At 35.0% G+C, this 60,948-nt stretch overlaps 1 protein-coding gene across 1 annotated transcript; it reads right to left on the bottom strand.

Moving 5' to 3' along the window:
* Window positions 1-3,693: 3,693 nt before the first annotated feature.
* Window positions 3,694-40,853, bottom strand: LOC123527148 (uncharacterized). The gene is made up of 12 exons (XM_053523150.1): window positions 40,660-40,853; window positions 36,239-36,399; window positions 34,317-34,526; window positions 25,115-25,205; window positions 21,715-22,075; window positions 19,284-19,388; window positions 18,222-18,312; window positions 16,123-16,395; window positions 13,788-14,008; window positions 11,980-12,144; window positions 10,644-11,539; window positions 3,694-10,224 (listed from the first exon to the last, which is right to left on the bottom strand). The coding sequence occupies exons 1-12, from the start codon at window positions 40,788-40,790 to the stop codon at window positions 9,495-9,497; spliced, it is 3,435 nt and encodes a 1,144-aa protein (XP_053379125.1). The 5' UTR covers window positions 40,791-40,853; the 3' UTR covers window positions 3,694-9,494.
* Window positions 40,854-60,948: the final 20,095 nt, after the last annotated feature.

The following is a 60,948-nucleotide window of genomic DNA, read 5'->3' as shown; positions in this document are numbered from 1 at the left end:
TACTCTTGCCTATTGATAGAGACTATAAAAGATATAAAAGTTTCAAAGCTTTATCTCAAAAGACTTTGTCAAAATGTAGACTGGTACGAAAAACTTAACCAAGATTTCTAAGTCAAAAGGGGCCATAATTCTGTCAAAATACTTGACAGAGTTATGTACTCTTGTCTATAACTGGATATGGTGATGGTAAACAAGTGTTGAAAGTTTCAAAGCTTTATCTCAAAAGACTTTGTCAAAATGTGGACTGTACGAAAAACTTAACCAGGGTGTGACGCCGACGCCGACGCCGTGATGAGTAGGATAGCTCTACTTATTCTTCGAATAGTCGAGCTAATAAAAACGTATAAAGGATTTGCCAAAATTATCGTTGCCATTTGAGAATATTTGATAATTATGACAAAAATTGCTATTTAATATTTGTAAATATTTATAACGGAAAAATATTAATTAAGAGTTTGGAATATAAATAATGTTTTGATATCATTGTATATTTTTCTATAGTGCATATTTCGAGAATAATTGATAATTATGAAAATAATGCTGTTTAATATTTGTAAATATTTATAAAAAAAAAAAACAGTTATAGAGTTATAGACAGAGTACACCTTCCCCCTTCAGCGACGACAATGGAGACAAAGTACGCTTTCCTCCTTTATCAAAGACATTGATGACAGAGAGCAATATTTCCTCCCTCAGCAAAGACAACGGAGACGGACAGCAAGCATGCAAAGACAATGGAACCAGAGAGTACGCTTTCCTCCTTCAGCAAGACAACGGAGACAGAGAGCATGCTTCCGTCTGTCCGCAAAGACAATGGAGCCAGTGAGCATTCTTTCCTTTTTCAGCAAGAACAATGGGAACAGAGAGCACGTTTTTCTTCCCTGGCAAAGAAAATGGAAACAGAGCGTTCCTCCTTCAGCAAAGTCAATGGAGACTGAGAGCATGCTTTCCTCTTTCAGCAAATGCAATGGGGAAAAAGATATTTTCCTCTTTCAACAAGGACAACGAAGACAGAGAGCATGCTTTTTGCCTTCAGCAAAGACAATGGAGACATAGAACATGTTTTCCGCCTTCAGCAAAACAATAAAGACAGATATATACTTTGTTCTTCAGCAAAGGCAATTGAGACATTAAGCATGCTTTCCTCCTTCACCTAACACAGTATATGAAAAGATAATGGACAGAGGGAGCATGATTTATACCTTCCGCAAATTCAATAGAGTTATGTTTTCCTCCTTCGGCAAAGACAACGGAGACAGAGACAGAGAGCATCCTTTCCTTCTTCTGCATAGACAATAGAGAGAGATCATGCATTTCCTTTTCTCCTTCAGTAATGACGATGGAAACAGAGTATGCTTTACCGCTTCATCAAAGACAATGACGACATATAGCATGGCATTGCTCTCCTGCATACGAAAAGACAATGGAGACAGAGAGTATGATTTCCTAGTTCAGTAAAGACAATGATGGCAGAGAGCATGCTCTCCAGCCTCAGAAAAGAAAATGGAGACAGAAGGCATGCTTTAAACCTTCAGCAAAGACCACTAGGGTCGTCACAGGCGTGACGAATTATACCCCCACAATATGGCCTTGTCACAGAACTAAGCTAATGTCAAAGCCGAACTTGCTTGACCTTTGACCTACTGACCAAGCGTTCTCACGTTATTGTCCGGAAAAGTTTAAATGTTCCGGGTCACTCTGACCTTTGACTTTTGGAACTCAAAATCAATGCGGGTCATCTGCTGGTCATGACCAACCTCCCTATTAAGTTTCGTGATCCTAGTCCCAAGCGTTCTGAAGTTTTTGTCCGAAAACCGTTTAAATGTTCTGGGTCACTGTGACCTTGACCTGTGACCTACTGACCTCAAAATCATTAGGAGTCATCTGCTAGTCATAACAAACTTCTCTATTAATTTTCATGATCCTAGGCCCAAACGTTCTCAAGTTATCATCCGGAAACCATTTAACTGTTTCGTGTTATTATGACTTTGACCTTTGACCTACTAGCCTCAAAGTTGAACTTGACCTGTATTTTATCATGTTACACCTGTGTAAAAAAATATGATCCTAGACCCAAGCGTTCTCAAGTTATCATCCGGAAATCGTTTAACTGTTCTGAGTCACTGTGACCTTGACCTACTGGCCTCAAAGTCGAACTTAACCTGTATTTCATGATGTTACACCCTGTGTACCAAAATGTATGTTCCCAGACCGAAGCGTTCTCAAGATAACATCCAGAAACCGTATAATTGTTCAGGGTCACTGTGACCTTGACCATTGAGCTACTGACCCCAAAGTCGAACTTGACCTGTATTTTCTGATGTTACATCTGTGTACCAAACATTATTTAAATTGGTAAAGCCTTTCATGAGTTATCATTCGGAAACCATGAAAACCAACAGAACGACAGAAAGCTCACTCCTATATACACCCCCACTACGAACTTCGTTTTGTGGGGGTTTATTAAAGACAGAAAGCATGTTCTCCTTCCTACGAAAAGACAATGGAGACAGAAAGCATGCTTTCGACCTTTAGCAAAGAGAATGAAGACAGAGGGCATGCATGTTTTTTTCTTTTTAAAGCAGAGACAATGGAAAAAATAGCATGCTTTCCACTTTCATCAAAATCAATTAAAACAGAGAGCATGCTTTCCACCTTTAGCAAAGACATGAGAGCAAGACAGGGAGCATGTTGTTTGCCTTCAGCAATGTCAATGGAGACTGAAATCATGTTTTCTCACTTCGGATATGCAATGATTAAACCACCAGAGTATAGCAAATGAGTTAATCATTCTTCCGAATGACTGCATATATTTTACCCACTAAGAGCACAATTATTATTTCAATTCTAGCCACGCCAGATTTTTCACTAACTGCTGATAATTAAGTATTCGGTTTACAGGTTGTTACAATTCATATCCCTCATAACAGATTATTTATGAACGTGTATTCCCTAACCATTTAGGAAAAGATTTATCAAATCAAAAACATGCATAGATTTTATCATTTAACAAAGTATTATTATATTTATTTTTTTAGCTAGATGTCTCATTGTTACTGTGTCATATTTTCACGATATCTCTGTTGTATCATACCTGAGAAAGATTTCACAGAGTTCAAAATATGAGCTGCACCATGAGAAAACCAACATAGTGGGTTTGCGACCAGCCTGGATCCAGACCAGCCTGCGCATCCGCGCAGTCTGGTCAGGATCCATGCTGTTCGCTAACAGTTTCTCTAATTGCAATAGGCTTTGAAAGCGAACAGCATGGATCCTGACCAGACTGCGCGAATGCGCAGGCTGGTCTGGATCCTTGCTGGTCGCAAACCCACCATGTTGGTTTTCTCATTGCATGGCTCATATGTTCATGGTTCTGCACGTAAGTGGACATGTTGGTCATGTGACTATGCTTTTGAAATGTTGTTTTACAACCGTTTGGCACTTGAATAGCTTGTGCATAATAAAACTGGGGTAAATTTTCTCAATGTTATAATCGTAGGAGGTAAACTGCGAATAATATTTCAAATACTATAGAATCATACATGAGTTATGTCTTCCATGTTTATACAGCACTTGCTGCAGATCCTGTTAGTACTATCATCTTGAAGCCATTTTAGAGATCCTAACAAAAAATGTCGAGCGCATAATATACCTAGTTTCAAAATAGTGTCCTTATATAAAGTAAAACAAAGGTCACATTGTCATAAATTTATTGCAGGATATAAAGAATGTCTTCTAAAATTGTATAGCATATAATCAATAAAAGCATGGTACATATAAAATAGTGTGGTAAAACATAACAATAACAAAAATGATGTCAAAACTGTAGGACACACACTCCCTGAAAATGATTGTTATACATACAACAAAATATGAAGTCAAAATTGGGGCGGATATCTTAAAAAGAAAAATATGAAATTCTTGTCCACTTCACGTTGATGTTGTTTACCAGGTTCCATTAAAGCTTAATGAAAGTTGTAGGAGTTGTGTAATTCTACACAAGTTATAGATGAAGTTGTTAAGTTGTTCAGTAAGTAATAAGCCATCACTAAAAATAAAAAATTAAAATCCAGACATTGTGTGCATATATTATTATTGATACCGTAATAGTTCCATTTGAAGTGGATGGAAAATGTAGGAAACTTAAGTATACGAGGGACAGATTGTTAAATTCAAACAAGAGTGCCAAACTGCCAAAAAAATCACCCATTGCAACATATTGATTTTGCCTTATATAATTATCTACTTTCTGAGCAGACAAGTTGTAAATTTTCTCAATTTCAACTAACTCGAGTACCGTAACTCAAGATGACAAGACTATCTAGCTAGATATGGAACTTGGCGATGGCAATATGTGAATAAATATTCTGACCAATAGTGAACATTGGATAAAAGCTGGTTATGTTATTTAGTGAACACTGTCAATGTTCTCAGTTTTAAGCAATTCAAGGGTCATAACTCAAGAGTGACTGAATATCTAGCTGATTATCGTACATGTTTGAAATATTATCCCCAGTAGTAATATAACCTAGCATGGTGAACATTGGACAAGAACTGCAAAAGTTAGAGAGCATACACTGACAAATTTCATAATTTTGAGTAATTCCAGGACCATAGCTCTAGAAACACTTGGAGGATCCAGCAAAGGTTAGCTGGTTTTTGAGCTTGGGCGTAAACATTTTGACCAAGAATGGTGAACACAATTTATAGGAAATACTTGGGTTAGAATGCAGACACTGCCTGTTTGAAAATTTGAGTACCTCAAGGACCATAAATTCCAGAGTCATTGGGATAATCCTGATGGATATCAAACTTGGACAAGAAATTATGCCAACAAACATTGTGACCAAGGAGGGTGAACATTTGATAAGAACTGCTTGAAAGCAAACAACTTTAGCAGATGCAGCTTGCAAGCCCGCAACAACTGTTCCCATAAACATCCTGTCTAGAAAGGAGCATAGCTCAAGAAAACATTCCCGTGCGAAAAAGGAACAGGAAATCATGGGATTATACCATGAAGTCCCAGGAATATTGTCCTGAAAATACCTAGGGAATTCCTGGAAAAGTCCTGGGACTTTTCGTGCCATTAAATGGGAATGGGACAATCCCAGGATTTTCCTATGAACAGGAAAAAGACAAGACACCATAACTCCAAGTAACCTATGCTTTCCTGTTATCCTGAAAATCCCAGGAATGTCCTGGGATTTCCCGAGAACAGGAAAATATTTCTGCAAGGGTTATTGGACATGTCCCAAGAATATGCATGTGCAAAACACTTCATGCTCTTGACATATACCAGGTTTCGTTAAGATAAAGACTGTAGGAGGTAAGACAAAAGGGTATTTATGCAATGTATCATTGTCAATTCAAAAGAGGGGACGTAACTGAACAAGAGCTGTCTGAGGACAGCAACGCCCGACTATTTAACAGTCTTGTCAATTGAATGAATATTAAAGTCGAAAAGTGGGCATAATTTTGTAAAATAGCAAAACAGGGTAATGAAACCTGTACAATGCATATCAGCTTATTACAATGGACAATTATGTGAAGTTTCAATTCATTCCCATTAGTAGTCAAAAAAGGGGCATAATTTTGTAAAAATGCAAAATAAAGATATGGAACTTATGCAATGTAAGTCAGTGTATCACAGTCAATAGGTGAGTGAAGTTTCATTCTATTCCCTCAAGTGGTTACTGAGATAACAGCTTACATATAAAAACAAAACTCAATACCTCTATCTATTCTTTGAATAGTCGAGCTAAAACGTAATAATCAAATAGATAACATTCCTAGCAATATGCACGTGTCACCTTCATATTAATTTTGTATGTCAAGACTCATTTGAATTGGACCTGATGAGTTTAGTACACAAGGTACAGATGTAGCTGTAATATTGTTAAGCTACGGAAAGAAGCACAACTCAGAACATAATGATCAGACATTAAAGTTTTAAAAATACTTGCATGGCAACTTCAGGATTTTGTGATGATCTATACAAAATTTCATTTGGACTGGATGGAAACAATTGGATGAGTTGCGAATGGATGGTACAGATATAGTTAACTTATTGGACATAAAACTAATGATAAAATGTGCATGTCCACTTCATGGTAATGATGTATATGAAGTTAAATTGAATAAGAACAGTAGGATGATAACACAAGGTTAAGAATCTAGTGATCTAATGAAGTTGTACACTATGATTTGTTGGAATTGGATAAAACAGAAGGTGGAACCGACTTCACAATACATGTATAGTGTGACAGATGGGCAGACAGGCAGTTCAAACACTACATGATTCCCATGTATTTTGCCACTTGGGGCATAAAAAAACATGTAGCACAAAACGGAACAGAGTGAAAATACCTTGTCCAGTTTTTTTCTGAACTTTTAAAAACTTAATAACATTTAGGAACAAGAGTGGCAGACTGTCACAAAGTATGCCCATCATCGAACTTGGCCTCATTTAAGGGCCATAATCCAAGAGTGCCTAGGGCGAGTTGGCTGGTTATCGAACTTGGCCGAGATATTATGCCCACAAACATTGTCAGCAAGTTTAGTGAAGATCGGATGAAAACTGTTCGACATTGAGAGTAAACAAGGCTAAATTAGCAGATTTGGAGTAATTCAAGGGCCATAATCTAAGCGTGCCTTGGGCGATTTGGCTGGTTATTGAATATGGCTGAGATATTATGCCTACAAACATTATCTGCAAGTTTGGTGAAGATCATTATGAAAACTGTTTGACTTAGAGAGCGGACAAGGCTTAATTTGCAGGCAGTTTTTTCTGGTAATTCAAGGGCAATAATCCGAGAGTGCCTAAGGCGATTTTGTTGGTAATCAAACTTGGCCGACATATTATGCCCACAAACAGTGTCACCAAATTTGGTGAAGATCGGATGAAAGCTATTTGACTTAGGACGGACAAGGCTAAATTTGCAGATTTCGAGTAATTCAAGGGCAATAAATCAAGAGTGCCTAGTGCAATTTTGCTGGTTATCGAATTTGGCCGAGATATTATGCCGACAAATATTATCAATAAGTTTGGTGAAGATCAGATGAAAACTGTCTGACTTAGAGAGCGGACATGCTTTTGGACGCCGCATGCAACAGGGTTTCACATAATACGCCACGCTCTTTAAGAGACGGGCATATAAAAATGGCTTAATCAACAATACTCCTTAAATTCTCACTGATAAATAATGCAAATATTAACAGCTGACTCTAATATGTGTAAAAATTTGGTTTCAAACTTCTATTACAGCACAATAATTGTAATTATACATGTTTCAATACACCAATAAAAGATTTAGAGTTATAGTGATCTGTAAATGAGAATCCACTGTCATGGCTCAAGTCATAGTTGTTTTATTGTTTACAAAATTGTTAAATCTCCAGTAGTGTACATTCAAGTGTATGGATGCATTTAACCAGGTCATTTATTAATAAAATGAAATCATTGCAATTATAGCAACTGTAAAGTTTGGATCTCAATCAGGGCTATTTTCGTCAAAGCGCACTGACTATTTGTTCATTTACCAAAAAGAACTTATTAATTAATTAATTATTATGTACCTTGTTTCAGTTTAAAATCAGATAAAGTGTCTCACATGTTTGACAACATGTAAATGAAACAAATCCATTTAATATTTAGGTATTACACTAGACTAGTGTAATAAAGCTTTGACATTGTTTTTAGTGTAGGACACACTGGTCGAATTGACTTTGTGTATAACAGATAAAGAAACAAGGAATAGTGGTGTTTCTGCAGGAAAACCTTTCATGTGATAAGGCCTAAAAAAATATCTTTGTTTCCGGTAACATGCCCAAACAAGAGCTTTCTCCATAGGATGACACATGCCCCCGATGGCACTTTGAATGAATAGTAATGGCCGATGTTAGCGTTTAGGACCTTTAACCTACGGACCTGGATCTTGCGCGCGAGACGTCGTCTTACTGTGGTACACATTCATGCCCAATAATTTTAAAATCCATGCATGAATGACAAAGATATGGACCGGACACGCCCATCAATGCACTATCATGAAATATGACCTTTAAGGTCTAAGTGTGACCTTGACCTTTGAGCTACGGACCTGGGTCTTGCGCGCAACACGTCGTCTTACTGTGGTACACATTTATGCCAAGTTATTTGAAAATCCATCCATGGATGACAAAGATATGGACCGGACACGAATGCACTATCATGAAAAATGACCTTTAACATCTAAGTGTGACCTTGACCTTTGAGCTACGGACCTGGGTCTTGCGCGCGACACGTCGTCTTACTGTGGTACACATTCATGCCAAGTTATTTGAAAATCCATCCATGGATGACAAAGATATGGACCGGACAGGAATGCACTATCATGAAAAATGACCATTAATGTCTAAGTGTGACCTTGACCTTTGAGCTACGGACCTGGGTCTTGCGCGCGACACGTCGTCTTACTGTGGTACACATTCATGCCAAGTTATTTGAAAATCCATCCATCGATGACAAAGATATGGACCGGACACGAAAATTGCGGACAGACCGACAGACTGAGATGGTTCAAAAACTATATGCTTCCTTTCGGGGGCATAAAAAATTAGGGTAGGTAGGTTGGAATTTTTTTTTTTTTTTGGATTTTTTTTTTATTAAGGGAGACTTTTTGGAAATTATTTTTGTGCCAAAAAATGAATGCACATAAGAGGGTAATGCCTTTAGAGCATCAGTAAGTTGATTTCTGATATCACTGACCATGTTTAAAGCATAAAAAGTGCAGTTTTGCAACTTTTTGTTAAAAAGTTGAAAAAACATATTCTCCAAGGCCATAAAAACATTTAGGGTTGGGCCAAAAATTTAGGGTAGGTCGGAAATCCTGAAACAAACATTTTTTTTTACGCCTCAAAAGAATATTACAACTGTGCCTTTCCGCGATGAATTTATTACGTTGCTGAATAAAATTGATAAAATGCTCTGCAGAACCTCGCATCTTATCATCTTATTCAACTTGTTTAATAAATTCAGTATAAACTCATGTGTTTATTGTACTTTACATAAACATAACATCATATGTCAGTGTTCTAACTTATTAATGGAACCCTTTCAGTTATTATGGACAAATAACAATTGTTCTTTGTCAAACTTCCAAAGAACATGTTTGAAAATACAAATACTTTTCCAGTTGCCGAAACTCATGCATTAGACTAAGCTACATCAAAGTTGATTAATATGACTGTGCTCATATGCAAAACCCATATGCATCTACTTGACAAGGTTTTATATCAACAGCAAAATGACTATTATTGTTATGTGATATATGAAGAAATTAATGTTGCTGATGAAATATGCGCATGAGGTCATTTCGAATTCTGAAGGAGGGAATTAGTACTCTATATTCTTGTCCGACCTATTTGTAGACTTAAAAGAAAAGTGCTAGAAATTTAACACATAAGACTGTGCAATATTTCATTTGGCCAAAACATAATGAAACTAATTTTAAATGAAATTAACTTTCTTTTAACGTCAGTTTATGTGCAAAATCCTCAAAAAGTGTATCTAAGTCATTATTAGCTGTGGTATTTCTCTCTGAATTTGATTCAGAGTTCTTTCCTCCCTCACTTACTTTTATCAATTCTTTACATTCCTTGAGAGTATTATTTAATTTTGGCACACTAGGATTATCACAGACAATTTCTGCTTCACTTTTGCACTCATTTTCAGTCAATATGCCATTGCTGCTTTCATCACTGGTGGACTGTTGAGTATCAGGAATGTCATTATTATCTTGATCATCAATTTGTACATCTGTTTCTTCTTCTGTAGTAACATTTTCAACTGTTGCTGGTTCATCATCACAGGAATTACCAGTTGCGCTATTTCCAGTCTTTTCATCATTTGTACACACTGATTCTCCAATGTCTTCCCCCTTTTTTGTTATTTCTTCAGAAGCATCATTTCTTTCTTTCCTGTCTGAAGTACTATCGTGCAATTCTTCTACATTGTCACCGGAGCTATGTTCTTTAGTTTTATCATTTTCATGATGAAGTTCAGGAACTGAATAAAATTTATGCTCACTTGTATCTGTGTTTTCAAAACCCATTCCAGCTGATTGTTCCAATTGTTTAATTTCATCTGACACTTTCTTGCATTCCCTGTTTAATCTTTCATATTCAGCTTCTAGGAATTCTCTGTCTCTTTCTGATGAAATCTGTTGTTTCCTGTCCCTGATACTGATTCTGAAACCATATAATATCTTTATAACATTCATTAAGGAGTTATATAATTCATATACCAGCAAGTTCAATTTTTTTTAAGTGGCATTTCTAGTTATTAACACAAAAACTTACAGAAGCATACTTTATGCATTAATAAACACATGACTGTAACATATGCTCTTGTTCAATATAAATTCTCTTAAATATTTAATTAAGAATTATTTCAGACAAAATTTAAATACTTATTAATTAGTTTCTTCTTAATCTATTGGAATAAAACTGTTGACATCGAAAGGTTGACACTACAAATGAGTTGTATTAATGAAGGGAATTTATCATTTAAGATGCATAAAGTAAATTCATTTCAGCTGCTGAAATACTCAATACCTGATCAAAACATAAAAAGGCCTTCAAAAGAAAGCAACATGTAAATTACAAACCTGTCTTTTTTTAGCTGCACCAGTCTTGTCCTTAACTCTGCAAGCGTTTCAGTAACATTTACAACAAATTTAGCTGAAACATTTGATGGATGTCTCCTTACTGCCACTGGAATTTTTTCATCATCTGAAGACACCTTAACATATGTTTTAGCTTTAACAGAATCCATTCCATTATCACAGGTAATTTCATTTGCATCATCAGTCTCTTGCTTAACGTTTTCAACAAAACTTGAGCAAAGGAAATCTGAATTATTTACAGTTAGTGTTACATCTGATGATTTTATTGGACTTAATTCATTTACAGTTGGACTGAATTCAACCGACTTCCTTTTGATTGTATTAGCAGAATCTGGCTGTGTATCAGCATTTTCAGAAAATTCATCTATTTCCTCTCCAGCTGTATGATTATTGTTGTTCTGCTGTATTCTTAATTCTGACATTATTTCATCAACTAAACTACTTTCTCTTTTATTGGATGGATTATCAAACGTTTCAATTTCAAAATCAAAGAATAGTGTATCATCATCACTATTTCTGCTAGCTTTAACTTTATCACTGTCAGTAAAATCATCTGATTCAAAATTTGCTAAACTTCCTTTAGACTTGTTTCCAGTTTTTCTACTTTCTGTTGTTGAGGACAATGTGGACCCAGTCAAACTTGGTTTTCTCACTTGAGTGTATATAGCACCAGTGTCACTAACACTAACTCTAGGAAGACTTGAATCTGTAAAACAAGGATGTACTGTAGGAGAGTTTAAATTTCTCTCAAGTGAGTTAAATCTGTCATCAGTGGATTCTGAAGAACATATTCCACTGTCTCGATTGTCATGAATACCAAATTTTGCCTGTTCCTCAGATGGAGACTTCAGGGATTTTCCTCTGGATTGTACAGACAACTATAAAAAGAAAAAAGACAAGTAAACACCTGGTCTTCTACTGTGATTTTAACCTTATTTAAGCCATATTCAGCTTGCAATCCTTACAGAAATTTGTTTCTAGAACAACCTTATCTTATTGTGTCTATTCATCTATATGACAAGGTAGTTCTCCTTAAAAGTCAGTTAAATGCTTAAGTTTTAAGTCTGGTATCTAACCTCTTTATAATGTCTCATCCAAACTTCGTATCACTTAGGCTCAAGTCTTTATGTTAACTGTCCTTCCTTGAAAGCCATATTTATATTGACTACTGTATTAAACTTTGAACACATAATCACACACACTTTACTTCAAGGTGCCAGTACAATCAGCAAGAGCTGCATCTTTCTCTTTCTTTCTTTATTAGATTCCTATGTACTAATGCAAAAAAAATTGTTTGAAAATATTAATAATCACTTACTGTTGACAGTCTATTTACAGGATCTGGAACCCTAGTTATCTCAACAGCTTCATGATATGGGTGTGTGTCATCCATGTAACCTTCTAAACCTTCAGGCGTAGCTGGTGTACTGGTTTCCTGCATCAATATCCGAAGCCAGGAACCAAGTTCTGTCCAGTTAATAGGCTGTGGAAATGCAAAACTTCATCAATTTACAAAATTCTGTCAGATAAATAATACATAGATAAAGCTTTCAAATTCTTTGATACATATAGTGCTATACTGTAAAATCATTTAATTTCAAGGGCATGGAATTTCATTGTTTTTTCGAGGGGTATGAATTTATGGCATTCAAATATTGAACATATAATTAATAATAGGAAGATTTATATGTTTAATAGGATTTAATTTTGTGGACTTAAACCTGAATTCCATGAAAATTAGTCCCACCAGATTTCACAGTTACTGAAGATGATCAGTACCCACTTTGATGCAAGCACCGATGGCAAAAAGTTGTTTGTCTGCTTAATGAAAAACGAACTGATGCTAGTTTCATTAAAATCCTTCAGTTTGGCTTTAAAGCCATTTAAACGATATAATGCTGAAATGATAGAAATGTGTGTTTGTGTGTACAGGTTTAAGGTCTTTTTTTTTACAATTTTTCAGTCATATAAACAACTGTGTCTACTTGTAGCAGTAAGCACAATGCCCAATTTTATATGACCAAGGTAAGGTGGCGACCAGGTGTAGGTACACAACATCACATGTTTATAATAAATGTTCATGGAAAAGAATGAAAGAAGTTTAATGAAATTCTTCCAATTGGTTGGTTTGTTATGTACAGATCTGTGGATTTTTAAACAATTAAAGGGCAATAACTATATGGAAAATTGACCAATAAAAAAAGAATACGACGGGCATCATCAAAGTATGTTGGTTCATATTTATTTCAAGTTTGATGAAATTCTACCTGCTAGTAACTGAGAAAAGGCTGCGGACGGATATCTGTGCATTTTTCATTAAATCAAGGGCAATAACTCTAAGAGAAATTGACCAATTGAAAAAAAACTTGAAGGGCATCATCGCAGTACGCTGGTTCATGTTTATTTCAAGTTTTATGAAATTCTACCAAGTAGTTACTGAGAAATGGCTGCGGACGGACGGACGGACGGACAACGCCATTTCAATACCCCCCTCCCGATTTCATCGGCGGGGGATAATAATATACCCAAAGTTATTGAAAGAGAGTACATAGAAATCCATTTCAAGGTTTGGAAGAGCTATGTCTTTTGAAAAAGCCAGACGAAACGACGTACACTCTGGTAAAAACCTACAAATCTGTAGCATTGTGTCAGTTATGTAACTGCAGACAATTACCATAACCAGTGTTCCTGCATCTTGTACCAGTACTAACTTGTTCTTCAAATGCTGCTGCCAACTTCTCCACATAAATCAGAGGGGGAGGACAAAATCACACACAATGTCATTTATCAAATCATTCTGGATAAACTATGTCTCCCCTGGGTATCAAGTGGATTGACGTCATATCAACACAATAATAGGTCATACGGCAACTTTCCAGCTTTTTATGCAGGAGGAAGACTCCAGGTGCCCCTCTGAGCACTATATGAGGCATATGTGGGTATACCCGGCTAGAACCAAAAAACCTCCTACAAGCCAGCTGGCTGACTTCACCCATGCAATGTCTCCAATCCACAAAATGAGGGACAAGCGATTCAAAGTCAGTAAATTTAACTGCTCGTCCATGCAGGCCCTTTATCAGTCTTGTAAAAAGCATCGCAATATGACATATATCAAGGGAAACCTACCTCTATTGTAATCTTTTCCCTGTCATTTTCTAACAACATGAGACCAAGTTCACTTTTTGTTTCTTCAATAGCTCGTCTCAAAATGCAGTTCCTGAGGAGAAATTCTAATTCACATACATCACTGGTCTGTGTGCGGTAACATTCAAAATTGTTCTCGTGAACCAGACACCACCGTTTTCCCCATTTTCGCTTGTTAAAACTACTGTAGATATCTACATAACCTAAAAGCACATTTCAACACACAAATACATTTGATTTGTAAATAATTTACATAATGTCATACAAACAGGACTATTTCGCAGAACACATGGAATCAGATTTACCATTTGCATTCAAGCCAAATGCACCATCTAGCAAGAGTATCTAAATGATACACTTTGAAATCATTTAATTTCATGTGCATCAAATTTTATGGTTTTTACAAAAATGCATGGACTTGTAGATTTCAAAATACAAAGATCAGATACTGAAAATTGCTCATTCATTGGGGATTCAATTTTGAGCATTGATACAACAACAACTAACATAAAAAGTAGTCCTCAACAAAATATTTGACAACAGCTGAAATACGAGACAGTGTGCTCATCTATTTCAATGCTTGACAGTGAAATATGGCACATCTGAGAAAGCTGGAGCTATCAATGGTGTGTTTAATGACTCCAATACCAATATAGAATATTGGACGACAGTTTAAGTCAAATTCATTTATTAATAATACAGATAGAGTGACATTAACTAAAATAAAGGGACATAATCTATGGAACATTTCTGCAAGAGTAATGCACAATGTGTCTTATCATGTGCCTAATAATGTGTAACAACTATTTTTAGTAAGAATCAATTCCATTCAGTGATTAATAAGACACTGTGAAAATTAAAAAACCTGAAATTCTAAGTTAAAAGGGGGGATCATTCATAAAAATTGTTACAAGAGTTAAAGGTGGATAATCAGATTTTGGCCATGTAACAGATATGTTCGAAACTTTAGCATCTGATCATTTACACTCATTTATGTTCACTTAACACTTAATAAAAAATAGATTTTCACTGGAGGTATTTTTAAAATTTCATTTTCCTATCCTGGTTGCCCAACCAAGATAGAGTTATTTTATCATAAGTATAAATTTGATAAACATACTTTGCCTAAGGAAATGTATAAATATTAGACATATTGTAATATATGTGTAAAATATTTGCATTAAAAATTATGTATTTAGATGGAATTCATTAGAAACGCAAGTTTGAAAAATTATTATTACCTCCCTTTGCCTATCTTGGTTGCGCAACCAAGATAGATTGGAAATAAATGAATTCAGAAGCTACACACAGCTTTAAAACTTGCACTTTGGTTCAGATTGTTCAATAGTTGATATGTCTATCAAATGCAAATGTAAAACTAGACATTGTATCGAAATAAAAAGAAATACCCAGCTTTTTATATACTTTCATATTAAAGGGGAGTAATTACAAAATTTTATAAAAATAATAAAATATACATTTCAAATAGGAATCTAACTCTATGTAATCGGTATTTTTGTTCCTTAAATAATTCTCTACCAGAATATACAAAAAGTAAAAAATGCCATTAAATATTGTTTAAATGTGATTGACCACCTTTAAGTTATGGACCTTGTGTGCTAAGTTGTGGAACAACATTTTAAATGTCAATCAAATCTGTTTAGTAACAACACAGATATATTGGGGAAAGCATCAAAATGAAAGGGGACATAATGCTTGAAATATTTGTGCCAGAGTTACAGACCTTGTGTAATATGATGAACAATGATGTAAAAGAACTACTTTAAAATCAAATCAATTACGTAATAACAAAAATATAGTAAAGTTTATCAAAATTAACTTGAAATTCTAAGCGAAAAGGGACATTATTCATGAAATACTTGTGTGAGTTGTCAAAACTTTAACCAAGGTGTAGACGTGGACAGATGCCAACGTCAGGACAGCTCTCCATATACTTCGTATACTCGGGCTAAAAAGTCGTCTGAAATAAATATGAATACTTCCAGGATATGTGTTAACTGCTAGTTATGTTACATCATAGGAAGAACACAACTTTATTTGTCTATAGGTTAAAAACATAAACAGTTAATATTATGTCATTATGTATTTCATTCATCATTCAGCTTCGACGGACCATTCATGTATTAACATTTCAGTTCAATTTCAGCTTTACAAGCTGATGGAAGACCTTAGGTGCCCCTCTGGGCCGTACTTCATCATGGATATGCACCTGGGTAGAACCACCGGCCTTCCATAGGTGGCTGTATAGCTTCCTCATATGAGAGAATTCTACATCTCAAACACTGTTAAAACAAACCTTGATGCTTTATATGTTTCTTCATCTCAATGGGTGGCTCAAGCGGAGACTCTTCTATGTGTGAGTCTGGGGTGACGGGGCTCAATTTCTCTGACATTTCACAGAGGGAGGACTGAGATCCGGACGAATGCCGCACTCTCTCAACTGACGGTGATCTTTCTGAGCTAGTACTTGTAGTTTTCCTGACAGATGATTTCCTTCCAAGAGATTCAAAGAACTGGGTGGCCTTAAAAGCGAATGTTCCCATCTTGGCTGTCTTCAACCCTGACTGGTCTATAAAACATAAATTTTGTCTTGCAAGATGAACTCATACTTATAAATAATAAACAAGGACAGCAGGCACAATCGAGCTTTCAAAACTTTGCAGGGAATTTACAGAAAGCCTACACAATAGGAATGTATAAACAAAATGTGGATGATTTTGATTTTGAAAATCAAATGCTGAAAACTAAATGTATTACATTCAATTTGTTTTGAATCCACAAAGTTTAGCTCTGTATAAACTGTTTCTGTTATCATTAACGTTTAAGTCTCAGTCACACTACACCGTATAGTGCTTACAGACTTCCAACATATAACAAAATTTTCAGTTCGTGTTCCTTCGCATGCGTTTCTTTTCCATTTCCCATGCGGCACCTGCCCTCCTTGTCCTGCAATGTTCGTTTTATCCAGTGGAAGGTTTTGAGCATGTTCAAAATTTAGAACGTACACCACCGGACAAAGTTGTCCATTAGATGTACGGTAGCAATGCGCTGATATGCGTTTTGTTCGTTACTCGTGCGTTCCTTATTCTGTACTTGTCCGGTTCGCATCCGTTCTTGTCCGGCGGACCTAATTCTCGGCCAGACTACTACCGGACATGCAATGGATGTAACGTATGTTCAACAGACAATAACAGACAAGAACGTTTCGTCAGTTTCTTACAAGTCCGTTACTAGTATGATGATATCCGTTAATTGAACGTTGTTCATCCTATATATGTGCGTTAATCTTGTGGTCATTGTGCGTTTTATGTGCCCCATATACCAATAGCCAGAGCACCGAGAAGCATCGAGAGATGCCTTTCGTCACCAGATAACTTTCTGTTGCAATTTCTCTATAAGCTGGGTGTCAGTTAAAGCTATGCGGTGTAGTGTGATTGACCCATAAGGAGTATATCATTGAAACACTAATATTTCATAAACGAACAACATCTTTACCAACAATCTACCTGACCATTACATGTTTTGCCATAAGGTCCTGTACAATGGATACTTAAACGACTTTGAAAAAGTTGTCCCTATTTAAACTAGAATGTGTCTGTAGGACACAGGGTGTCCCCCCACTGGTACATTTGTCACAAATAAGGGGAAATAATTCAAATGTTTGCAGTCTTATAGCCTCAAAATAAAAATTATGAAAAGGATTCATTATTCCATACCATATACATTTTGAGCTATGAGCATGACAAACAAAAAATCCACTATTTTGGCTATTCCAAGGGCCATAACTCTGTAATAAATGCTAAAATTCTCAAGAAGAATGCCAAGTGTGCAAGGTCACATTAGGATAAAGACTCGAGCAAGGTTTCATGATTTTACATTAAATACTTTCTGAGTGAGGCACATAATTAGGTGAAAATGTGCATTTTTTGACTATTTGAGGTAGAGTGAAAGTGCACCAAAACTTTAACCTGAAATTCTAAGTGAAAAGGGTGAATAATTCATGAAAAAATGGTGCCAGAGTTATGCACCTTGCGTCATATGATGTGGGTGATGATGTTGAACAACTATTTTAAGTTTGAATCAAATCCATTCAGTAATAACAGAGATAGAGTGAAAGTGCATCAAAACTTTAACCTGAAAATCTAAGTGAAAAGGGGGGATAAATCATGAAATATTGGTGCCAGAGTTATGGCCCTTATATCAGATGATGTGGATGATGATGAGGAATAAGTATTTCAAGTTTGAATCAAATCCATCAAGTAATTACAGAGAAAAGTTGAAAAAAGGGAAAGTGTAAAAAGACTTTAACCAAGGTGGGGACACGGAAAGACGCCGACGCCGAGGTGAGTAGGATAGCTCTCCTTATACTTCGTATAGTCGAGCTAAAATCCTTACCCCTTTTTTTGACTTTAACAGTCCCTGGTTCAGCTTCAAAACCGTCAGAGCTTGCCAGTGAAGCATTAGAGTTGGAAAGCTGTACAGTGCTCTGTAAATGTATATCAGAAATAATATTATACTTCTAATTTGATTCTGGGCCTTCCTTAGCTTTGGCAGCTTATAACTACTGATGCAATTAAACAGAACTATTGAAACATTTCGTTTTCTTAAAGAGAACACCTATTTCATTCATTTAATAAATGTAAAACTACAATTCTAATATGCTTTTCTCACACACTCTTACGCTAGAATGACGTCACGTTAACATGCGGTGACGTCAATGTTTTTGTTGCGACCAAGAAAGCACGCTACTATATTTTATGTACTGGTTTAGAATAAGAGCATATTAGAATCGAAATAATTTATAGCAAAACCCTGTTTTAACACTATTTATACACTTGGGCGGTAATACAAGGTACAAATAATTTCACTCGGGCTGCGCCCTCGTGAAATTATTACACCCGACGTATAACCGCCCATAGTGCATGAATAGTGTTAAAACACTCTTTTGCTATAAATTATTTCAATTACTTACTTCCAAGAATACCACAGAATAAAGGGACACAACTTTTGAGTTATATATGTAAAATCAGCTACAGAAGTTATGTCTCTTGTATATCATCTGCCTTACTGGGCTTAAACCACCAATCTATAAGAAGGGGTGGCTGCTTCAGATTGATTAAGACACGAGCCTAAGTAAAGCTTGAACCAACAGTGTTGAGTTTAGTCATTCAATTTTATTTTAGGGTTGTTTTTCACAGTATTTCAGTTACATGTCTGTCAGTTACCCTAAACAATATTTCTGGGCCCTGTACCAGTGATGACTTCTTTCACAAAATGTCAACTTCCACACAGTAATAAGAGGTGGAGAAAAAACAACACCAGACATAATGTCAAATTATTGTAGAAAACTTTTACCTCACCGAGCAGGGCCTCAACATTGTCTGGAGTAATAGGTCAGAGTAAGTGACCTTATCCACTAAGCTATGGATGTCCACTGTGATAACTGAAATAACTTACATTTCCCATACGATATGTTCCATCTTGGTTTGCTATCATAGAACTGCGGGCTAGGTGTACCACTGGACCTGCTGCCCTCTGACCTTTTGCTGCTGCATTGATATGCTAAGGGAACAAAAAAACAGCATTTTATTCTAGTTTTGTATCTAGTCTAAAAGAAATACATGTATAACTTTAATAAAACTGAAATTGAAACTGTTTCATTTGATTAAACGCCTATTTTTACGCAAAACATATTCAATGGCGTTTTACAAATACATAAAAATATGACAAAAATTAAGATATTTAATGACATATAACATAAATGAGCATAAATACCATTGTGAATAAACTATTTAGTAAGCATTAAAAAAAAGATCAGACATCAGATAAGATTAATAAAATATTAGAATATTAAGATACAGTAAGACAGCTGTTTGTTATTAAATAAGAATAAGTGGGTTATTGCGACATGTCCAGAAGTTATTACAAACAACTGTATTTTGTATTTGTTATAATATAGTTCATTTTCGAATGTATTTACACAATAAAATCATCCAGTTCACGTTACTTCAGTTTCTTAAAAATTACAGTCACAGTCTCTAAAAGAGTGCAAAGTAATCTCCAAAATAATGAGTTTTCAACTTCTTTTTGAAAACATCTATTGAGTCCGAGTTCCTTATTTCGAGAGGCAATTCATTCCAGAGTTTAGGTCCAACAGTACCAAAACTTCTGTCGCTGAACGTCTTGCGCTTGTTGAAAGGAACAACGAAACACCCAGTAACGGAGTTTGAAGAACGCAAGTTTCTTGTCTGTGTTTGTTTTATGAGAAGTTCAGAAAGATATTCTGGAGAGTTTCCAACTGAACAATTATACATGCTAAATATAAATTGCTTGTTCCACATGCAGGTTGATGTTGTTGTTGGGATTAATGTCACACCAACACAGCTATTGGTCATATGGGGACTTTAAATGCTTTTCATGGTGGAGGAAGACCTCAGGTGCCCCTCCGGAAATTATTTTATCATGGGCGGTCACCTAGGTTCTGTAAGCAAACTTGATGGCTCCCTCACATGCATATTTCTATGCCTTTAGTGAGGTTCAAACCCACATCGGTGAGGGGCAAGTTTATGGACTGAGCAGTTATGCAATATAACAACACATATCATCATATTACTGTAACAACATGGATTAAAATAATAGAAATCTAAACGATAATTATTGCAACATTATTACGAGAATAAGTGCCATTTCTATTTGAATGGGGACATTAGAAATACACCAGTGAACACCAAGCTCTAGTACTAACAATTCTCATAGACTTGACAACATCACACTGAAATATAGGAGCTGTCTGTAAGACAATACTCTCAACTATTCAACAATTTCAACTTTACAAAGGGCCATAACTTTCCTTACAGTCAATGAATACCAATGTAACCAAACATTTCATTGCAATTTAAAATTTTAATTACAGTACTAGTAATGACTTGCATACACAAACTAAAACAAAAACTTTAACCAGAATTTCTAATTTTTATTTGGCCAATACTAGCATTTCATATCAAAATTAATCAACAGTTATCTAACTTGGTTATTGACTATGTTGTGTTGTGTGAAGGTTAAATTCTATATTATATCTGTGTTACTTAGTTACAGCTTGATAGTTATTTTCACACAAAACATTAATCATACTTTCTACATTGACAAAGGGCCATAATTCATATTAACCAAAAGTTTTCCACCTTGGTTATATTGATAGATTTAAGATTTAAACACTGTGGGAAGTTTCAATTCAATACATATATTTGTTACTATGATACTATTTGCTACAGTTTAATAGTTAGTTGTAAGCAAAACTTAAAGTTTACTGAAATTTTCTATGTTAAAAAAGGTCAGAATTTACATCAAATTCAACTAAGAGTTATCTATTTTAGTTATATAAGTTGTGAGGTTTCAGTCCAATACATACAGATTTTTGCTGAAATATAGCTTGCAGTTTCAAGTACAACTTTAACTGAATTTTTTAGAAAGGGGCACCACTTACATTAAATTCTCCAAAGAGTAACCTCCCTTGATGACTCAGTAGGAGCCTTGCTTGAAGTTTCAATTCAATACATACAATTATTTAATACTCAGATACAGCCCCGCATACAAAACTTTAGCCATGGTGTGACGCTGATGCTTGGATGAGTAGAATAGCTCTATTTTCTGAACAGTCAAGATAAAAAGGAAGCTATGCAAATGAGGAATGTTATTATTACATCCACTTATTGAATGGTGATATCATGCCTATGTGGCAGTGGGCACAACAAAACCAATATTGAAATAAGGGTTTAGTCTGAGAGCTAATGTAGGTTAAGGTGTCAACAGCAACTAATGGAATGCCACTGTCAAATGATTTCACAGTAATTGTTATGCAATTAAGTATGAGTGACATAAAGTACCATACCTCACACCAGATTACCGCCCATTCTTTAAAATCCACAAGAAACACATAGGATTCAAAATTATCATGGTCCAAGTGAATCTCGAAACTCCGCCTTCCTTCTCTTTTATGGAATGTAGCCTCATATCCGGTCAACAATATAACAAAAGCCGGTCGCGAATCTGTCTTGTCGACTTTGTAACATACAAGTCTACCATTGGTCAGCGCTACAATTTTACGAGTCCATGTAAGTTTACTACGATAATGAAGTTCTCCCGATATTACAACATCTTCCAGCATACTGAATGGCTGAGTAACCTCCCATAGCGATGAAAGGGACTTTCCCAACTTTCTGTGGTGTGATCTATGTTTCCTTTTCACCTGTCTGAAAGACAGAAAAATATTAATAGAATTCTTGCACCTAGGCTCCGTCTTTCTGAAATGTTAACATGTTACTTATTTTTTCTGCTTAATTTCTAAAATGGACTGGTCTATCAGTACCATTTATTATTCGAAGGGGTGTTCGGAGAAAATTTACTGACTGAATAACGAACAGTGCAGATCAAGATCAGCCTGCACATCCGTGCTTGGTCTGCACTGGTCATAATTTTCTTAGTCGAAAAAGGACTATAATATATAATAAAATCAACCAAATGTTATCTTACTTGGTTATTTCTGTAGGTCTAATTTATGTAGCATTTTTGCGAAGTTCGATCCAATACATATAGATGTTAATAGTGAGGTTCAGCTTGATAGTCATAACTTGAATTTAGTTCAACCATGAGTTATCTTACATGACTATTTCAGTATGCTCAAGGACTAGGAAGCTTTGTATAAAGTTTTGATCCAATACATGCAATGGTTACTGAGAAAGGAACTTGTACATAAGACTTAAAACATAGTGTGACGTCGTCTCCCAGTTTAGTAGAATAGCTCTCAGTACATTCAGCATAGTCAAGCTAAACAAGGGCTGCTGTCTGTAAGACAGCGCCCTCCACTATTCAGCGATTTGACAATGAATTTATGTCTCAATAAGAGACCTCTACTTTAAAAGGAAGATACACCGAGATATAAAAAGACCCTACTAATCAGAGGGGTTAAATGTCAAGTATGGAAGGGGTACTGATGATGAAGGTAAAGATATATTTTGAGTTTCAAGTCATTACCTTATATAACACCAAAGTTACGTCTAGAAAACGAAGTTTGTCAAAAAATTAAGTAAGAAAGGGGCATAATTTGGTCAAAAATACAAAATAAGTTATGGGGATTGTTACCAAACATGCAGATGATGATGATAAGAATACATTTTAAGTTTTAAGTCTTTATCTTTTATTGTACTAAAGTTATATCCAGTAAGCAAAGAATGCCTTAAAACTTTAAGTATGAAAGGGGTATAATTCTGTCAAAAATACAATTAAGAGTTATAGGGATTGTAACCACACATGCAGATGATGATTATAAAGAAATAGTTTTAATTTCAAGTCATTTTCTTTTAAAGTACCAAAGATATGTCTATAAACGAAGCTTTCGAAAAATTAACATGAAAATAATTCCAAGTATAACACCTTGGAGACCTTGACCTAGGGTATAATGGGCCCAGCCCCTGCACATACTTTGCCAGTAAGCTGGATAATGTTTATGTGAAGTTACAGTAAGATGAAAGCAATAGTAACAAAGATATGACAGAAAAACAAAGGTTGCTGAAAACCTTTCTTAACAATAACCAAAGTATAACACCTTGGTGGCCATGACCTTAGGTATAAGGGCCCTGCCCCTGCACATACTTTGCCTGTATGCTGGATAATGTTTATGTGAAGTTACAGTAAGATGTAAGCAACAGTAACAAAGATATGACAGAAAAACAAAGGTTGCTGAAAAACTTTAACCTTAAAAATAACCAAAGTATAACACATCGGTGGCCTTGACCTTGGTATAATGGGCCCAGCCCCTGCATATACTTTGTTTGTATGCTGGACAATGTTTATGTGAAGATACAGTAAGATATTAGCAACAGTATCAAAGAAAAACAAAGGTTGCTGGAACACTTTAACCAAGAAAGCTCACACCGACACCAAATAGTGGAGCTAAAAATTAAAGTGTTATGTACAAAGGGACAGATGGACAGACAGACTGCACTACTGTAACCCCCTGCAGTTTCAGCTGTGGGGGCTAATTATGGGCGGCGGTTACCGCCAAAATTAGTAAATATACAATCCATTCATAAACAAGTCAGTCAGTGCAGCGCATTTCAACGCCATCTATTCTAAAACTCAATCCCGTCCAATAAATTTGCATTCAACGCATTGTATTTTGAAACCAGTTAACACAAATCTTCATTCCATCCATCTAAACATGGAACGATGCATTGAAAAACTTGTTGCGATGCACCGTACTATGAAATCATCCAACAAAACATGTCCACCTTAAATGAAATACTGTTTAAAAATGGCATAAGATCTTCCGGGAGATTTTTAGTGTTTGTTAATTTTGTTATTATTATTTCTATTACTAAGCCTGTTTCACGAAGCATACTTCTGACAAAGCTTAAACTAAGAAGAAAGATGCTTCACGAAAATAAGTCAGATAAATTGCAGGAAATTAAACGTTAGAATTTTACCACAAGGTCGGTTTTAGGACAAAATTTAAGATATTCTTATGTAAAACTGATCCAGAATCTATATTTATAACAGGGCAAACTTATGAACTGATAGTTTTATTAACCTTTTACAATGCACGTACTCGTGTTGTGTTAAACGGCTTCATATTTGGCTGCATGGCGTCAAATTTTGATACGCCGCTCCAAATCACACAACATGGTTTCAGTACGCATTAGACGGCGCCAAGCTTTAATGAATTGTTTCATTTTACACTGCACGAACTCATGTTGCGTTAAACGTCTCCACATTGGACTGCATGGAATCAAGTTATTATACACCGCTCTTAATTACACAAAGCGGTTTCAATACGCATTAGATGGCGTCAAGTTGTAATAAATCATTTTATTTTACACTGCACGTACTTATGTTGTGTTAAATGGCTTCACATTGAGCTGGATGGTCTCATGTTTTGTTGGATGATTTCATAGTACGGTGCATCGTAACAAGTTTTTCAATGCATTGTTCCGTGTTTAGATGGATGGAATGAAGTTTTGTGTTAAATGGTTTCAAAATACAATGCGTTGAATGCAAATTTATTGGACGGGATTGAGTTTTAGACTAGATGGCGTTGAAATGCACTGCACTGACTGACTTGTTTATGAATGGATTGTATATTTACTAATTTTGGCGGTAACTGCCGCCCATAGCTAATAATTCAGTTTTCAGTTTCACATCTAATTTGGAGAAGGCTTTCCTGAAGATTACTATTTTACATAAATCAGGGTCTATGCAGAGATGAAATACACTAAAGTTTATGTTACCGTTACCTGGGAAGTTGTACACGTAGATCTGGGTCCTGGCCTCGTGTAAGGGTACCAACTTCATCTAGGGAATCACAAGAAGCCCCATCATACTCTTCTGAAACAAAATACAATACTTATTACTAAATGATTAACCTTTAACCTGCTCAATTTCTAAAATGGACTGGTCCATCATTCTGTTTGGGCAGCACCACTTATTATTCCAAGGGATGTTCACTGAAAGTTTACTGACTGAATTGCGAACAGTGCAGACTGATCTTGGTCTGCACTGGTCGCAAAGGCAAAATATCATAATTTATCTTAAGATAGTAATGCTAACGTTTTAATAAATTTACTCATGGGTTGCCAATAATTCTTAATAAAATAATTTCCATAATACACCAGTCCAGGCATTATTCTACCTTATCCAGATAAATAATGTTACGCCATTACTTCTGGTATATCAAAAATGTAGGGCTAAGTTAAAGCAGTAAATACCATCAATTTTGAGTTCAAACTAATTTCCATGACTTTTTGTCAGTTTAATGAATTATCTTTTTATGTTGGGTTTTAAAAACGTTTACCAATTGCCCAGTTCAAAATTGAGATTTAAAATGATAATAAAGCGAGCGAGATGTACGGATCGTGGCCGGGGAGTTCAATCCCCAGGTGTGGCGTACGTTCTCCGTGACAATTTAATAGAAGACATTGTGTCTGAAATCATTTGTTCTCCATATCTGATTCATGCGAGGAAGTTTGTAGTTACTTGTGGAGAACGTGTATGTATCAGTACAGAATCCAGGACCACTGTTTACATTAAAGCTGAAAAACTGTTGAAAAACAGTGTTATCGCATAGTGCGGCAATTTTCCTTTGATCGTTGCAGCATGTTATACATAGTAACACACACTATTACTACAAAACTGTGCTGATATCTTACAAAACTGTTGCGATAATATCAACACGGAAATCTCTTTTGGAGTTTCATAAAAAAAAAAAGTGTTCTGATATATATCAGCACAGTAAAAACTGTTCCGATATATATCGGAACACTTTTTCTCTATTGAGGTCCTATAAAGGGAGTATAATTTTTTCCTTTCAAAGAAAAGATGATTTAGCTCCAATTTACAGTTCACAGAGAAAGAATTGTCACAAACACCTACATTTATAAAGTAAAGAATAAATAAACTAGAATATTTAAAAAAACTTGATAGTTATTGCCAAATTCAGAATACATGAAATATATAAAAATTCTGAGATTTCTAAAAATTTTTTTTTCCCTTTGAATTTTTTTACAAAAAAAACAACAAGTTTTACAATATTTTCTGGCCAATGAAATGCAAAGATTTAAAACCAATGCAGAAATTTGTTGGGTACTTTATCTGGGGAAACATTTTTAAAACAGAAGTTTTAGTGTTTCAGTCAGCGAGGCGCAAAAAGGGAATCAAAATGTAAAACAAATAATAAAAAAATTTAAAAATGAAAATAATATATAAATTTTAATGATAAACTAGCGATAAAAAAAGTTATAATATGTAATGCTCGTGTGTTACCAGGATATATCAGAGCTAGGGGTACATCTCGTTATTTTTCTCTTCACATATCTGTCTCGGCCTACCGGCCTCGACGATATGTGCAGAGAAAAATACCCTCGATGTACCCCTAGCTCTGATATATCCTGGTAACACACTCTCACACATACTATAACTATTACTTAAACCAAAGCAAACAAATAATTTTTGTCAGGCCCTTCTTTTGTAAAACAAGTTTCAATATGCAATTTTATTCATGAATCTTGTAAGCATTATAATATTTCTTAACAACAGCAAAGACCACACATATATCTGTAGTTGAAAGAGACTGATTTGGTCATAAATTAAATATTTTGTAGTATTGTACACTTCCTCGATCAAAACTATAACGATTAATGTGTGATGTTTGTCATGCATGGAATGTTTTTATCATAAATATTCTGTATGATTTTAAAGCAATTTTTTTAAGAAAGCTGTTAGTATCAGTGTTAGAAATAAGGATTTTTAGAGACTAGCCCAAATTGATACTTTAAGGTTTTACTGTAGAAGTAGTGTTAATTTGAAACAAATTTGAGCCCACTTCCGTTGAAACCAAGCAGAATACAGTTTCAGTGATAAAAGTATAACCAGTCAAATTCCAAGGAAACCAGTCCACTTCCAGTGAAACCAACCAGTTTACTTCCAGTGAAACCAGTCTGCTTCCAGTGAAACCAACTAGTTCACTTCCAGTGAAACCAACCAGTTCACTTCCTGTGAAACCAGTCCACTTCCAGTGAAACCTGAACCAGTTCACTTCCAGTGAAACTAGTCCACTTCCAGTTAAACCTGAAACAGTTCACTTCCAATGAAAGTCAAACCAGTCCACTTCCAGTGAAACCAACCAGTTCACTTCCAGTGAAACCTGAAACAGTTCACTTCCGATGAAAGTGAAACCAGTCCACTTCCAGTGAAACCTGAACCAGTTCACTTCCAATGCATCAAGTGTGACCAAATCACATCCCATTTTACATTTACCAATGTTTTTAGACATAAGTGCACCTTTGTGGAATTAAGACTTAGTGTTTGTAAGTTATATGTCTGCTAGAAAATGTTTGTTTGTAAGATTATTTATTTCCCACCTCCCCTCACCCCCCCCCCCCCACCCCCACCCCTAAAAACCTATATGGGCAACTCCTCCACAGGATTGTTAGTAACTTATTAGAGGATAGTGCAAGATATGGAAGATGCTCCAATTCCAGAAGCTTCCCTGGCTCTTTAGCATGACACTGTCAGGTGTGAAGCATCCATACAAGGGACTCTTATCCTGATGTTAGCAAATTTTAGTTGGAGAAGAGGAGGATCATAGGCACAACTCTGGTTTCCTAGTCAGTGTTACCACTGGACAACTGTGCCCAATCTTGCTAGAAAAACTGAAGGCTTTCCCTTGATGTAAGAGTTTAATCAAGGCAGGTGTCAAAAATACACAAGCCCAGTATACAACTGGTCTTACTTAATTTAAATGCTTTGGTATCACTATAAAGGTGATATTTAGTGAATGCTGCCAAATTTTATAAAATTTGTTTAAGTCAAACTCTTCATGTTTACAAACTATGAAAAAAACATACTACTTAACATGACATTTTGAAGTCATCAAAACAAAGACACAATAAACGGTTTTATTATAAAGCACCGAATCATAAAGTACACATCAATAAGTGTATATACTGTGAAATCATGCCATGAATATGCCAAACTTTGTCACTTTTATACGACCATCGACATTAAACAAACATGACAAACCTTTTCTACCTCTTTGTTATTGATTCTTCATATTGTAGTCGAAGCAATAAAAAAACATTTTTTGATATAATGACTTTTAGCCCAAATCGCCCTTAATGTAAGAAATTTTCAAATGTATTTGTAAACAGGCCAAATACAATTATTATTAAAAGAAATATTCTGTCTATTAGTACACCTATTTGACAATTTCTTTGAGGATAACAACAGTGGTTACCTTGGCAAGTAACTACCATGCATTTTCAGCTCATCTGATTTAAAAAAAAAAATGATGAGTTACTGTCATCACCTGATCGTCATTGGCATCAGTGTCTGCGTCGGCTTTGCCTGGTTAAGTTTTATGTTTAGGTCAGCTTTTCTCCTAAACTATCACAGCTATTGCTTTAAAACTTGCAACACTTGTTCAACATCAATAGCTGACTCTGTACAGCAAGAAACAAAAACTCCATCCTCCCTTTTGCAAGAATTATGGCCCCTTTTTGGGAACTTAGAAAATATCAGATTTTTTGGGTTTTAAGTTTTATGTTTAGGTAAACTTTTCTCCTAAAACTATCAAAGCTATTGCTTTAAAAACTTGCAACACTTGTTCACCATCAAAAGCTGACTCTGTACAGCAACTCCATCCTGCTTTTTGCAAGAAATATGGCCCCTTTTGGACTTAGAAAATCATATTTCTTAGTTAAGTTTTGTGTTTAGGTCAGCTTTTCTCCTAAACTATCAAAGCTATTGCTTTGAAACTTGCAACACTAGTCTTGATCACCATCAATAGCTGACACTGTAAAGCAAGAAACATAACTGCATCCTGCTTTCTGCAAGATGGGCCCTTTTGGACATAGAAAATATCAGATTTCTTGGTTAACCCAGACGAAATGTGGTCAACCATCAAATACCATGGTGAAAACATGGTCAGGACCGCAGTTGGCCATGGTCAACCATGGTGATATAAGATTGGCCATGGTCGGCCACAGTCGACAATGGTCAGCCATGGTCAACAATGGTCAGAAATGACATTATCAACAGTTTGACCATGGTCTACCGTGGTCAACTTTTTTCAACCACGGTTGACCATGGTCATGTTAGTTATTTTCACAATTATCAAGTTTTACAATGCACCAAAGATGCCTGACTGCATTTTAGCTCCAAAAGTTTTCCTAGATATAGAATAGTTTTCCTGCATTTATAGACAGACTCAAAGGTAAACTTTCAAGTCGGGATATAATTTGTTGTCTTCTTAGCAATTTTATGACAAAAAAAAGACTGACTTGCAAAAATAGATATAGACTGAAATTGTCATGTATTTTCACGACCCTTTCAAATTTATATTTAAACTTTTAATTACTTATCTGTGTTGGTGAAATATTTTGATATATTTTAAACAAACATTATAATTTGTAAATTAAGTGCAGAACATTGTTTCAAATATACTGATTTTAAGATATATCAAAATAGTGTATTTTGATTTCTCGTTACAAAGTAATTTTTTCACATAATATACCCAAATTTTCAGTAAATTTACGTAAGTTAAACTACTACCGAAGAAACGGTCTCTCTGAAATTTTCTCCAATATGATTTTATGGAACAGTCAGTTTCTTTTATCAAAATTTAGCCACCGACAATGTTCCATTATAAATTATAATATCATCGAACAAGATATCAACAATCTGAGAGATGCTTCCCTCCATATTGCATACTTCTTTAAAAGGGTAAAAAAAACTGCAATCAATAAAAGGAATTAAATTTTAGTAGTCAGATATACACTTGATTTTATTTCTGCCCCATTTTTAAACCTCAGTGAGGACTAGTTTTCACCATGAACAAGTTGTCAGTCGGGAAATCTGTAAGACTGATCTGTTGTATATTTTGTATATGACACCACAGTTTTTTTATAGTCAATAATCACCACATTCGACCATGGTCGTGGACCATGGTTGACCATGGTCAACTATGGTCGACCATGGTCCACAACCATGGTGATTATTGACTATCAAAAACCGTGGTGCCATTTAACAAAATGTGGTCGACCATGGTCATATGACCATGAACTACCACTGTAGACCATGGTAGTCCATGGTCATATGACCTTCATTTCGCCTGGGAAGTTTTGCGTTTAGGTCAACTTTTCTCCTTAACGGTCAAAGCTGCTGTTTTAAAACTTAGAGCAGTTATTCGCCATTAAAAGCTGACTCTGCCCAGCAAGTATCATAACTGTACATTGCTTTTTGCAAGAATTATGGCCACTTTTGGACTTAGATTATATTATGGGTAGGACAATATTTCTATTATACAGAAACAAAACAAGAGGGCCAAGATGGCCCTAGGTCGCTCACCTGATAAAAACACCATAACAGTGTAAACATGTTTGACATAGTGATTTCATGGAAACAAATATTCTGACCAATTTTCATTAAGACTGGATCAAAAATGTGGTCTCTTAAGTGTAAACAAGCATTTCTTCAATTTGACCTAGTGACCTAGTTTTTGAGCTAAGATGACCCATATTCGAATTTGACCTAGATTTGATCAAGGCAATCATTCTGACTAAATTTCATCAACCTCGTTTAAAAAATACAGCCTCTATTGCATACAAAACGTTTTTCTTTGATTTGACCTAGTGACCTAGTTTTCGACCCCAGATGACCCATTTTCAAAATTGGTCTAGTTTCATAAAGGGTTTATAAATTCTGACAAAATTTCATGAAGATCAGTTGAAAAATACAGCCTCTATCGCATACAAAAGGGTTTTTTCCTTGATTTGACCTAGGGACCTAGTTTTTGACCCCGGGTGACCCATTTTCGAACTTGGCCTAGATTTCATCAAGGTAATCAATCTGACAAAATTTCATGAAGATAAATTGAAAAATACAGCCTCTATGGCATACACAAGGTTTTTCCTTGATTGGACCTAGTGACCTAGTTTTTGACCCCAGATGACCCATTTTCAATCTCGGCCTAGATTTCATCAAGGTTATTATTCTGACCAAAATTCATGAAGATAAAATGAAAAATACAGCCTCTATCGCATACACAAGGCTTTTCCTTGATTTGACCTAGTGACCTAGTTTTTGACCCCGGATGACCCATTTTCGAACTCAGCCTAGATTTCATCAAGGTAATCATTCTGACAAAATTTCATGAAGATCAATTGAAAAATACAGCCTCTATCGCATACACAAGGTTTTTCCTTGATTTGACCTAGTGACCTAGTTTTTGATCCGAGATGACCCATTTTCGAACTCGGCCTAGATTTCATCAAGATTATCATTCTGACAAAATTTCATGAAGATCAGTTGAAAAATACAGCCTCTATCGCATACACAAGGTTTTTCTTTGATTTGACCTAGTGACCTAGTTTTTGACCCCAGATGACCCATTTTCGAACTCGGTCTAGACTTCATCAAGGTAATCAATCTGACCAAAATTCATGAAGATCAGTTGAAAAATACAGCCTTTATCGCATACACAAGCTAAATGTTGACGGACAGACAACAGACAGACGCCGGATATCGAGTGATCAGAAAAACTCACCTGAGCATTGCTCAGGTGAGCTAAAAATCAGATGAGCATCTGCACCCCCAAGGCGGTGCTCTTGTTAACCATGAGCATCACTGGCTAAATAAAGATTGTATCTTTCATGGAATCTTTTTTTATCAGTAACTCTAAATCGTTGAACCAAAATCTTTAATTTTGCTCAATTTTTTTTTTTGCAGACAAGCACAACCATACAGTAGTCCACAGGCTCTTTATATATCGTTTAAATTTTTTAAGACTACACACCTGCACTCTGACTCACCTCAGGTACAAACAAAATTTTATGCAGAAAAGCATGTCACGCAACATAAAGCATGATCATTTCACTTCAATAAATCCTCCAAAATATATTGATAAATTATATTATTACAGATAGAAAATGATAATTTGACAATTTTTGTGCTATCCCTGGAATGACTAAAAATCAAGTAAATTTAAAGCAATGATCTATTTTCAATTTAAGAAATAACATAGCCCAAACAGTGATTTTATTGTTAAATAAAATCATTATAATTGAGCCGCACCATGAGAAAACCAACATAATGGGTTTGCGACCAGCATGGATCCAGACCAGCCTGCGCATCCGCACAGTCTGGTCAGGAACCATGCTGTTCGCTAACAGTTTCTCCAATTCCAGTAGGTTTTAAAAGCGAACAGCATTGATCCTGACCAGACTGCGCAGATGCGCAGGCTGGTCTGGATCCATGCTGGTCGCAAACCCACTATGTTGGTTTTCTCATGGCGCGGCTCATATGTGTAGTTCAAATGCAAAGGAATTAACAATGGCTTTATTCAAGACAAAGTCACTGTCTGAAATATATTCATTCCATTCTTAATTAATACTAATTTATTTTACTATATATTGTGAAGCAAGTACTTTAACTTATATCATTTTCGACAACTTGTTTCTGATGGAACCCACTGCCATGACGGTATAACAAAAGAGGAGTTTCCCTTTAAAATGCCGAGTGCTTAGCAAGGGTCAGCTCCTAACTGGTTCCATTTTTCACATGCTGCTATAATGAGCACCAAACCCATGATTTCCCTCACATGAAAAAGATTGCTCTACCACTATGTTATTGAAGAAAAATATTGATAACCGAAGACATTTCCCTAAGATAAATAATTTGATTCTAACATGAAAATAACGCTACATCTATATGAGCTGCACAGTCTGGTCAGGATCCATGCTGTTCGCTGACGGTTTTTTTAATTGCAATAGGCTTTGAAAGCGGACAGCATGGATCCTGAACAGACTGCGCGAATGCAAATGCACTATGTTGGTTTTCTCATGGTGCGGCTCATATCTTGTTCACACCAACCAAAATAATATGTGCTTGTTCTGTGTGGTATTTTTATCCAGTGCACCACTTTGATACTTGATGCTAAGATTTAATAATTGTGAAATACAAACAGTGATTTTGCCACAGTGATGTCACATTTTCAGTCTTTTTTGTTTAAAAGGCAAACAAACTGGTTCATATTAAAATACCCGATAATCCACCTTTTTCACAAGCATGTTTTTCACAAGTATGTAAGTGTAGGACTCATATTATCAATACAGCTTTTTTTCTGTTTAAGCTATTTTGTAATGTCAAGTTATCATCCTGGGACATTACATTTAGCTTAGTGCATAATATATTATTTGAATAAAATGCAAACATGTGTAGGAGACGATCACCGCTGTTTAATATATTGATGATATCTTCTGTACATACAGTTGCATTCATAACTTCATTTGTAATCTTGCAAGCACATCATTCAAAAATATAATTTCAACGCCCTGCTGAGGTCAATAAAACATTCATCTCAGTACAGGAGTTATTGTCAAAATATAATTACATTAATTACTAAACGCAGCTTGCAATTTATCATAAAGGAATCCAAGACGCTTTAAAAAATAATTTAAACATAGTACTGAATATCTAAACTAAAATCATTGTAAAATTAATTGTATGTAACACTCATGAATTGAAATAAATATTGTTTAGCTTTTAGCCTGCTAGCAGCAAGTGGTTCTGCATTTGCGACCAGTGCAGACAGAGATCATGGTCTGCACAGTTTGCTATTTAGTCAGTAAATTTTCAGTGAACACCCCTCTGAATGATGGACCAGTCCATTTTAGAAATGTAGCAAGCTAAGGGTTAAATTAAAACAAGTCATAAGTTTTGCACAACACGGTCAAACCTGTGCAATTAATCACCTTTGTACACCAACCGCCTGGCTCTAACAACCACTGCTTTCATTTTCAATTCCATCATCTGCAGTCTATTTTAACAAGTGTGAAAAGACTGCCTACACATTGTTTGTATAAGCAAACAATGATAATGACTATGATTATGGTGTTTCGACCAAAATTGAAATAAGTTATGAACTGACCCAAACTTACATACCATCAAACAAATCATCGTTGGACTTTTCACTTCGAGCATCCGCAGATTTTTCAAGTCGTGCCGGCACAGATGATTCTCGATTTAGCTTGGCCCTGTATACCGGCGTGTCTGACATTCTCTCCTCCAACAGACTGCCGATAGAACTTCGGCTCGCAGCATCTGAAGCTGTCCTCTCTCCACGCGGCGGTAATGGTGGAGGCATTGGAGGGCCTGTCAAATATACGAGCTGCGCCATGAGAAAACCAACATAGTGCCTTTGCGACCAGCATGGATCCAGACCAGCCTGCGCATCCATGCAGTCTAGTCAGGATCCATGCTGTTCACTTTCAAATACTATAATTACAATTAGAGAAACCGTTAGCGAACAGCATGGATCCTGACCAGACTGCGCTAATGCGCAGGCTGGTCTGGATCCATGCTGGTCGCAAACACACTATATCGGTTTTTCTCATGGTGCTCCTTATATAACCTTTTTAATGTAATGGACCTTTAATGGCCTTTAGCAATTTCAGTGAGATTATGTATTGTATACGTATGCTATTTTCAACCTTCTCTGGCTGTTACAAAGACCCGGCTATGGTTAAAATTCTAGCCTTATCAATATTATACTACCATCATCTTAAAATATAAGTTTATTTCACTGGTTGTAGGTGCAGATTGAAATACCTGGCTCAAGAGTTTACTGTTTAGTCAGCAACAAGACTCATATCATAGACCCTCATCCAGTATGCAAGAATATACAAATCTTTCACTGGTTGTACATACAGACTGAAGCATGTGGTTACTAAGCCAAGTTATCCCAAAAGGAGCCAGAAATTTCCATCAACACTTACATGTAGTGATGGATTCTTTTCCTTGCATACTTCATTCTTCAAATATTAAAAGAAATAAAAATAATCACTTTTTTTCAAAATACCATTTTATTAAAAGTAACATATTATTTTATGCATTCATTCATAAATTACACCACTAGAGTCATCTTACAACTCTGGGTGTAAGACGAGTTTTTCCAGCACCAGTGAAAACAAAGAAAAATTCTGTCCATCAGCTGCAAAACAAGAGCTCCGCCAAGCGGGGCATTATATGCAAGAAGGGTTACATATAATGACGGGAGAAGAATTTAAAGAACTTGGAGTATGAAGCCCAAAGGACAGGAACAACAAAGGGAAGAAATTCCAAAAAAATTCTAAGTCCACAAAAAAATCCTTACCAGGTAAAGTAATGTCAGAATACATCTAGAAATTGGAGGTACCATCCGTGTTGTACCACAAAAAAGTGGTCTCGGTTTTTCCCTACGGCCAATAATAAAAAAGTTTCAAAATAAGCTATTTATAGTAACATAAAAGGGAAGTAATTCAAAAAAATTTTATTGTAAGTGAACAAAAAGACAGATCTGCCAAATAAAAACAAGAGCAATGCAATGCAGAGCAATAACACAAAGCAGTCATATATGACCTTTGACCCCTAAGTTGACCTTGACCTTGAAGCAAGTCATCCGGAACATGCGCTCTGCATGTCGTCTCAGTGTGGTAAACATTTGTGTCAAGTTTCTCTGAAATCCTTCAAGCAGTTCAAGAGTTACAGAGCGGACACAAAACAAACTGATAATTATGACCTTTGACTCCTAAGTGTGACCTTGACTTTGAAGCGAGACATCCAAAACATGTGCTCTGTACGTCATCCCGGTGTGGTGAACATTTGTGTCAAGTTTCTTTGAAATCCTTCAAGGGGTTCAAGAGTTAGAGCGGACACGAAATTGCTAACAGACGGACGGACAGACGGACACCAGCGTTATAACATAATACGTTTATACCTTTGTACATATAAAACAATAAAACTAATAACACCTTAAATATACTAGCCTGTAACAGCATTCTTTTATTATCAGATTATCAAGTAATTTGTCTGTACTATGTACTTACCAGACTGTCCAGACAGTTGTTCCTCCGAGCTAGTCGATTTTGACATGGGAGACAACTCCAATGCTTTCTCATACCCTGAGTCACTGAGAGTTCTCTGGATTTGTGGAATTTCATACATACTCTCCTCTTCCTCCTCTTTTGGTATCTTGACCTCACAAGGACTACAAATACACAACAGCCACAAATGTTAACACATTTGTTCTTCAAAACACAAAACTGTAAAGTTGAGTATGTTTAAGTGTTTAATCGTCTCTGCAAGCTGCCTAATATTCAATAATTTTCAAATTTGTCTACCTTTTGTTGATACATAATGGGAGTTTGGTCATTTTTATTTCATACCTATTGCGCTTATTGTATTAGTAGTACAATTCATATGCTGTCTACTTTGCTAATTACATTGCTACTGCTTGTTAAAACATATTCTAACTTATACTGCCTAGTTAAGAATTTAAATACCGCCAAGTGTTTGCCTAGATTGCTATTAACATGTCTATGGTTTATTTTACATTAAAAAATTTGGTCTTTTACATTATTTTTCCAAGCAATGTGCCATCTAGTTTGGTATTTTATGCTTGCCTGTGACCTGCATAATGGTATATACATTCACTGCCTAATCTGGTATTCGCATTTGCTGTCTAGTTTGGTATTTACATAATGCTATTTACTTTCAAACTGGTACTTACATTTGCTGCCTTGTTTGGTTTCTACATTTTCTGCCTTGTTTGGTATTAACATTTGCTATCTACTTCGGTATTTTACATTTTTTGCCTTGTCTGGTATTAACATTTGCTATCTACTTTGGTATTTTACATTTTTTGCCTTGTTTGGTATTAACATTTGCTATCTACTTTGGTATTTTACATTTTCTGCCTTATTTGGTATCTATATTGCCATCTTAGTTTGGTATTTATATTTGCCACCTAGTTTGGTTCTTACATTTCCTGCCTTGTTTGGTACTTACATTTGCTATCTAGTCTGGTATTTACAATTGCCAGCTAGTTTGGTTCTTACATTTGCTGCTTAAAATGTTTGGTATTTACATTGCCATCTAATTTGGTATTTACATTAAATTGTGTTGCCTTATTTCTGTGGTAACATTTTCTGCCTAGTTTTATAATTGCATTTACAATAATACTTACATAGCAATTACATCTGAGATCTCTTTTTCAGTCATAATCTTATTAATTTCAGAATCACAGGCAAAACTTAATTTCATACTTTGGGTATAATACCGGGTACTTTTCTACCTTATTGTACTTGAATCAGTATATTTGGATCGGTATCATTGCTAACCTAAAAAACTTTATCTTCCCATAAATGGAGCAATACCTTACAACTAGATAATTACTATCACATTACAAAATCTGCATTAAATGAGCTGCGCCATGAGAAAACCAACATGGTGCGTTTGCGACCAGCATGGATCCAGACCAGCCTGCGCATCCGCTTTCAAAGCCTGTTGCAATTAGAGAAACGGTTAGCAAACAGCATGGATCCTGACCAGACTGCATGGATGTGCAGGCTGATCTGGATCCATGCTGGTCGCAAATGCACAATGTTGGTTTTCTCATGGCATGGCTCATTACTATCACATTACAAAATCTGCAATAAATATGGTACGCATTACATTATATCCTCCAATATTCAGTATGAAATTACTCTTATACAATTATTAGTTTCTTACACCTCTTCTGTGTGAAGATTATTTATGCAATTAAGACTTTTCAGATATCGATGTATTGCCTATTGGACAAGCTGTCAGAATTTGAAAAAAATTAATAGTGAGATGAACAGAAAACTCTTCCTTTCTTTGGGAAAATTTCCTCTTTTGAAATTTCATTCCCAATCTCAAGTTATACTGTCAGTATATTCATACTATTGGACAAGCCGACAGAATTTGAAAATATTAATAGTGAGGAGAAGAGAAAACTCTTCATTTGTTGGGAAAAAATTTCCTCTTTTGAAATTTTAATGCCAGTCTCAGGTTAAACTTTAAATAATATTTGATAGACTTTTTTTAATATTTGTAACACCCAAACAATAGACTGAGAACCTAACCATTTTGTTTAGCCTAACATGTAATACAGTAAACATATCAATGTAGTGAACACTGTAATTTGTCATTTTTCCCTATCTCATGACACTTGCTTATTATCTCCATGTCATATATGGGAACTTCTTAATTACAGAAAGATTGATAAGGGTATCAAATTATGTGCCACCTTGTACACCATAAATAATCTGCATGCCAGTTTGTGGTATTAGAGACCTGCTTATGCTAATAACTTTATAACCTGTTTTTATCTTGCATGAATACATCTTGTAGTCAAAACCATAGTCCAGTTGAACATGTAGTTTCCAGATACAATTTTTACCCCTTACCCTGCTTAATTTCTAAAATGAACTTGTCCATCTTTCAATTTGAACAGTACCATTAACTGCTAAAAGGGGTGCTTACCAAAAAGATACTGACTGAATGGCCAACACATGGCACAGATGTGCAGGCTGATTATGATCTACACTGGTCGCAAAGGCAGAATAATCGTGTCCAGCATGTTAGGTTTAAGTCACAATTTATGAAATTCATTTTTAAAGTTTTAATGTACTCCCTAAAAAATTGGAAGTTCCCTACATGGCAAAAAGGTCCATACTTTTTATTATAATTTGACTGTCAAAAATCTTGTTATTTTGTCCTATTAAAATTAGAGCATCTGATTCATACAGCACTAAGTCTTGGGAAATATTTTCCCCACTGCCACTCACTATATATACTGGTAAACAAAATGCAAAATCATCACTTTTGAAAAAAAAAAAGTTTATATTTTCCAAATCTAAATGCAGCCTAATTAACTTTGGAATATTAAATTTTGTAGTGTCATGTGGCATCCTAGAGGAAGTGTCAGTTTTAGTACATCAATGGTATACTTTAGAATATAGTGTTACAATCTGGTAGCAGCGTAATAACCTTATAATATATGGCATAATTTAGCATTCTCATAGAAGCATTAATTTTAGAATATCTCTGACATCAATTGTGACATATTCATGAGAATATCTCTGGTATAATGTGGCATTCTCATGGCAGCATTATTATTTTTAGAATATCTTTCATGTAATGTGACATTATCATGGCAGTGTTATTATTTTTAGAATATCTTTTGTGTAATGTGGCATTCTCATGGCAGCGATATTATTTTTAGCATATCTTTCATGTAATGTAACATTCTCATGGCAGTGTTATAATTTTTAGAAAATCTTTTGTGTAATGTGGCATTCTCAAAACAGTTATTATCTTTAGAATATCTTTCATGTAATGTGACATTCTCTTGGCAGTGTTATTTTTAGAATATCTTTCATGTAATGTGACATTCTCTTGGCAGTGTTATTTTTAGAATATCTTTCCTGTAAGTCTTTCTTTTCCTGTAAGTCTTTCTTTTAAATCACTAACAAATTCTTTGTGACTTGACACACAGGAAAGTATCTATGTCCCTCTAAAGGGTTAGACAACATTGGAAGATAGATACCGGTAGATAATGTGGCATTCTCATGATAGAATTATCATTTTCAGTATATCTTTGGTATTATGTGGTATTCTGTGACGGCTCTGAGTTATTATTATTATTAGATTATCTTTGGTATTAATGTGGAAACTCATGACAGATTTACTATTTTTAGTATATTGTGGCAACGTTAAGTTTTGAACACCTGTAGGAACCTCAGTGGCAAAGAAGTTTATAGTTTGCTTGCCTCTCACCGCTTTGGGCTCAAAACCTTGCTTGTCATGTAGAATTTTTTTCATAAAAGGAAGCCATCCAGCTGGCTTAAGGAAAGTAGGCGGTTCTACCCAAATGCCCGCCAGTGCCTAAAATAGTGCTCAGAGTGGCATTTGGGGTCTTCAGTCTTCATCATGGAAAGCTTGAAAGTCACCACATGACCTGTAGTTTTGGTCTAGTATTAAACCTAACTAAAACAACAACAAGAGCTGTCTGTAAGACAGCATGCTCAACTTTTCTCAGTGCTTGACTCTGAATTAGAGCTTTGCCAATAAAAACTTTACAAAACTTTAACCAAACAATTCTAAGTTAAAAAGGGGCAAAACTCTGTCAAAATTCAATCAGAGTTATGGGGATTGTTTCTCCTGGTGTAGCCTTTCATAATAAATAACTACTTTATGTTTCAAGTCAATAGCTTTGATAGTAACAGAGATATTATACTTTATCAAAAACTTAAACCAAATGTGGCAGCGACAGCAACACTAACGCCAGGGCGAGTGCAACAGCTCTACTTTTTCATTGATAAGTCGAGCTAAAAATTGAATATCTGTGGTCTAGTACAGCATTCTTCAGTCAGCAATGTCTATAGTATAAAGTGGCATTCTGGTTACCCTCAAAATTTACCTCTTAAGTGCAATATTTATTTACCTGCCATCTGTGGTGTCAATGTCATCATACACTTTTACCTCACTCTGAAAAAATAGAACATAACATTTTGTTTTTATACCTGAACACACTTCTGTCATAATTTTTATGATTAAATGTCCTGATATTCCCATTCATAAATGCACTACGAAAGTTTTTGGCAAAAACTTATACATTACCTCAAGTATAATTATAATTAAATTGATAAATTAGTACTATTTTCAGTAAGTATTACAGTATTGTATATGAGCCACACCATGATAAAACCAACATAGTATGTTTGCGACCAGCATGGATCCAGACCAGCCTGAGCATCCACATGTGGCACTATGTGATTAAGTGGGAGGAAATGAAATTGATAAATTATACGATTCTTGCTGTAGTATGATTTCAATTTCAAGAAATCACACCTAAGCACATAGGTGTCACATGCCCACACATCCCAAACCCCATCCGCGCAGTCTGGTCAGGATCCATGCTGTTCGCTAATGGTTTCTCTAATTGCAATAGGCTTTGAAAGCGAACAGCATGGATCCTGACCAGACTGCTCAGAAGCCCGCCCGCTTAGCTCAGTAGGTAAGAGCGTTGGTCTACGGATCGCGGGGTCACGAGTTCGATCCTCGGGGGGGGCTATGTTCTCCGTGACTATTTGATAAACGACATTGTGTCTTTAAATCATTAGGCCTCCACCTCTGATATTCATGTGGGGAAGTTGGCAGTTACTTGCGGAGAACAGGTTGTACTGGTACAGAACCCAGGAACACTGGTTAGGTTTTAAATGCCCGCCGTTACATGACTGAAATACTGTTTAAAACGGCGTTAAACCCAAAACAAAAACAAAGACTGCTCAGATGTGCAGGCTGGTCTGGATCCATGCTGGTCGCAAACGCACTATGTTGGTTTTCTCACGGTGCGGCTCATATATAGGCTGTGTCTTTAAGTACATATCAGATTTGGTACAAAATAAAGATTAAAAGATTTTAGCATTATAAACAATTTTCAATGTAAAAATTAGTAAAAACGTCTTATGTATTTCCGTAACATATAGTCTGTCAGACTAGTATCAAAGCATTCTTAAGATAGCATTAATTTCCTGATCCTTAAAAATTTTCTTTTCATAAAAAAAGATAGTTAAATGATCTTCTCAATGACGCCCATTCTGAAATCTAACCCAGACCACCGCTGCAATAAAAAAAGGAATTTCATGTGTATGCACATGTTCATACACATGAAAATGTGTATGTTCTTACACATGAAATTCTGCCTTAAGCTTTTGACTTAATTATTAAGGAAAAAGTGAGAAAAATGCACTGAAACTAACAGATTTTCTTTCAGCCTATTTTCAAGAAACATGAAAGGATATAGTTACATAATCACAATTACTAATGTAGTCTGGTATTTAAAACAAAACTGAATCAAATATGACATTATCAAGAGAAAGCTGATAAATACTTAAGTAGATTTTGTGTGTGGCCTAATCATTAAACGGTTGGGTTCTTCGGACACTTTCTACAGAACACAGTGTAGGGGGAAAAAATGACTGATAAACTGGTGTTGTTATATAAGAATGCACTAGAAATGAATACAGTCAGGGCTTGAACTTCCACTGGTGTTGTATAAGAATGTACTAGAAATGAATCCAGTCAGGGCTTGAACTTCCACTGGTGTTGTATAAGAATGTACTAGAAATGAATCCAGTCAGGGCTTGAACTTCCACTGGTGTTGTATAAGAATGTACTAGAAATGAATCCAGTCAGGGCTTGAACTTCCATTGGTGTTGTATAAGAATGTACTAGAAATGAATCCAGTCAGGGCTTGAACTTCCACTGGTGTTGTATAAGAATGTACTAGAAATGAATCCAGTCAGGGCTTGAACTTGCACTGGTGTTGTATAAGAATGTACTAGAAATGAATCCAGTCAGGGCTTGAACTTCCAACCTCAAATCATAAAAATGACATTAAACTAAGTAAATGACAGACGTACTATTCATTTTTAACTAGACCAAAAATATGTGTTTCACTATGAGTATTAATCATTAAGCGAAAGGTTATAAATTTCTATAAAGGTAGTGTTTAAATTCAAATAAAATGGAACAAAATGGCAAGACATAAAGTATGTATGATTTTTTTTTAAATTTTATGTAAAAGTTTTGGTATGAAGTAATCCGATAAAACATGCACAAAAACTGTTTTAGTCACGATCCCCCAATATCATTAACCCTTATACCCTGCTAAATATCTAAAATGGACCGGTCCATCATTAAATTTGGGCCATACCACTTATTATTCAAAGGGGTGTTCACTGAAAAATTACTGACTGAATAGCGAACAGTGCAGACCATGATCAGACTGCACGGATGTGCAGGCTGATCTTGGTCTGCACTGGTCGCAAAGGCAGAATCACTTGCCGCCAGCAGGCTAAGGGTTAAACATTCTATCAAGAATTAAATGCTCCCCCGCCCCTCCCCTACCCCCATCCCATAATTATCCTTGTTTATTACAAAACCATGCATTTACATGTAGGCCTAACTGCTACGCCACACATTGGAAACTTTTTAAGAATAGATCAGGGGAGGTAATTGCTCGATTAATGGGTGTTCAGCACACATTAGCAATATTAATATAACAGCTATAGAATATAAAAATCATAAGATGTGCATCAGTTCTGTTCTGAAAACAATTATTTCAGTGGGTCTATGAAAGAAAGATTTTGAAAGTTTCTAAACCACTTAAAATTTTGCACAATAGGCACAACAGAATAAGAGAGGTTAAGATTTTCATAAGTCCTACAAGAAACAATTACTAATGACACTTGGCAATTTCCGTATGGTAAGGACACCTGGTACTCTTGTTATGTAAGTCAGTATTCATCTGATCTGTAACTCAATGCATATATGGATTTTTGTAAAAAAAAAACCTGCATATAATGAAGAATGTGTAATTCTGCAATTGTCATGCATTACAGCAATTTACCTTAAATAAATTATAACTCAGACTGATGTTGAAAATTTAAAAAATTTAACTATTTTTTCATATGTCTAACACACAGATAGTACCAATTAAGGTAGTTCTGCACATTTCAGACCAAAATTGTTTCTAAAATGTAGAATTTAACTTGATTTTTCTAAATTTCAGAATATACTTAGAAATACTGAGTCCAGACTTTATTCTACATTATCGGGTAAAATGATGTAACGCCATTCCTTCCAGTTTTTAAAATCAGGTAGAACTCGTAACCTTAAATCAAATAACTTCTTAACCAAGAGATTTCCTAAAAGATTTTTAAAAGCCAGAAAAATCCTTTTTTGTAAGCAAAACATAATTATATCAGTACACTTCATCAGCAAAACAGACTTGAACTTTTATTTTTTTTATTGTTTTTTTAAACAATAAAACCATTATTAATCAGCTGGTTGACCAACCTATTTTGTAGACCAGTTTTCAGCTAAAAAAATCCTACTCTTTCAGTAACACTACCAATTGCAGGTACCTGATTTATCAGACAGCTAATCTGTCAGAAAACATATGTACCAATAGATCAAATAGCCATTCAGATAATCTTCTAGCAGATTACAAACAAAGCCAAAAGCATGTGAAACACTTTGAACAGCCATGTAGTTCTAGCATATTCCAGCAATAAAACCCCAAAAAAGGGCATAAAAAGTAATTTTAAAAAGGGTTTCTTCCTAAAACACCAGGAAAAATTTTTTTCCCCTAACAAAAGGGGTTAATAGTCTAGACGGGTTTGTCTATTATATATCAAATTTTTTAAAAACTGGAAAAAAATTGCTGTTTCTTTTTGCTGTTCTAAAGAGCTTCTGTTCCCAGAAAATCTCCATTTACCATTGCATTTTAGCTTCTTCTCTATCAAAATGTTAGAGAAAAAGTAAAAACAAGAGCTGTCACTTAAATGGTGAAAAATTGCCCCCCCCCCTCCCTTGACCTTAACCCGGGTGACCTTGCCCTTTTGCCTGGGGGGACCCAAAGTCAATAGGGGTCTGTACTCAAAAGTACTATAAAGCAGGTGAAGTTTGAAGGCCAAAAAGGGGGCAGTGGTTCACGAAAAAGGGCCCTTCCCATGCAAAATTTAACGTTGTGATGAAGGGAACTAAAAAAACAAGAAAACAAAAGGGAGGACATTTTAAAACAAATAGGGCCTTTCCCTTGGGGGGAAAAAAAAAAAACAACAGTAAAAAAATTTAAAGGGAAATTAAATTTTGATGCCATTTTAAAAATTATTTTGCTGTCATTTTTAGCTTTTCCCAACTTTTAAAAAGGGGTTTTTTTCCAGTTTTTTTTTTTCTTTAAAACATACTGGATAAAAACGACTGAAAAAATAAAATCCCCTTTTTTTTTAACCTCCCTTTTTAATTAAGCAGCACGAAATATGCCCCATTAAAAGCATTAAAGGAAAAAATGTTTCTAAAAAAACCCCAGGCCCCCAATTTTTTCATTGCCCTAAAAACATGTGAAACCATAAACTTAAACCCCTTCCATGAATGGTAAAGTAAATCCAAAGTTTGGGTTTTTCTTTGGGATTTTTTAAAATAATTTTTGAGGGGTTCATAGAAAACTTTTTACTTTTTATGTTAAACATTTCAGAAAGGAGAAATCAAACCCACAAGCTGGGGGGAAAAATTATAGAGAACATTAAAAACTGCGGGGTTTTTTAAAATAAATTTTTTAGCATTTAATTTTTTTAGGGGAAAGTTGCTTTTTCAGATGTGTAAAAATGGCTGTACCAATTGCTGAGGTCATCAAATATGGCAATTTTCCAACTTAAAATTGCAACAGAGCACCTGGAAAAATATTCCTAGGCAATCTGCTGCAAAAAAACCCTGTAAGATCCTAATGTATGACACACTATTGCTATGTTTGGCAAGTTTTTTTTTTCATGAACTTGCAAAAAACTGTATTTTTCAAAAAAAAAAACAAATTTAAAAAAATTTAAAAAGATAAGCAATTTGAAGAATTTTTCCCCAAAAATAATTTTTCTACAAAATTTTTGTTATGTATTAGATTTAGTTTTAAAAAAATCAAAGGGGCCCAGAATGCCCAATTGGTTAATTTACAGATTTTGATTACATTGTTTTGGGATAAAAAACTTCCCTGACATCCCAAAAATTAAATTCTTAATGTGAAGAAGGTGGCTGCCCCATGATGAGGCTTCTTTTTCCACATTATTAAAAAAAATTTGACGGCTTTTAAATTGCGAAACCAAAAAATTCAAAAAATTTTTTCAATAAACCCACTGTACCCACTTACAGTAACGGGGTTGAGGGGGGAAGTCTCCCCTTGGGGGGCCCCCGGCCCAATTCCCCTTGATATGCGGGGCGAAATCCCCCCTTTTCCCAAATTTCCCGTTTTACTGTCCCGATTCGATAATGGCGGAGAGCTGTGTACAGGATATAATCTAAACTCCCTTTGCTAAAAATATAAAACTTTTAAAATTTTAAATTAATCCCGTTATCTTACAATTTTCGAAATTTTCAACAAAAAAATACTTTCATTTTTTTCCCCAAAAAAAAACCCATAGCTTTTTTTTTTGTTTTCAGTTTTTTCTTTTGAAGTTTACCCTTGAAATTGTATCAGTCATGGTCAAAGAAGCAACAGGCTACATTGAAAAAAACATTCCCTTTTAAAGCCTCTGACCAAATTCCAAAAATTGGTCCCAACCCCCAAAAAAACCCTGGAGTTTCTTTTTTCCCTTTGAAATCAAAAACTTTTTTCTCCCCCCCCCCAAAACATCAGATAAACAAACAAGGGCGTTTCTTTTAAAAAGCGGGAAATTAAATTTAAAATACGGGGGTTCCCCAAAAAAAAAGGGGGAGCTGCCGGGAAAGGGCCCAGTGGGGGCTCGGTTTTTTCTCAGGGGGGGGGACTCGAATTAGAGCATTGCCTTTTAAAAAAAAACCAATTTAAAAAGGGACAAATTCTGTCAAAATTCAAATCAGAGTTATGGGAATTGTTTTCTCCAAAGTAGACTTTGGAAAATAAAACTTTTTTTGGATTTTAAAGTCAAAACTTTTATAGTAACCGATATTTGATTTTATAAAAAAAAAAAAAAAATTTTTCTAATTTAAAAAAGGGGGGCAAAATTCTGCAAAATTCATATCAGAGTTAGGGGAAACATGTCTCCTGGTGTAATTTTTGATATTTAAATAACTTTTTGATTTAAAGTCAATACTTTAGTAGTAACAAGATTTTTGGATTTCCCATCAAAAATTTCAAAAAAAAATTCAAAGTAAAAAAAGGGGCAAAAAAATTCTGTAAAAAATTCAAATAAATTTAAGGGGGATTTTTTCTCCTGGTGAAAGCCCCTTTGAGGGTAAATAAGTTTTTAAATTTCAAGTCAAAAGCTTTAAAAGTAACAGAGATATTTGATTTTAAATCAAAAATTTTAACAAAAAACCTAATTTAAAAAAGGGGCATAATTCTGCCCAAAATTAAAATCAGAGTTGGGGGGTTTGTTTCTTTGGTGTAAAATTTTGATGGTAAATAAGTTTTTTTTAAGTTTCAAGCCCAATTTGTTTTGAAAGAAACGAGATATTTGACTTTATAAAAAATTTTAAACCCCCAAAAAAATCTAAGTTAAAAAGGGGCAAAAAACTCTGTAAAAATTTCCCAAACCCAGATTTAGGGGGATTTTTTTCCCCTGGGTAGACTTTGTAGTAAATCCCTTTTTTAATTTTTCAAGTCAGAAGCTTTGATATTTAACAGAGATTTTTGACTTTACCCAAAAAAACCTTTAAAAACCAAGGGTATGCCGCCCAACCGCGCCGGGAGGGATGAAATTAGTTTTCACTTTTCTTCGAAAAGTCGACCCTAAAAACTAACTACTCCCTGTTTAAACTCAATTGTAAAATTTAAAATTTTAAAAAAAAAAAATTTGAAAAAGGTTAATATAAAAGTAAAATCCATTACAAACGTTTAAATTGATTTTTCTTTTTGTAAAGAAATTTTAACCCCATTTTTTTAAACCCTTCTGACTTTGGATTAAAATTTGAGTCTAACTCCTTTTTAAAAAAATTGTTTCCCACGGATCAGGTTGGGTGAAAAAAATGATAAAAAAGTCAGGAAAAAAAAGGTCTTTTTCTTTGAATAAAAAACGTTTTAAACCTTTTTGACAAATCCCCCAAAAAACAGTTTGGAAGTAAGAAAATTCCACCCCAAGTTCCCCAATTTTAATCTTTTTTTCCTTCCCAAATTTTCGAAAACCCCAAAAACACCCCTTTGCGGGGTTTTTTAAAAACAAATTTTTCATTTTTTGGCCCCCCGCCAACTATTGTCCCAGCATTTTGGGACTTTAAGAAGATGTTTCCGTCTTTGGGGCGTAAAAAAAAAAATTGTTTTTTTTCCCGGTATCCCGCCCAAACCAAAATTTTTTTGGCCCCGGGCCCCAAATTTTTTTTTTGGCCCTTTGGGAGAATATTTTTTCCAACTTTTTTGGGGGAAAAAAAGAGGGAAAACTGCACTTTTTATGCTTTAAAACGGGCCCAGTGAGGGTTAGGAAATATTACGGGAACTCTAAAGGCATCCCCCTTTTTTGTAATCTTTTTTTGAAAAAAAATTTAAATTTTCCCGAAAAGTCCCCCTTAAAAAAAAATTTTCCCAAAAAAAAAAAAAAATTCCGACCTCCTCCCAAAATTTTTTTGACCCAGTTCCCAAAAACAAAAAATTTTTTTTTTGGGCCCCTTAGCAAGAATGCAACATTTTTTCCACAAAACCGGGGGAAAAAGGAAAATTTTTTTATAAAAACAGCTTTAAACTTGTTAATTAATTTTCTCAAAGTCCAATCTTTAAATTCATTTCTGAGAATCCCATTCTTTTTGGGAAAAAAACTCCTAAACTTTGGGAACTGATTTCCCTTTACGGGTTTGGGTTTTTTTTTTCTAAGGGGGAAAAAGGGCCCGGGCCCTTTGCTTTTGGGGAAAATATTTTGGGTTTTTGGGGAAAAGGGGAATGAAAAGTTTGTAGTAACTGTCATTTTTTGGGGAAATATATAAAAAGGAGGCCTCTTGAACTGTGATACCCTCTTTTATAAAAGAAAAAAAAGGGCCCTAAAAATGACTTTGGGGAAATTTGAACTTCTGCTTTTGGGAATGACCTCCTGCCCTGTTTTCGGGTAGCCCAAAACCCCCCCCCTTTCCAAATTCCCTCTAAGATTCCAGTTCAGATTTTTTTTCAAAAAGTTTTTTTAAAACCCCCAAAAAAATCTCTTTAATTAGATTTTTTTATTATGAATTTTCATAATTTTGGGACCAAAAATAGCCAAATTCCTTTTTGAAACGTGGGGGTATGAAAAAAATATGAAAGAAAACACATTTTAGCTGTATTTTTAAATTTAAAAAAATAAAAAATCTTTTTTTAAACCCTTTGGCAAAATTTCCACCCCCACTTTTTCCTTCCTTTGTGATGAAATATTTGGGTACCATTTTTAATTGCCAAAAAAACGGGTTAAATTTAAAAAAATATCAGGTATGTAGTATTGTTTAAAAAAAACCCTGAACTTTTCAGCCTCTGCAAAGATTTATTTTTTAAAATTAAAAAAAAAATTTTGATTTGTAATTTTTTACCCTTTTCCCCTTTTTTAATAATAAGTGGGTCATGATTAAAAACCCATCAAGTGATTCATGAGAAGAAGTTTTTTAAAAATTTTTTTCTTTTTTTAGCTGTAGGGGCCCCCTAAAATTTTGGGCAAAGTGCCCCCTTTTTAAAAAAAAATTGGGAAAACCCTTATAATGTTGCAACAGCCCAAAGTCTGTTACAAATCCTTCGGCGTTTAATGAAAGAAGTTGTTTAAAAGGTTTTTCAATTTTTAGCTCTCAGCCCCAAAAAAGGGGAAAAATGCCCCCATTTAAACCAAATTTGATAGGGGAAATCTAAACCAGGATGCACAAAATTCCAAATTTGGTGTTATTCTGACCAGAGGGTTTTAAGTAACAAGAGCTGTCACTAATGGTGAAAAATGCCCCGGGCAGCCCCTTTGGGCCCTTTGACCGGGGGGGCCTTGACCTTTGCCCTGGTGCCCCCAAAAGGGCAATGGGGGTCGTGTACTCAAAAAAGTACTTCAGCATGGAATTTTAAAAGGTCCGGGGTGCAGTGGTTCGGGGTTTTGAAGTGTCTTATGAAAAAAAGTTAACGTTGTAAAGCCCCCCCCGAATGAACAAAAGGGGCGGACATTTGAAACTAATAGCCCCCCTTGGGGGGCCAAAAAAAAATTGGACACGGACCTCCCCCCCTTTACTAATAGCCCCCGATTTTAAAACCCTTTTGGTTTCGGGTAAATAATGGGGGGGGGGCACCCCTTAAATAACAAGCAGGCCCTTTTTTGAAAAAAAACTGAGAGGGGAATTTTATTAGGTTTCCACAAACCAATTTTGATGATGATGGGGAAAACTTAAAGGGGTTCCGCTAGAAAAAAAGTTGTTAAAAATGTCTTTCATTTCTCTGTCAACCCGGCTGTCCCAAAAAATACCCCAAGCAAAACCCCTTTTGAACAAGGGCCCACAGCCCAAAGTTTTTCACGATTCTTAAAGGGGTTAAGGGAGAAAAAGTTTTTTAAAGGTTTTTTTCTAATTTGAAAAAAATTGAAAAGGGACTTTCCCAAGAAAGAAAAAGACCACATTTTGTGCGTCCTTGAAGCTATTGATGAGAACAGACCCTAAAAAGTCATTTAATGGTTTTCCCTTTCCCAATTTTTAGCTGGGGACTGGTCTGTTACTCCCCCCCCCCCCTTAATTTTTCAGTAAAAGCGACCCATTTAAGAAAATTGAGAGAGGATTTTACAAAAAAGCTATATGGAAGTTTGTTGAAAATTCTTTAAAGCATTTTTTAAGAAAAACAAAAGGGAATTTTCAAAGTTTTTTCCCCTTTCTTAGCTTGGGGGCCCCTTTTAAGTCATGGGGGAATCTTTCCCGACCAGTTTTTGGAGGGCCTTCCCAAAAGGCTACGAAACCAAGTTTTTGGTGAAATTTAATTCTGACCGGGGTTTAAAAGAAGATGATTTTTTATTTTAAAATTGTGGGCAATTTTGGGATAAAATAAATGGGTTTATGGATCCCGGACCATCCCCCAAGAAAAAGTCACCCTAAACCCTTTTGGGTTGGCCCCAGGAGAGTTTAATATTTTTTCATTTTCCCAATATAACCAAAAATTATTTTTCACTGTTGTCACTTATGAAAAGGAATCTCAGTTTTTTGGGTAACAAACTTTTAAGCGAAGAACACAGCCAAAAAGAATATATCAACTTTTTTAAGGGTTGGGTTTTAAATTTTTTCTTTATTTTTTTATATACCCCCACCTTCATATTATCTTTTCCCAGGTTTAAACAAAAAAAAAGTTTAACCCAAAAAAATTTTGTAATCCATGTAAAAGTTTGTGAATAGTTTAAAAGGGATATTACCAAAATTTTTTTTCCCTTAGATCTTCCAGAATTATTTTAACAAAATCATGTATCTGAAAATTTTCTATTTCCATAAAGTTTTTCTATTTAAAAAAAAGGCCCTGAGTATTTTTAAAAAAAACCCTTTTAGCCTCCTGGGGTGAGTGTTTTCTGCCTTTGAAAACCCGTGAAACCCAAGATCACCTGCATATCCATGCACAAAACCCCCAAAAAAAATAGCAGTAACCTTATAATGATCATAAAAATTTAAATTTTTGAGTTTTGGGCCCCAAAGTTTTCTCTAAAAAAAATTTTTTTCATTCCCCCCCCCCCAAAATTTTTATGGAAAAAACCCAAAAATGACAAAACCAAAGATTTAAAATTTTAACAAAGCAAAACAATTTATTTTTTTTTTTTTGTTTTTTTTAAACGTTGCCCGTTTCAGGTATCGGCCCTTTTGGGCGACTTTCCACTTAAATCGTGGGAAAAATTCCCAGGTCCCCCTCTGTACATATATTTAAAATAAAAAGCGGGCACTATGTAGAACCCCCAAACCTTCCACAAGCCAGGGGAAAGGCTTCCTCACAGGAAGTTTTTTAAGGGCCCTGAGAGAGGCTAAAACCCAACTTTGGTGAGGGGTAAGTGACTAAAGTCAGAAAACCTAACCATGGAGGCCCCCCCCCACCCCCATGTTAAAAATCTTTAGCACCAGTCAAAATTATACCAACCATGTCTACACAGAAAAACATTTTGAGAATAAACCAGCCAAAGAGGAAGAAACTGGTTTTCTTAAAAATTCAGGCGGGCCCACTTAAAACATGTTTAAATTGAAAAAAAGAAAAACTTGGAAAGTTAACAGACGGGTTTCCTTAACACGGGTGGCCTTTAGGAAAGGGGAAAAGGGTTTAAAAAACCTTTTGATGTCAATTTGAGCAATTTACACTGGGGGCCTTGGCGAATGGACGGGGGAAGTTTGATTTGTCAAGTCGCTCGAGGAAGAAAAATGACGTTGTTTTTTTTCCGCTTTTTTCTGACAAAGATTCTTTTGGGGGAAGAACGTTCCCGAGGTAGCCCTTCTATACCGGGCAACGGGTCTGTAAATAAATAATTATCTTTCAATTGCAATAAAAAAACATCTTTTTTTAAAACAAAATACAAAAAAACTAAAAAAATCATGCCCACAGAAGAAAATCAATGCTTTCTGCTGGGTTTTTGTATGACTTATAAATAGCAGTAATTAGTGAATCACTCCCCAACCAAAATCAGGTTCATTAATTTAAAAACTTTCAGAAAATAAAACACTGTTTTAATTTAAAAGTAATTTTCTAAAAAGTAACTTCTTTACAAGTACTTTACACTAATTTGGAACTTAGAAAAAATTTTTTGCTCTTGGGTCACTTTGGAACTGCAAATCATTGTGCAACCAGTCTTTGGCAAAAAACCATCACATGAACAGTCCCCTTGGAATCGTCCCCTGGACTGGTCGTGCCATTGGGTTAGATGGTCATGGTACTTTTAGGTATATTTAAAAGGCCCTTTTGGGAGACTGGAAAGTCCAAGGGAGCAGCCACAAAAAACATTAGACCCCCTCTTTTTTATTTTTTGTAGCAAAACCCAATGCCTTAACTGTTGTAAAACTTCCCAATAAGACCGCCTTCAAAAAAACCCTGACCTAAGAGTTTGCAGACAGGTTTTAATGGGTGTACCTACGCACTAAAATGGGTAATTTTGTAAAGATCAGAACTCTCCCTTCTTTATTCATTGGTCTTTCTTGCTTGTAATATGACCATCCTACTATTATATACCTGTAAAAACCCAGTGCATTCAGGGTGCAAACCGAACCCGAAATTTAACAAAAATAGGGTTTTCCCCGAAAAGGTGTTGTGGCCCCCGGCTGTTTTCCCTTCTTATTTTTTTTTTAAAAAAGTCGGGGTTTTTAACAAAAAATTAAATTTTTAACAAAAACGCGCCCCCTACAAATATATTGGGTCTGCCTTTAAGCCTGTTTTCAATTGGGTTTTATTTGCGATTTTCAAAATACCTTATCGCTAAGTTTTAAACCCCTTCCATAAGGGCTTTAAAAAAACGCGTAGAGTGGAAAGTGTCATATCAATTAGCGGGGTTTAAACAGTTTTTAAAGGAGAAACCGAGAAATTAAATTCAAAACCCCAAACCTTAAACCCCCCTTTTTTTGACAAAGTTAGTATTATTTTTTTTCCTATAACTCCCAGACCCGGAAAGGCATAAAATCACACTTGTTTGGGAAAACTTTACGCCTAAAACAGTCACTGCATAAAGAAGAAAAAAAAATTATTTATGCCCTGATCCTTGTAAACTGTCTTTTTATTTTTCCCAAAAAATTTTGTGAAGGGTAGTTTAATCAGTATAGAAAACTGCGATTTTTGTTCTGGGCCAATAATGTCCCTGTATATATTTTTATGTACATTTGAAAAAAATTAAAGAAAAAACCCAACCTTTTTACATTCCAATACCATCTGAGCTCAGATTCGAAAAAGATCTGTAAAAAAACCCAGAATTTCATATAAAATTGGGTAAACATGTACTCCGAAAACAAAACCTTTTTAAATATCAGGGGTTACAATGGGGAAATAATTTAAAGAGCTGTAAGTAAAATTTTCCCTTTTTTCGCCTCGAATGAAAATGCGATATTACAAAAAAAAGGGCCCGGCCCCTTGGGGCTTTTCGTGGGGATCGCGATTGAAATGTATTTTGTATTATTGTTCACAATGGACAGAAAAAGGGGGGAGGTAATCATAATTTTAGGAACTTTGTATCATGCAGTATACCTTAAAATGTGAACCTATAACATTCAAATACTGGCAAAATAATCTTCATAATTATATACACATACATCTTAATCTGTCACGCTTAATTTCATACACAGAGGCCAAGGGTTTTTCAAATTTATTCTTATGCTAAAAAACTGTTATAAAAATTGTGGGGAAAAGAATTAAATCAAATGGGAAGTTCAGGGGTTATTTATAATTCTGGGTGGGGGAAAAACAGACATCACTTGTCAAAAATGTTTGTGGGCTTTACCTTTAAAATTTCAATTCTTCCTGGGCGGGAAAGGGGCAAATTTTACATAAATTCAGACAATTTGACAGTTTGAAATGGTTATTAAACAAATTTTTAACCCACAGGTTTCTTGGGCCCTAGGTTTAAAAAAGATTTATGTCCTGAAAATTCCCTTTTTTAAAGGTGGTTTAAATTTTTTGATAAATAAAAAAAAAAAAAATGTGTTTTACTTATTTTTTTCAGCGGGAGTATTTTTAAGTTTTTTTTAGCATATGAACCCACCTTTTTTAAGGGGCTTTATCAAGATTTTATAAAAAAATTTTTGTATTTTTCTTATCAAAAGGGTTTTCATGATAAAAAATATTAAAATAATGCAAGTTTATTAAATTTTATCATTTTCCTCCCTTACCTACCAAGGGTAGATTAGAAATAAAAGAAATTTTGAACTCCCTTTTTAAAAAAATGCCATTTTTATTCAGATTGTTGAAAATTTCCCGTATCTGGGCCAAAAAGGGAATTTTTTTTAAAATTGAAAATTTCATTGGAAATTTAAGAAATAGTTCACTTTTTTAATATTTTCCCATTAAAAAGGGGGGTAAATTTTTAAAATTTTATTTAAAAAAAATAATAATAAATTTTAGTAAGGATTAAAAATCCAAGTAATGGGCCTTATTGTTTTTTTAAAAAATTTTTTAACAGAATAAAACTGAAAACTAAAAAAGTCATTACGTTGCTTTTCATGTTTTTTTATTTTAAATCCTTTAGAAAGGGTTTCATAAATCAAAATAATTCTTTTATTAATATTTCATAATCAAATTTTCAATTCAGACAGGTTTTTTAATGTGCTTAAAAGAGGATTAAAACTACTTTACAAATTAGGTGGCCCAAGGCCCCATGTGGACAATTGTTTACCTAAATTTTTTTTTTTGGGGCCTATCATCACAATTTAAATTAGGTCCCCAAACCGTTGGCAAAACAAATTCCCAAATTTTAAAGGGGGGGTACCCAAAAGGGACCCAAAAATTAAAACCCTTTTAAGAAACCCTTCCCCTTTTTTATTTTTACTTTCTGGTGGGCAAATGTTTTAGGGAACCAAAACACCTTCTTTAAAAAGAACAAAAAACACGCCAAGCTGGCTTTAATAAACACCCTTTAAGCAGTGACTGGGAAGTGATATGAAGTTTAAAGGCCTTTTGACATCAGCCTCCAATTCCTCATAAACCAGAAAATAATAAACAAAAATTTAAAAAAATAAAGTGACCACAAAAAAGGGGATAACTCCCCCCCATTTTTATAATAAACATCAGCAAAAAACCCCAAAATTTAGGGGGGTAATTTTTTTATGGGGGGGTTTTAAAATTTTAAAGGGGGGGGACTTTTTTTTGTTTGTCCCCTTTTACCGAAGTTTTACATTTTCAAATGGAAGGGTTTTAAAGGGTTTTAAACCCGAGACATATTTTGGGGAATCAACTGAAAATATTTGTACAAAAAAAAAAACAATTTTGTGGTTTAAAATTTTAAACAATTAACCAGTAAATATCGGGATTGTACTAAATTAGAGAAATATTATGTCCCCCTTTATGAAAACCCTTCCCCTTTACATGGCCCAAAAGAATGTTTTTAAATTTTAAAAAATCTCCCAAAAAAAACTACATGTCAAGGTTTTCATTCAGCCCTTTTTGTATACATTATAGAAGTGATTTTTAAAAAAGTAAAACCCAAATCGGAAGTTTATTTCTATGTAACCTTTCGACTGCTGGCAGCAAGTTATTCTGCCTTTATTGCAACAGTGCAGACCATTAAGTCAAGCCTGCATGGATGACCAGGCATATAAACTAGCTATTTTTATTTTGGGGCCCAGACTGTCAAAAAAAATAATTTAACAGGCCCAAACTCTAGGGGCCATGGGCTACTGTGGGCCCCTGCTAATCTATATCCTTGATGACCAGCCTGCACATAAGCGCAGGCTGATCTTGGTCTGCACTGTTTGCTATTCAGTCAGCAAATTTTCAGTGAACATGCACCCCTTCGAATAATAAATGATACTGCCCAAATTTAGTAAATGACCGGTCCATTTCAGAAATTTAACAGGGCAAATGTTATTTAATAGCAGTTCAGTTCTATTAAATGTAACTCTGGTGGAAGTAAGTTCTTCTCTACTGAGCTTCCACTTATTTGCCTACCTTAAAGCAAGAAAAGACGAAACTGTCCAAGTAGTAGATAATCCTTATTTGAGGAAAAGATAATCAGCTACATATACTATATTTATGAAGGAAAAATTCCCATAAATAATTTACAATTTTTGGAAAATGTTGCATAATGACATTGACAGCAGGCAAGAAAAATTATCTTGTAATTTTCCTTTGAGATACAAACGTCCCAAACCTTAGGACAGCTTCGTACAATAATCATTCTGGCTGTCCCTTATTAGTAAAGAAAACTTTGTCTTATACAAGCAGGCTTGTAAGATCAATCATACTGTCTACATATAAATGGGAACTTCTCCACATTCATCAGGTGTGGAGGATGAATGATTTCTGTCTAAAAATCAACAAATTATAGATCAATTTTGCCTCACCCAAAGACGGTGCAAAACCAGGCATGTGCTCTAAATAGTATTACACAAAACAGACTGATGCAGGCAAACGTAGACTAAACAATTGAAATTTCCTAACATCTTCATAATCCTTATCATAAACATATGAGCTAACCTCTTTAATACAGAAACCACAAAAATAGGTATTGTTTCTAAAACAGAAAAGATAAAAACAAAATTTTTTTAGATCAAAAGCCCTTTCCCCCCCCCAGTTTTAAAACTTCATGAAATAACAGTAAGCTGCTAAATTAAAAGAAAATTGTAGACACTGAAAGAGAGAAAATGACTTTCACTTGAAAAACCCCTTGAAAACCCGCTTTAATCTGGATTCATTTTCAAGTGGAATGTGACTTAATGTTTTGTTAAAATGAAGTATAAATAAGAGATAGCAGATACCATGAAGTGTTCTAAAGTGCAGGGCCATCATCCTTATATAGTGTAAAACTGCAGATTTCTCTAAATCTACAGAGCCAAATGCTTTCAAACTTCACACATGTCTAAGGAATCATGAAAGATCAAGTCTTAATAGTTTAGGTTCATAATAATTATTTCTGTAAATTTCAGAACATCTTTCTGATTATTTCTGAACTGACATCAGAGATTCTCTGAAAGGTGAAAAAATTTTCCCGATTTTTTTGAATGTGTTTGAACTAAAGTCCCGAATTTTTCTGAATTTTTTCTGAAAGTTTTCTGGGGGAATTTATGTCGGGTTTTGAATTTTTTTGAATTTTTTAAACAATATTTAGAAAAAAGCAAAAAGGAAATTTTCAGACAAATTCAGACTATGTTTTAGCAATTAAATTTAGATAATAATTCAGTTTAACCCTTTAGTATTTTTTTCATGAGGGAATTTTAACATTACACTTTTTCCCCTTGGGGTAAAAAATTTTTTTTTCAAATTCATAGAAAAAAAAAAGCTGAAAAAAATATTAAGCCGCAGCTATTTATCCCCATGCCTGATTTTTGTAAACCCAGCCCAAAACAAAATGCCAGTAACAAAATCTCATTTTTTCAGGGAACAGTCAAAACAAAAACTGTCAGATGCAGCAGCATTTACCCGGGTTTGTGAAATGGGGGCTCAACCTTTTTAAAAAAAGGGAAAATTTTTAAAAAGTTTCTCAATCTAAGTCATGGGTTAGGGGATAAAAACTCATTTTTAAAAACCTGGTTTTAAGGGTTTGTGTTAGATCTTTCGGGACAAAGTATGAAATTTTAAAAAGGGTAAAAAAATTTCCTTTTTTTTTTAAATTAAAAAATTTAAAAAGAATGTGTCGTTTGGAAAACAGGGGGTGCCCCCCCCCCCCCCCCCGGTTTTATTTGTAACAAAAAAGGGCAATAAAATTTAAAAGTTTGCCGTCTCAGTTTGAGGGTATAGCCTCAACCCAAAAATTTTAGGAAAAAGGGTTCCCTTATTTTAGGCCAAACTTTCTGAGCTAAGAGATCACAAACAAAAAATCCCTTTTTGGCTATTTTTAAGGGCCCTAACTCTGTAATAAGGCAAAAAATTCCCAGAAGAATCCAAAGGGGCAAAGGGCACATCATGATAAAGACTCCAGCAAGGGTTTCCCGAATTTTTCATCTAATACTTTTGGCCAGGGACATAATTTGGGGGAAAAAATCCCTTTTTTTTCTATTTTTTGGGGCCCAAAATTTTAAAAAAAGGGGGGTGGGGCAAACCCAAAAAAATTGAAGTGTTCAAATTTATATCAGATTTATTTTTGCAAATTTTCAACCATTTATATTAAATACTTTTTGAGCTAGGTGCATCATAAGGTGAAAATGTACATTTTTGGGCTATTTTTGGGGCCATAACTTAAAAATAGGGGGCGGACCCCAAAAGAAAAAATAGGAGGGGGCGTTCATTTCCCTGAATTTAAAACTCTGCAAGGGGGTTTTATCAATTTATATCAAAACTTTTTTGGGCTTTGGATGGCACAAGGTGAAAAAGTTCAATTTTTTACTATTTCAGGGGGCCTAAATCTGAAAAAGGGGGCGGGGTCAGATGAAAAAAATTTTAGGTGCCCAAGTTATTTTCCTGTTAAGAAATCCCGCAAGGTTTCATGAAACTAAACAAATTTCGGGGCAAATTTCGAATTTTCCCACAAAACCAAGGGACCGAGCCCTTTTTTTCGTAATAACGCATTTTCGTTTGAGTGCAGCCTAGGAAAATTTCCGGGTACACAAACATTTGATATCACATGTTAACCCGTGATTTTTTAAAAAATGTTTTTTTCGTATTGGGGTACATGTACAGTTTTACAAATTTTTTTGTACATCTTGGTCTACTACAAAATTTTTTTTTTATTTTGAATTGAAATGGGAAAAAAAGGTTTTTTTTGGGTTTTTTTTCACTTTTTTTTCATTTACATAAAATTTTTGGGGGAAAATTTATTGGGATGAGAACAAAAAAAAGCAAATTTCCTATACCGATTTAGCTACCCTTTTATGAATTGTTTTTGGGAAAAATAAAATGACAATTTTTCAGAAAAATCAGGACTTATTTTTTATCTGTTTTAAAAGTAGGATTTTTTTTTAGACCCTATAGATTTTTGAAACAAAGTGACTGAAAAATGTGTATTTTTCCTCCGATCTGAAGTTTGAGAAGAAAAAAAATAACCACTAACACGCGAAGTGTTTCGAATTTTAAATTTCCAAAATTTTACCCCTTTAATTCTGTTTTTCGCCCCGTAAATTTATTGTGACACTTTCCCCCCAAAACGGGGCGGCCCCTTTTTTTTTGGTTTTGAAAAAATTAGACATACAGGTATTGTAAAATCGCAAAATAAAACAAATTAAACAAGACCCGTGGAGGACAGCAACGCTCCCACTATTTAAAAAGCCTTGTCGTTGAATGAATAAGGGAAAATCGAAAAAGGGGCATAATTTAGTAAAAAAGGAAATTTTGGGGTTTTGGAACCCGCCCTAGTGTTATCAGCTCATGCCGTGAACTAGTGTTGAAGTTTCAATCCTTTTCCCCTTAAATGGATAAATGAGATACCCAAATTCATACCCAAAAATTAACCAAAAAAATTTCTATGTTTAAAAAAGGGGGTAATTTTTTTAAAAAGCAAAAAAAAAGTTTTGGGACCTGCTTTGGGCATGTAGATCAGACAGTGAACAATTTTGGGGAAGTTTTAAACCATTCCCCTTATTTGGGACGAGTACCAGCTTACATTTCAAAAACCCTTAAACCAAAAAATTTCTAAGTCGAAAAAGGGGGATAATTTTGTAAAAAAAACAAAAAAGAGTTATTTAACCTGTGCAATGTAATTTAGTTTATCAAATTTAAAAAAGTGTGTGAAGTTTCAATCCATTCCCAAAAGTGGGTTTCTGAGTACCCCTTCATACAAAACCTTAAACCCCAAAAAAAATTTTAAGCAAAAAAGGGGCATTTAAATTTTTTAAAACAGCAAAACAGAGTTTTTGGAACCTGTGCAATGTAAATTTAGTTTATCACAGTAAATAAGTGGTTAAGTTTCAATCCCTTCCCACAAGTGGTTTCCCGAAATACAAGTTAATACAAAAAATTTAACCCCAAAACGGGAAGCGGACGCCAAGCGGAGCGGACCCCCGGGCATGGGGGGAGTCCCCTTTGCTCACTATTCTATGAATAGTCGAGCCCAAAAAGGCTTTAAAGGGGATAAAAATCATTGTAGGACGCATTTTTCGTAAAATTGCATTTTCGTAAAACCGAACTTTGTAACCCTAGAAATAAGAAGGAAAGCCTTTCCCGGGGGCCCCAAAACCCTTTGCATAGTAAAAAGGAAAAACGTTAAATTGGATTCATTCCCCCGGGGAATGCACTGTACTTTTTGACTAGGCATTTTCAAAGGTGAAAATTTTATTTTTGACTATTTTTAGGGGCCATAACTCTGAAAAAAAAGGGGGGGGGACCAGATGAAAAATAGGTGGTGCGCAAGTTCATATCATGAAAAAAGATCATGCAAAAGGGTTTTTATTAAACTATACAAATACTTTTTGAGCTGGGGGTGTCACAAGGTAAAAAAAAGTCAATTTTTTTACTATTTCCCGGGGGCCTAACTCTGAAAAAAGGGGGGGGGACCCCAAAGAAAAAAAGGTGGGGCGCAGTTTTATATCATTGGGGGTTAAAAGGACCATGCCCAAAGGTTTTTATCATTTTTTTTTCAAATACTTTTTTGAGCTAGGCCCCCTCCCCGAACTCCGGGACGGACGCACGGGAATTTTCCCAACCGGGGAAAAACCAAAACTATAAGCCCCCCCCACCATGAGGGGGCCCCAAAAATGAAAATTT

This window comes from Mercenaria mercenaria, chromosome 14 (genome assembly GCF_021730395.1).
Source record: "Mercenaria mercenaria strain notata chromosome 14, MADL_Memer_1, whole genome shotgun sequence".
Classification (NCBI taxonomy): Eukaryota; Metazoa; Mollusca; class Bivalvia; order Venerida; family Veneridae; genus Mercenaria; species Mercenaria mercenaria.
The sequence above is the reverse complement of the archived record's forward strand: the minus strand, read 5'-3'. Positions and strand labels throughout refer to the sequence as shown.

Coding starts and splice junctions, on each gene's coding strand:
- LOC123527148 (XM_053523150.1), bottom strand. CDS start 40,790: ATGGGAATATCAGGACATTTAATCATAAAAATTATGACAGAAGTGTGT. Junction 36,400..40,659: donor ATTGACACCACAGATGGCAG/GTAAATAAATAT, acceptor GTGTATTTGTAG/TCCTTGTGAGGTCAAGATAC. Junction 10,225..10,643: donor GTGCAGCTAAAAAAAGACAG/GTTTGTAATTTA, acceptor ATATGGTTTCAG/AATCAGTATCAGGGACAGGA.